The 72,089-nt window shown below is 34.1% G+C and overlaps 1 pseudogene; it reads right to left on the bottom strand.

Annotated features, from left to right (window-relative positions):
* Positions 1-193: 193 nt before the first annotated feature.
* On the bottom strand, positions 194-1,305 carry LOC149193602 (vacuolar protein sorting-associated protein 45 homolog pseudogene; annotated as a pseudogene).
* Positions 1,306-72,089: the final 70,784 nt, after the last annotated feature.

Below are 72,089 nucleotides of genomic sequence, written 5' to 3'. Positions count from 1 at the left end.
TTTTGTGTCTGATTTTTATGTGTGTTTTTCTGTAATCTATTTGAGTTAATTTCATTTTCAATATGTGGTATCAGAGCTTAGACGATTACTACCTGTGCGTGAGATTTGGTTTCAATTCACGGTGAGAATCATTGGTGTTATATGATCACTGAATAAGCCACAGATGTTGCTTCTGCGCGTCAAGAGAGAACGACTATAAAGGTGGGGTGTTCAAACGCTGAGAGCCTGTGTGTGAAGAGCAGGTCAATGCGCGTGAGAGCAGATCGAAGGCGTAAATTGAATGCATGTCCTCTAGTGTCTGGATATTCTGGTTTCTCTTTGCCTTCTGCTAGAATTCGTCCACCATACGTTTTATATTCATTCCAAGATCACCAAAATTCTCAAGCATGTTTGCTTTAAAGAACGTATCTTGTTCTGATGAAAGCACTACCTCCTGCTGATCTTTGGGAACTTTAATGAAAGTTCTTAAATCCACTTTATTATCTTTGATCTCCAAAAATTCATGCACCATTGCCTGATAAGTCCACTGATTCAGTAAGGGGGTAACTGGATCATCCCATCTATCAAGTATCAAAAGAAGTGGAGAAATTTCTGATCTTCGGAAGTCAAAAAGTGCACTCTCCTCTTCATACATGAGTTTAGCAGTTTCTTGTGCAATCCTTCTAGCAATATCTGAGCTCCACTGAAATCGAATGATGGGCCGACGTTTGAGTGCCAAGAACACTGCAGATATGCCATCACGCAGTCTATCACAAAAGAGCTGGGTGCTCTGGGGATCTGCAACTGGAGGAAGCATATAAATATAATTTGAGGGCATATTGAGCGTGAAATGATAAGGATCCATGGAAACAAAATCAGCGTAGAATTCCTGAACTTGCTGCACAACTTCATGTTCATCAGAATCTTCAAGAATCTGAAGGTAGTGAGTCTTCAAAATATTAGAAAAATACAGGTGATATTCACCAAACCGTGGGCTACTTAAGTGCCGTTTTAGATGTTGAATGTTCTCTGCTGTTGGGCGCAGAAAGCAAACCGCTTTTAGGTGTGTCATTACTTCTTTTGAAAGAGAATCCACTGTTTCTACAAGAAATACTTCCTTCTGAAGTAATTCTGACTGCGAGAAAGCCACACTTATAATGCTGACCGTATTTGCGTCCAGAACGAGGACTTTCATGCCTGAAATGTCGCGAAGCATTCTGTTGACATAGTCCCTCACCGCAGTGACGACCACCATCTTTTCTCCGCATCAGATGATGAAGAATCTGAAATTCTTTGAACTGTTTATCGATGGGATCCAATTCTACTTCCGATTCCCTCTGTGCTAAGACGACGAAGTTCTATTGACCATTGAAAATGAAATGCCTTGCTCAGGTAACCTCTTTCGTTCAAATGCTCTGCAATTTACCGATGGAGTTTTATCTTCAGAATGCGCAAGTGTTAGTGTTTCTGCCGAAAATGAAGGCCATAGAAACACTTTGTCAATGAATTCTGTGAAGATAAATAAGAAAGTTGGAGGACGTGTTTCAAGGAGTCAACACTATGGATTATGCGTAGAAGTCAACAACGTGTGAAGGACCTACATGAAGCAACCAACCAACAGAAGCGCAAATACTTGTGTGGTACATCCAAAAACCGACTGCAGAACTTCGTAAGTCTAAGCTTATTTTTCTACCGAAATTTCCTTTGCATTCATTTATGCCAAGTATTTGCCATATCCTTTTTTCCACTCATTTATTAAAGGGACTCACATAGATAAATTCAAGGGAGTGGGAAAGTAAAGTGAATAAAACACATTTAGAGAATTTTCTAATGTTAGATGAGTCAAAAACTTAAATTGAAGTTGAATTTCAAAAGTCAAAGTGAGGGTTGAGTGAAAGTTAAGTGGAGCCGAAATTGAAATTGAAAAGTGTATTTTTTAATTATAGTGTTTTTGGGGAGAGATAAGGGATGGATAAAATAATTTTTATTTGGGAGTCATAAGGGTGAATAAGGTTGATGATTTGTGGAATGGTAAGGTGAATTTCATTTAGTCATATTTGAAGTCATAAGAGGCACTTTTTGAAGACAAGTTGCTTCAATCATTTGTGAGCTTGACATTCTCATTGCTTGAGAAATTGAAGATTATGTAATCTAAAGTTTAATAAAAAAATCATTTTTTGTGTTGATTGTGTCCAAGATCTGCCCGAAATTGAATAAGGGGATCTTAGGTACACCATGTGTATTTGTGATGGCGGGTGTTTTTATGGCTTCATGTTGTTACTTATGATTTGTGTCTAGTTGTGACACATAAATGATCGCATTTACCACACACATAAAGTTCAATGCAAGCAAGCACAACACCTGTAATGAAATAGCTGCAAGGAAGGATAATTAAGCTCCACACATACAACAACTCATCAAAGTTTTCAACATCAGCATTTTACCTCAACAAACAAATTCACTCAATACAATCAAGTTCATGAATCTGCAGACTCCAGCATTTCAAAGCAAAGTCTAAATCACTACATTCAAGTTAATGAATTTGTAAACTTCAACGTTTCAGCGCATAGTCTAAATCAACATTGTTGAACTTGTAATCAAACTCAAATCACATTGAATTGTAAGGGTGCATTCTCGGTTGAAACCGACACCCAAGTCTTGAATTGAGTCAAATTGAATTCATTGTAGTGAATCATTGAAATCATTGTAAGCTTTTTTGGGTGCATTTCGACAGTGTTCGACACCCTTCCTTTTAAGCAAAATCAAGTGAATGCACGATTTTTAACTCTAAAGCAAACAAACAACAAGTTCACATCTCCTGCAAGCGAGTGTGAGTATTCATTCAAGCAATTTGTGTCAAAACTATACAAGGTTCAAACCTTCAAGTGAGCCAGAGTGAAGATCATTGAAACAACCATCAAAGTAACCAAGCAAGTTCAACTCTAACACCAATCAATCAAGTTGATATTAACATCAAGCGAGCGTAGCTATTCCTTCAAGTGAGCGTGAAGTCATCAAGTAAGGCAAGTGAGCATTCACACAAACACAATCATCATCAAGCGAGCGTGAATTCCAGAGTTTAAGCAAGAAAGTTCTACAACTCTAGCAAGTGTTCTCAGCAAGTACAATAAGCAACAAATCAAGTGAGCGTGCCATTCAAGTCCCATAGCAAGCAAGCCTGTCAAGTGAAACAGTTCAAAGCACGATAGCTACGACAAGAGAGCCTAATTTCAAGTGAGCAAGTTCAGATGGCACAACATATTCAGTGGTTACACATTCTTTACAGTTTGATCATCTCCAGTGATGAAGACATGGTGCACATCAGCAAAGAAACTCTTGCTAATCTTTCACGACATCTACAACAAACACATGAAACCATTGAGTTTCTTCAACTAGAGTCGCAACTACAAAGAGATGAGCTGCAACAAAAGAGTGCTTCTTCCAGGTCATTCAACCATACAGATGAAGATAAAGATGTTGATTCCAAATCACTTATCCAAACAACTTCAAGTGTCGAAGTTGTTCATGATCAAAATCAAATTTCTTCCAAAACCATCATCAAGCCCTGGGAAGAGATTCAAAATAACAAGAATCGACGAGGCTTAGGATATGTCACTGATGACACCAACTTACATATCCCAGATTATTCCAAGCCAATTAAGTTCGTGAGTGCAGGATTTCTTGAACAACACACCTCAGCAGGTTCTGAGAAAGTTGCAGTCAAACAGAATTGGACGCAACCTGAAGTTAATGTCCAACCGAAATGCTCTCATTGTCAAAGAGCCGGTCATATGGAAGATCAATGTTTTGATCTCCATCCTTGTCACCATTGTGGCAAGCCCAATCATTCCTCAGAAAAATGTCGTAACCAACAAAAATCAGCCAGATTGAAGATACATTATGAATGGATTGATCCTTGGGAATGGTCATCCACAGTCAAACGATTGTCTCAGTTCTACAACTGACTACAGTCACACATAGTGCAGCCAGCAGTGAACATATGATGGTACTCTCATGCAGTTGAATGAGAGAGTACAACAGTGAAACTCTCCTACACTTGAAGGGGGGGAGTTCAAATATATTTTGGAGAAGATTGTCTCTCCTTTCAGTTGACAAAGGGGGGAAAATGTCAATGAAATTGACAAGTGGTTGTCAGACTGAAAGTCTCGACAACATCAATGAAGCAGCCAGTGGGCATCTTCATCAGCCAGTGGGCATTTGTCATCAGCAGTGAGAATCAACAAATTCGCCAGTGGGCGATCGACAGCCAAAGCAGCAATGAGCAACTTTCATAATAGCAAAAACAACATTGAGTTGTTTTTCAACATCTTCAGCCAGTGGGCAATCATCATCAGCAAACACGCTAGTGGGCGTTCATCAAATTATGTCAGTGGACACCGGATGCTGTTTTCAAACAAAGGACAGTTGGATCCTCTTGCGGCTTGGCACGTGATGGAGTTATCAAGCAACATTCAGAGATGAATCAGGCATGCAGCGGATTCATGTTCTCTTCAGATTTGAGTTTTTTCCAGCATCCAGTTTTGGCAGCTTTTTCAGGCAATGTTTTTGAGGATCAACGTGAGAACTTGGAAGATGGTTCCTTGTTCTTATTTTGGATTTATCATTGAAGGGGGGAATGTTAGCTTCTCTCATAAAACAATAATAAATCCAAAATAAATAAATTAATTAAATATTCCAAGTTGGGAATTTGTGCCTAACTCTTGGGTTGTTCCTCTAAGATAGGAGTTAGTTTAGGTAACTCCTACATTGGTGTGTGTCTGGTGAGAAATTATCTCAACCAAAAGTGTCTAAGATAACACACACTATCTTGAGAACACTGTCTCTCATCTATTTATTTGTAACACTATATTCAATTTTTTTAATGAATGAGAGTGAGAGAGAAGCATGAGGCTTTAGCCTTTTTCCGCCCATATTTTGTGTCTGATTTTTATGTGTGTTTTTCTGTAATCTATTTGAGTTAATTTCATTTTCAATAGATTGTAATGTTTGTGTTTTTTAAAATATGTTTTTAAATTTAACATCTTAAAAAGTTCTTAAAATATTTACATTTTACAAATAAACCAAATTAAATTTAGAATTTCCAAAACTCTTAATTTTCTCATAAATTTCATCATTGTATATGCTCAATCAAAAGTTGACCACATCAAAGTAATTACAGATTATAGGAAAAAGAGAAGTGTTTATCAAAAGTTGAAGAATTCCATATAACTAGAACCTCAACAAAAATAGAAAAATACTCTAAATATACAATTCATATTCATGTTTTCCAAAGGCACTTCTCTAGCACGAGGTAGAATCCTTTATATTTTCTCCCTTCCGAATAATCGCTATCCCAAGCATCCATTCTTATTTGTGAATACTCGAGCGTTTTTTATTATTTATATTTTAAAAATATCAAACATTTATATAATTGTTTGAAAAATTTAGTCGGAATATATTATGGAAAGTGTCTCAAGTTTTCAAAAATAATAAAAATAAATTTTATTAATGTGTTATAAAACATTAGTTTGAATTTTAAATTCTATATAATTTGAATTTTTAGATTATATATCATTTTTTAATTTCATTAAGGGATTAAGATTAATTATTAAAATACAATTATGAATTATTATATATAATTTGAATGGATAGTAAATTATCTCATGCTTTCAATAGTTTTTTTTATCTTATACTTGAATTTAAATGCATAATAAATTTATTACCACATTAGAATTCCAAATTAGGTAAAATATTAATCATCTTTATAGATTTACTAAAGCCAATGCCGTCTCTTAAATCAAAAGAAAAAAGTTAGTTCAACACAAATAATTTGAATATTAAAGTCTTTAACGACATAAATATTTTCGCATCAAAGTTATAATATTTGAAAATATTAATTTGATGTAGCTTTATTATAAACTTTATTATCATGCAATAAACAACATTGTTAAATCTAATATTAAAATTATTAAATATAATAACTTTGTATTAATATAATATTAAATTTAATATGATATCAAATTTGTTATATTATATATATATATATATATATATATATATATATATATATATATATATGGAGGGAAGAACAAAGACATAATTTAGTGATAGAGGTCGAGAGATAGAGCGAGTGACAAGGGAGAGATGGAGAAAAAATGAAGGAGAGGGGAGAGGAGGAATAAAGAGAGAGAGAGTGAGAAAGAGAGGAGTGAGAGAGGGAGAGAAGGGTAGGAGAGAGAGAGGGAGACACAAAGATGGAGGGGGGAGAGAGGGGGAGAGAGGGACAAGGTTGGAGAGAAGAGAGAAATGGGGGAAGAGAGAAGGAGGTAAGAGAGAAAAGGAGAGAGGGGAAGGACTAAAGAGAGGAATTGAGAGAGGGGGGTTGAGTTAAGGATGGAGAGAGAGAAACATAGAGATGGATTTAGAGGGGAGAGAGGGAGTGAATAAGAAATACATAGAGATAGAAAAGTGGAGAGAGAGAGAGTGAAAAGGGAGAGATGGAGAGAGAGTGTGTATGTTTTGGGGTGAGATAGAGAGACAAAGGAGAGATGGAAGGAAGGGGGAAGAGAAGGAGAGAGGGAAGGAGATAATGATAGAGTTGGATGGCGGAGAGAGATAGAGGAAGGTGAGAGACAAAGGAAGAGAGAGGAAGGAAGAGATAGAAAACTTGATAGAGAGGAGAGAGGGAGGGAAGGAGAGATAGAGTTTGAGGGAATGAGAGAGGGAGGTAAGAAGAAATATATAGAGAAAAAAAGGTTTGCACCTTGATGGATTTGATCCCTCTCAGTGCATGACAGATTCAATGTTAAATGGATCTAATCTCATATATATATATACACACGACACAACACCAAACACATCAACTTTACTTTTAATAAATATACATATATATGTGAATATGGTTATACAATCTCAAAATCTTACAACAAAGAGAGAGAGAGAGAGATGCACAATGATGGAGGGGGAAGAGAGGGGAGGAGAGGGACAAGGTTGGAGAGAAGAGAGAGAGGTGGGGGGAGAGAGAAGGATGTAGGAGAGACGGGAAGGACTAGAGAGAGGACTTGAGAGAAAAGGGGAGTGAGGTAAGGATGGAGAGGGAGGGACAAAGAGATGGATTTGGAGGGGACAGAGGGAGTGAACAAGAAAAGTGGAGAGAGGGGGTGGGGCGCGGGGGAGGAGGAAGGGAGAAAGTGACAAGGGAGAAATAGAAAGAGAGTGTGTATGTTTTGGGGTGAGATAGAGAGATAAAGGAGAGATGGAAGGAAGGGGGAAGAGAAGGAGAGAGGCAAGGAGATAGTGACATAGTTGGAGGGTGGAGAGGGAGAGTGGGGGGAGTGATATAGGGAGGTGAGAGAGAAAGGGAGAGAGAGGAAGGAATAGATAGAAAAGTTGAGAGAGGGGAGAGAGGGAGGGAGGGAGAGATAGAGTTGGAGGGAATGAGATATGGAGGTAATAAGAAATACATAGAGAAAGAAAGGTTTGCACCTCTAGGGATTTGAGTTGGAGGGAATGAGAGAGGGAGGTAAGAGAAATGCATAGAGAAAGAAAGGTTTGCACCTCGAGGGATTTGATCCCTCTTAGCACATGATAGATCCATTGTTAGATGGATCTAAGCTGGTATATGTATACACACGACACAACACTGAACACATCCACTTTACTTTTAATACACACACACACACACACACATATATATATATATGAATATATATAGGTAAGTGTAGTTTAATTTATAACTTAAATATGATTATACAATCCCAAAAATGTGATTTTTTTAATTTAAATTATATTTTTGAATGTATAAATAAATTCAATTCTCTAGGAAAAAAAATTAAACACTCCAATTTTATAAATTAAAGAAGAAAAAACTATTTTATTTTACAAAGTATAAGTACTTTTGAATTTTGAATTTACCCATTAATTTCATCGTTGTAAAATTATATCTACATCCGTAATGACATGCTCCTTTAAAAATGTTTAGAAACGTGTAAATTGTTGTCAAATTTGGAAAGAGCTAACCAGCCACCCCCAGGGTATTTAATGCCCGGGGATATGCACGCAGCTTAGCTCGATAACACGCGAAAGCCAAAATATTAGTTAATGCCGAAACTTGGCTTTCGCGTGTTATCGCGTTAACCGGCGTGCATATCCTCGTGCATTAAATACCCTGGGGATGACTGATTAACTATTTCCGTCAAATTTAACCAGGGTACCACTATGTACGCCGTTATGACATCGAACTGTAATGCGTATAGTAAGGGAAATTGCAGATGGAATTGGTATTGGTGGGTAATAGTGTAGTCTAAATAGTTGAGAATTTTTTGTTAAATTTAGTTTGAAATTTTGAAAACCCAGGATATAGTAGTCAAATTGGGAGTTTAGAGTGTCCAGAGGATAGAAGTTGGGAATTTGCAGTATACAGAGGATTGTGTTAAAATAGTGATTGAAACATTAATTTTTTTTTAATGTATAATGATCATTTTTAATTTAATTATTTTTAAATGTGGTTTTGATGTTATTATTTTTATATTATAAAATGAAACGGTGCTTTTATCAACTACAACTCTTCTTTTTGGAGCAGCGACCTTTTTTTAGTGGTTATATAATTTTAACTTGATTATTTTTTTTTCGGCCCGTTATATATTTTTGGTTAAATTATAAATTCTAGTAAATGAATAATTTGCGTGAGCTTCAAATGTGATTTTGATTATTTTAATTGTTGTTTTTATATTGTCAAATGAAATGGTGCTTTTATTAAATGTTGGATTTTTTTGAAAAGGCAGGCACTACCATCACCTAAATTCGTTAAAAAAATAATATTTTATAAGAGACGAATTATATATTATTATATAATTAAAAAAAGAATTATTATAAGAGTAAAGTTGGAGGTTATGAGGGTTTAGGTATAGAACAGATGGTAACGTGGTGTCTCGTGAAGGTATTTTATGATGTAAATATTATCGGTCTTAAACTTTGTGGGTAAAAGTCTAACCTTACTAAAGGCTGGTTTAGTAAGGCTGCTATAAACCAAGTGAAATCCCAAATTGTTTCATTACCACTAAATCACGGTTATTCAAATTAAAAAAAATGATTTATCTCAAAATTCATATACCCTAACCAACAAAACAAAAATTAAAATATTAAAAAATCTCTAGCTTTCCCTGAAATAATGCAATATGATCGGTTGATCCTTCTCATAACCAATTAGATAGAACTAACCCTGAAAGACGGTGATTTACTCTGGCGGATGTCAGCGATTCAAGTGCAGGTGATCTTAAATGGTATGTGATACCATGATATTATTTAAACGCGTAATTTAAGGAGGTGGAGGAGTTGCTCAGAAAGTTATGGAAATTCTAATTATATTTAGAGAAAATTTGGCAAAGATTTTTGTAAATCCAAATTATAATTGTGAAACTTCAAAATTTTAGGTGTCCTAGACGTTTCTGATGGTGCTGAATCCATTTCCACTATCAAAAACACAATTCAAACAATGCCTCTACAAACTTTTTTAAATTTTTTTTACCCAAATTCCAGCCTCTTTTGACCATCCAAAAAATTCCTCTCCCTCTTTAAGCAACTCCTTATTCAAATCCACTTTTATTTAATTTGAACATCTTTTTTAACTTTTATTTAATTGAACATCTTTTTACTCCGATGAAAAGAAATACTACACATAATTTCATTACATCCTTTTACTCCAATAAAAAGGAATTTAGACACGTAATTTCATTTTCAAATGAACGAAATTATTATAAATGTTGTTGATACCCATCAAGGTTGTGACTTATATACACATATTTTTGAACGATGTCTTTGAAAAGGAAAAGCAGTTTGAACTTTAATTTAATATTAAGTAATGGTTAGTTTTATTTTACTTCAATTAAAATTTATAAAAAATAATATACCATTGAAATTAATTCGTTTATATATAAGTAAGTTTTAATATTAATTTATTTATTACAAATTTGATATTCATTAACTAAATTATTATTTTATTATATTATTATAATATATTAAATTTTATTATTTATAATTTAATATATTATTTAAATAATTTAAATTTAAATATTAAAATAGAAATTATAAAAAGTAATATTAAAGATAAAAGGAAAGTTTTCAAATTTGAAGTTACAAAATATAAATTTTCATTAAAAATTTAACAAAAGTCATAGATATCTAAAATTTATATATTTTTGTTACTTTGTTTAAAAATTTGTTAAAATCATATGTTATACTAATTTATATAATTTTTTTATTAAAAATGTATGGAAAGTTATAGATATCTAAAATTTATAGAGTGGTTAGTTTGTTTAAAAAATTGCGAAAATTATAGGTTACACCAATTTTTATCTATTGTTACATTTATTAAGTAACCTTTTCACAATGAAATATATTAACCAAAAAACATTTTATTAAGAATGTTGGATGAACCCTAAAATTATAGGTTTGAATAGATAAATATATAAAATTATATTAAAATTATTAAATTTAATTGAATTATAATTTGTATCTCTATTTTTATTTTGTTTTTGTGAATTGAAGTATGATTTTTTTACAGAAATGATAAGCACATCCATATGTGAAAATGCAGCTAGAAGACTATGATAAAATTTCACAGGAAGAGAATGAGGCAGTCATGGGAGCTTTGGCATAAACTTCAATATTTCCAGCGTCATCTTCGAGCTAGTGGTGATAGTCTACCACAGGCATATGCACATTCTCGACAAGTTGGAAGCTGGAGCAGTTGGAGGCTTGATTGACTCATCTGGACCAACATCTTAGATGCTTGCTTCATTCCTCCTCCACCTGGGACAGGTCTAGACAACCAAAATTCTATCAACTCTAATGATTGAGTATGTGTTTTGGTGTTGTGTTCATTTTTTCAGTGTTTTGACATAGCATGCCCTTAGTGTTATGGTAGGTTAGCTTATGTCATTTTGGGACTATTTATTTTTAGACAGAGAGTAATGGTAACAAACTTGGTAGGGGTAAGACAATCAAACCTTTTAACAATAACTTTGTAAATATTTTTTTTGCACTTTCCCCTTTACCAAAAAAACAAAAAAAACAATAACTTTATAAATTTTTCTTTCACAAATATTCATACTTATGAAAAAAAAATATATCTATTCAAATCTCTACAATTTTTAGCACGAAAAAATATCCTTAAGGCATTGCATAATACTCAGCGCAATGCATTGTATTACAGCTGGTTGTTGGATCATTCACACTCACTAATAAGAAAACCATCCTTCAGTCCAAAAAGATGAATTCAAAATGGAATAGTTATTTATAACAATTAGTTAAAGTATTGAGTATGAAGTCAGATAGAAAATACATTGATGAATGGAGAATGATGAATTTGAATTCAAAAGGAAACAGTTATTTGTGGGTATCAGTTTAAGTATATTTTATGATTTTTTAAGCTAAACTATGTTATGCCATAGTTTAAAAATATATTTCACGAACCACATCAAATAATTGACTTCATCATTTTCGGTCAGATCACAATAGGTTCAGAATTCAAAATTTATGATCAAATTAAATTCAGCTGTTAATACTATCCCTGTTAATTATATCCTTATTTATTTAACACGGTAAGCTCAACGAAGACAAAATAAATTTAATTTAATATTTCATATCGTTAAATATTTATGAAACTAAGATTGGGAAGGTTCAAAAAAATGAAAGGCATCAGGGAACTCATACTATTGTTTTTCTTAGATTTTTCCCATTTGTGGCCAACATTATAGAGTGTGGATTCAGTAGGTTGGTTTTCATTTTAGTTCCATTCAGGTGCTCTTAGCTCTCAACGTCTTGTTTATTGAACCCATAATTTTAACTATCTTTAAAATTTTTTATCTGGACATAATATATTTACTGATTTTTTAATGATTTTAAGAGAAAATAATAATATTAGATTTAAAATTTATATTATGATAAATGTCTTTTAAATTAATTACATTATTAAAATTTAGTCAAACATTAATAATATAATTAATCCCAAAAATATTTATTTAGAAAATAATAATATAAAAAAATCGTTATGCCTGCTATATCAATGCGTTAGTTTCAGATATATCAAAGATACCTGAGCGAACTGACCCTCAGCAAGTAGTAACTTTTTCCAGATATATCAAGCAAATTTTTTAGAGATATGTCACTTTCAGATATATCAATGCGTTAGTTTCAAATATATCAAAGATGCCTGAGCGAACCGACCCTCCAAGGTATACTGTCCCCACTGACGGAATCTTTTTCGCCTTAATTACGGAATCTTTTTCGCCTTAATTTTCTACCCCTTCTTTCCCACGCCAGCATTGTGGAACCCCCTCTTCCAAGCCCGTCAGGATCATAACGGCCATGGTTGTTATTTTTTTATATATATGCATTTTGTCTGTCATATAACAGATTTATTTTAAATATTGATTTAACATAAGTTTAAAGGAATTTAATTTCTCAACTTATTATTTTTTATATCGATATTTTTTATATCGATATTGCAAAATATATCTCTGGGCTTAATAAAACAAGCTATCAACATCTAAATTTACAAAACAAAAATGATTAAGGAATCACATGTGGTGTGTGCGAGGGTTCAACTTGTTCTTCTGTTTCTATTTCCTTTCTACGAAGAACAAAAGGGATAAGACGTGGAGAGAATGATGAAGAGAAGCACAAAATCATTTGTTTACTGCCTACCTAGCTATTGCAAGTTTAAATTAAATTATCATTATCTTTTATGAGCTATTGATATCTTATCCTTCCAAATCGGAACAAGTTGCACGCTCGACTTTTCTTGCAAAAGCAGTTTCAACAAAAATTGAAGTGACCACCTCATCATTATCTCGCAATTTGTTGTTTGATCGCTTTCTGGCGAGATGACACCACTCGAAATAATCATCTTGAAAAGTACACCTCGATTACTTCCAGAGCTGCAATGCCCAACTTGTCTAATGGGAGAGCTAATGGGAGAGCTAATTTCATGGAGCACCAATATTACGATGGTTTGTACAGGTGTAGTTTAATGAGGTGGAGGAGTTGTCTAGAAAGTTATGGCAATTCCTGTTATATTTAGAGAAAATTGTAAACTCAATTATAGTTGTTAAACTTTAAAATTTTAGGTGTTCTAGATTTTTTGATGGTGCTGAATCTATTACCACATTAAAAATACGAATAAAACACTGTCTTTACAAGATTTTTTGAAATTTTTTTATCCAAATTCCAACCACTTTTGGCCGTCCAGACAATTCCTCCGCCTCATTAGAGGACTCCATTCGTACACAGAACAAAGGTTGAAAACTAAATTGTTTGATTAAAGTTAAGGATCGCCATCAATTTTAATTGAGGGACAATAATAGTCAACATCGAGAATGAATTTAATGGGAAAACTGTTTATCGCGCAGTGATTTACAAATCAAATAGGAATAAAATATATAAAAGCTTATTAATATTCTTTATTGAAATTGTGAAAATGAATAAACGGATATTTTAAACAATTAGATTTCGTATACTATCTCACTTTGAAATTTCAACCTGGATATGTATCAACATCAAATCACCCAAGATTTGAAATAAAAAATTCCAATCGGGCTTTCTGCTATTGGCTGCTATGTTTTGTGCTATCCGTGTCACTACCAGCTTTGTTGTTTTTTATTACCAATGTGGGTTCCTCTTGTGATGTGACGACTCTATTGTGCAATATGGCCTTCGACTCAAAAGGGTTGACGCTTCGCCCACCACCCCTTGCTCTAGACATTCTAATGTGTAAAGTTATGTCACAAGAAATGAAACGAGAAACCACATTCAAGTGTTTTATGCGTTATGCTTTATAAATAAATAACGTCAAGCTTTGATCCTGGTTCATAAATTGGTGGTAATTTGACACGTTCATGTATGTTTTGGTTTCTATTCTCAGACATTGGAGTGAGAATTTCTGTGAACGTTTTATAAAGTTGAATGTAGATGTGAACTTTTGCGACTGATGAATGTAACTTCAATTTTCATAGTGTTCCTAATGTAATTGATATACACACATTTATCGAAAACGTTCTAAAATCTTTGAAATATTTGCGTTATTTATTTTCACAGTAACTAAAACTTCAAGAAAAACAGAGATATGATAATTATGAAAATGTTGATTCAAGTCTCTACAGCTTTTAGGATAACAAATGATCCTTCAAAACTTTGCATAATATTCAGCCCAATGCATTGCATTAAATGGGGCTGATGGGGCTGATGGATCATTCACAGTCATTAGTAAGAAATCCATCCTTCTGTTCAAAAAGATGAATTCAAATTCAAAATAGAACAGTTACTTGTACCAATTAGTAATCTATTAATAAATGGAAAATGGATCGTTTTTTTAATTCCTCCTCTAGTAGTTCCCCTCCCTCCTTACATGTGACTATTAATAAACGGGAGATTTAACCCTTGAATCTCTAAAATTTTTCAGATTTTACATTATTTCTATCACCTAGTGGAAAATAATGAATTTATATTCAAAATAATTGTTGATTTATAAGTACCAGTTTAAGTATTTTTATGATCCTTTTGTTAAATTCAGAGTATTTTGAAAATAATTTCGGCTGCTAATACTATCCTTATTTAACACTTTAAGCTAAACAAAGACAAAGTAAATTTTATTATACTATCCTTATTTAGCACTGTAATCTAAACAAAGACAAAGTAAATTATATTTTATATTCCGTACCGTTAAAGAGATGTCAATGTAAGATTGGGAAGGTTCTCAAAAATAATAGGCATGAGGGAACTCATACTAGAGTGTGGATTCAGTGTGTTGGTTTCCATTTTATTTCCATTCAGGTGCTCTTAGCTTTCAGAGTCGTGTTTATTGAACGCTAAACCTTAACTATTTCTACAATTTTCTATCAAGTACTCATGATGACATAATAAGGTTATTGATTCGCAATGATTTTAAAAGAAAATAATTATGTTGCATGAGTTTTTGGAACGTGGGAATATTGGAAACTTGGGTATGGGTGTCTGGTATGGTTAGAGGTTTCCCCAAAATTTACAGAAAATGGCTAATCGAGAATGATAATATTAAATAATAAAAAAATTAAAAATATATAATTATATAATAATCAAAATTAATATTAAATCTAATATTAAAATATTAAAATCAATTTAAATATATACTCTCTCTTATATATAAATATATTTTGTGGGTGTCTCTCTTCCTGAGTCTTCCCGGTCTCTACCTCTTATATATATAAAATATTAAAATGTCAAGTTCATTATCAGTTCTGTGACACGTGACTAGTATTTGAAACAATTCGCCTTAAAAATACAAAGGAACACTTTTACCTATGTTTCTCTAGTTATTCTTATGAGAAAAAGTAGAGCGACTCTAATGGTTAAGCATTGCCTACCACATAAAATATGCACAAAATCTTCTGGGATACATATACATAAACAAAAAAAATAAATACTAATCAACATGACATCCCAGATATTGCCCTTACATTGAGGTGTCACACGCATCCTTAACCCATCAAGATATTACTCCAGTTTCTTAATTAAGGATATGGATGTTAAGCATGTCTTTCAACAAAGCCTCATGTTTTGTGGGGAGTTCAACATATTTGTCTACATGCTTTGTATTCCCCAACCCATGTCTTTCAACAAAGCCTCATGTTTTGTGGGTAGAAAGCTCCCATCCCAGCTCCCACAGAAAAAGGAACTTTCTCATACAGTTCCAAAGCTTCCAAAAACCATTGGAACGGGTTTCCACGTCTAGGCAGCAGCACCAGTTTCATGTAAGAGAGGAAAATAATCATATGAAAAAATTACTCTAAATTGTTACTTTCATATACACATTGTTGCTCAATTTCAGATCTATTTTACATATATTATTATAGATCCATTTTAAATATGGATTTAAGATGGGTGGAGAGGGTCAAATTAACATATTATTATAGATTTATTTTAAGTATGATTTAACATGGGCGGAATCGATCAATTTTTTCCAAGTGCGAACTTTTTTCTAGTGCAAAATACAATATTTTATTTTCATTATTTAAATTGTAATTTTGAATGCTAAATAGAGTACATATAAGATCAAATAAAAATTTAACTATAATTTTTTTTTTTAAGATATATATGAAGTTGATGTTGACATTAGTTAACATAGATCCTCAAATAGTTTATTTAGATCTATTGTTGAAATATTTTCGAAAAGTATAAGATTTAAACATCTAGTTCATACTTATTTTTTACTTCTATTTACTTTACAACATATTTTTTTTAATTATAATTGACATTATTTTTCTTTTTAGAACATAATTTTTATTTTTTATTTTTATTTTAAACAGATACTAATAGACAAACTTACACATCGTTTTATACTGGACTGTAGAATAAACTTCTCTACTAACGAAAAATACCGTAATAATTTTTTTCCTCCAAAAATATAGTATTCCAACTGACAGTATTTTTCAGCTTAATTTTAAACCCCTTCTTTCCCACGCAAGCATTGTGGAAACCCCTCTTCTAAGCCCGTCGGGATCATAATGGTCATGATCGTAAGCCCGTGAGGATCATAATGGTCATGATCGTTATGCGTTTCTATATACATGCATGTCCGTTTGTTTGTTTGTAATAAAATAAAACAAGATACCCAAATTGCAAGACAAAGCTTATTAAGAAATCATATGTTGCGATTTTCTACCCCTTCTTTCCCACGCCAGCATTGTGGAAACCCCTCTTCTAAGCCCGTCAGGATCATAATGGTCACGCTCGTTATCCGTTTCTATATACATGCATGTGCGTTTGTTTCTTTGTAATAAAATAAAACAAGATACCCAAATTGCAATACAAAAATGATTAAGGAATCACATGTTACGATTGGTGTGGGCGAGGCTCAACTTCATCTATTTCCTTCAAATCCACTTTTATTTAATTTAACATCTTTTTAGTCCGATCCACTTTTATTTAATTGAACATCTTTTTAGTCCGATGAAAAAAAATAATACACATAATTTCATTACATCCTTTTACACAAATAAAAAAGAATTTAGACACATAATTTCATTTTCGAATGAACGAAATTATTATATTATAAATGTTGTTGATACCCATCAAGGTTGTGATTTATATACACATATTTTTGAACGATGTTTTTAAGAGGAAAAGCAGTTTGAACTTTAATTTAATATTAAGTAATTGTTAGTTTTATTTTACTTCAATTAAAATTTATCAAAAATAATATACCATTGTAATTAATTCGTTTATATATAAGTAAGTTATAATATTAATTTATTTATTACAAATTTGATATTTTTAAAATAAATTATTATTTTGTTATATTATTATAATATATTAAATTTCATTATTTATAATTTAATATATTATTTAAATAATTTAAATTTAAATATTAAAATAGAAATTATAAAAAATAATGTTAAAGATAAAGGGAAAGTTTTCAAATTTGAAGTTACAGAATATAAATTTTCATTAAAAATTTAACAAAAGTCATAGATATCTAAAATTTATATATTTTCGTTACTTTGTTTAAAAATTGGTTAAAATCATAGGTTATATTAATTCGTATAATTTTTCATTAAAAATGTATGAAAGGTCATAGATATCTAAAATTTATACAGTTTGGCTAGTTTGTTTAAAAATTTGCGAAAATTATAGGTTACACCAATTGTCATCTATGGTTACATTTATTAAGTAACCTTTTCACAATAAAATATATTAAAAAACACTTTATTAAGAATGTTGGATGAACTCTAAAATTATAGATTTGAATATATAAATATATAAAACTATATTAAAAATTATTAAATTTAATTGAATTATAATTTTGTATCTCTATTTTTATTTTGTTTTTGTGAATTGAAGTATCATTTTTTTATAGAAATGATAAGCACACTTGTACGTGAAAATGCAGCTAGAAGACTATGATAAAATTTGCTAAGAAGAGATTGAGCTAGTCATGGGAGCTTTGGCCTAAACTTCAATATTTCCAGTGTCATTTTCAAGCTAGTGGTGATGGTCTACCACATGCATATGCGCATTTTGGACAAGTTGGAAGCTGGAGCAGTTGGAGGCTTGACTGACTCATCTTGACCAACATCTTAGATGCTTGCTTCACCCCTCCTCCACCTGGGACAGGTCTAGACAACCGAACTTCTATCAACTCTGATAATTGAGTATGTGTTTTGGTGGTGTTCATTTTTTCAATATTTTGACATAGCATGCCCTTAGTGTTATGGTAGGTTAGCTTATGTATTTCTTGGACTATTTATTTTTAGACTAAGAGTAATGGTAACAAACTTGGTAGGTCTAAGACAATCAAATCTTTTAATAATAGCTTTGTAAATATAAAAATAAATAACTTTCACATTTATAAAAAAAATAAAAATAAATAACTTTATATATATTTTCTTTCACAAGTACTCATGCTTATGGGAAAAAATATATCTATTCAAATCTATACCATTTTTAGCACAATAAAATATCTTTCAGACATTACATAATACTCAGCCCAATGCATTGCATTACAACGGGTTGTGGGATCATTCACATTCACTAATAAGAAAACCATCCTTCAGTCCAAAAAATGAATTCAAAATGGAATAATTATTTGTAGCAATTAGTTAAAGTAGTGCATTACAAGGGTTGTGGGATCATTCACACTCACTAATACGAAAACCATCCTTCAGTCCAAAAAGATGAATTCAAAATGGAATAGTTATTTGTAGCAATTAGTTAAAGTATTGAGATCATTCACACTCACTAATACGAAAACCATCCTTCAGTCCAAAAAGATGAATTCAAAATGGAATAGTTATTTGTAGCCATTAGTTAAAGTATTGAGTATGAAATCAGATAGAAAATACATTGATGAATGGACAATGATGAATTTGAATTCCACATGAAACAGTTATTTGTAGGTATCAGTTTAAGTATATTTTATGATTTTTTAAGCTAAACTCTGTTATGCCATGTACTTTAAAAATATATTTCAGGAACCACATCAAATAATTGATAGATCACAATAGGTTCAGAATTCAAAATTTATGATCAAATTAAATTCAGCTGTTAATACTATCCCTGTTAATTATATCCTTATTTATTTATTTAACACGGTAAGCTCAACGAAGACAAAGTAAATTTTATTTTATATTCCATATCGTTAAATATTTATGAAACTAAGTTGGGAAGGTTCAAAAAAATTATAGGCATCAGGGAACTCATATTATTGTTTTTCTTACATTTTTCACATTTGTGGCCAACATTATAGAGTGTGGATTCAGCAGGTTGGTTTTCATTTTAGTTCCATTCAGGTGCTCTTAGCTCTCAACATCTTGCTTATTGAACCCATAATTTTAACTATCTTTTAAAAAAAAATATCTGGACATGATAGATTTATTGATTTTTTAATGATTTTAAGAGAAAATAATAATATTAGATTTAAAATTTATATTATAAATAAATGTTTTTTAAATTAATTACATTACTAAAATTTAGTGAAACATTAATAATATAATTAATGCCAAAAACATTTATTTACAAAATAATAATATAAAACAATCGTTATGCCTGATATATCAATGCGTTTGTTTCAGATATATCAAAGATACCTGAGCGAACTGACCCTCAGCAAGTAGTAACATTTTTCAGATATATCAAGCAATTTTTTTAGAAGTATGTCACTTTCAGATATATCAATGCGTTAGTTTCAAATACGTCAAAGATGCCTGAGCGAACTGACCCTCCAAGGTATACTGTTCCCACTAACGGAATATTTTTCGCCTTAATTTTCTACCCCTTCTTTCCCACGCCAGCATTGTGGAAACCCCTCTTCCAAGCCCGTCAGGATCATAACGGCCATGGTTGTTATTTGTTTTTTTTTTTTTTTAATGTATATGCATTTTGTTGGATTCTAAATATTGATTTAACATGAGTTTATAGGAATTTAATTTCTTAACCAACTATTTTTTTATAAATCGATATTATTTAAATATATAGTATAGTTAAATCGATATTATTTAAATATATGGTATAGTTATTTAATTTTAAAATTTTAAAATTAAAAAAAAAAATTAATCTATTTAAGCAAAATTTCAATTTTATGACTAATTACAATGTTACACATCATATTGTACTGTAAAATAAATCTTTAGACTTAATAAAACAAGCTATTAATATCTAAATGTACAAACAATAATGATTAGGGAATCACATGTGATGTGTGCGAGGCTCAACTTCTTCTTCTGTTTTTATTTCCTTTCTACGAAGAACAAAAGGGATAAGACGTGGAGAAAATGATGAAGAGAAGCACAAAATCATTTGTTTACTGCCTACCTACCTATTGCAACTTGAAATTAAATTATCATTATCTTTTGTGAGCTATTGCTATCTTATCCTTCCAAATCGGAACAAGTTGCACGCTCGACCTTTCTTGCAAAAGCAGTTTCAACAAAAATTGAAGTGACCACCTCATCATTATCTCGCAATTTGTTGTTTGATCGCTTTCTGGCGAGTTGACACCACTCGAAATAATCATCTTGAAAAGTACACCTCGATTACTTCCAGAGCTGGAATGCTCAACTTGTCTAATGGGAGAGCTAATTTCATGGAGCACCAATATTACGATGGTTTGTACACGCGTAGTTTAATGAGGCGAAGGAGTTGTTCAGAAAGTTATGGCAATTCCTGGTACATTTACAGAAAATCTGGCAAGGATTTTTGTAAACCTAATTTATAGTTGTTAAACTTTAAAATTTTAGGTGTTCTAGATTTTTTTGATGGTGCTGAATTCATTTCCACATCAAAAACACGATTAAGACTCTGCCTCTACAAGATTTTTTGAAAATTTTTTGCCCAAATTCCAGCCACTTTTGACCGTCCAGACAATTCCTTCTTTCATTAGACGACTCCATTTATACATACCCGAACAAAGGTTGAAAACTAAATTGTTTGATTAAAGTTAAGGATCGTCATCAATTTTAATTGAGGGACAATAATAGTCAACATCGAGAATTAATTTAATGGGAAAACTGTTTATCGCGCAGTGATTTACTAATCAAATAGGAATAAAATATATAAAAGCTTATTAATATTCTTTATTGAAATTGTGAAAATGAATAAAAGGATATTTTAAACAATTAGATTTCGTGTACTATCTCACTTTGAAATTTCAACCTGGATATGTATCAACATCAGATCACCCAAGATTTGAAATAAAAAATTTCAATTGGGGTTTCTGCTATTGGCTGCTATGTTTTGTGCTATCCGTGCCACTACCAGCTTTGTTGTTTTTTATTACCAATGTGGGTTCCTCTTGTGATGTGACGACTCTATTGTGCAATATGGCCTTCGACTCAAAAGGGTTGACGCTCCGCCCACCACCCCTTGCTCTAGACATTCTAATGTGTAAAGTTATGTCACGAGAAATGAAACAAGAAACCACATTCAAGTGTTTTATGCGTTATGCTTTATAAATAAATAACGTCAAGCTTTGATCCTGGTTCATAAATTGGTGGTAATTTTACACGTTCATGCATGTTTTGGTTTCTATTGTCAGACATTGGAGTGAGAATTTCTGTGAACGTTTTATAAAGTTGAATGTAGAATGTGAACTTTTGGGACTAATGAATGTAACTTCAATTTTCATAGCATTCCTAATGTAATTGATATACACACATTTATCGAAAACGTTCTAAAATCTTTGAAATATTTGCGTTATTTATTTTCACAATAACTAAAACTTCAAGAAAAACGGAGATATGATAATTATGAAAATGTTTATTCAAGTCTTTACAATAAGAAATGATCTTTTAAGACTTTGCATAATACTCAGCCCAATGCATTGCATTACACGGGGCTGATGGATCATTCACAGTCACTAATACGAAATCCATCCTTAAGTTCAAAAAGATGAATTCAAATTCAAAATAGAATAGTTATTTGTAGCCATTAGTAATCTATTAATAAATGAAAAATGGAAAATGAATCGTTTTTTTTATTCCTCCTCTGGCAGTTCTCCTCCTTACATGTGACTATTAATAAACTGGAGATTTAACCCTTAAATATCTATTTTTTTTATTTTTTTTTTCAGATTTTACATTGTTTCCATCCCCAGGTAGAAAATAATGAACTTAAATTCAAAATAAAACAATTATTTATAGGTACCAGTTTAATTATTTTTATAATCTTTTCGTTAAACTCTGTTATGCTGTCTACTTTACCAATATAATTTGCTAGCCACATCAAACAACTGACTTCACTATTTTCTATAAGATTTCAGAGTATTTTGAAATTAATTTCGGCTGCTAACACTATCCTTATTTAACACTGTAAACTAAACAAAGACAAAGTAAATTTTATTATACTATCCTTATTTAACACTGTAACATAGGAAAATAATAATATAAAAAAATTACTCTGAATTGTTACTTTCATATATACATTGTTGCTCAATTTCAGAGATATTTTACAGATATTATTATAGCTCCATTTTAAGTATGGATTTAACATGGGTGGAGAGGGTCAAATTAACATATTATTATAGATTTTTTTAAAGTGTGGATTTAATATCGGCGTAATTAATCAAATTTTTTCTAGTGTGAACTTTTTTCTAGTGCAAAATACAATATTTTATTTTCATTATTAAAATTGTAGTTTTGAATGCTAAATAGAGTATATATAAAACCAAATAAAAATTTAACTATATATATATGAAGTTGATATTGACATTAGTTAACATAGATTTTCAAATAGTTTATTTAGATTTACTGTTGAAATATTTTTGAAAATTATAAGATTTAAACATCTAGTTCATACTTATTTTTTACTTCTAATTACTTTACAACATATTTTTTTAAAATTATAGTTGACACTATTTTTCTATTTAGAACATAATTTTTATTTTAAACAGATAGTAATAGACAAACTTACACATAGTCTTATAATGGACTGTAAAATGAGCTTCTCTGCTAACCAAAAATACCTAAACCGATAATTATTTTTTTCCTTCCATATTCCAAGTGACCATATTTTTCACCTTAATTTTAAATCCCTGCTTTCCCACGCAAGCATAGTGGAAACCCCTCTTCTAAGCCCGTCGGGAACATAATGGTCATGATCGTAAGCCCGTGAGGATCATAATGGTCATGATCGTTATGCGTTTCTATATACATGCATGTCCGTTTGTTTGTTTGTAATAAAATAAAACAAGATACCCAAATTGCAAGACAAAGCTTATTAAGAAACCATATGTTGCGATTTTCTACCCCTTCTTTCCCGCGCCAGTGTTGTGGAAACCCCTCTTCTAAGCCCGTCAGGATCATAATGGTCACGCTCGTTATCCGTTTCTATATACATGCATGTGCGTTTGTTTGTTTGTTTGTAATAAAATAAAACGAGATACCCAAATTGCAATACAAAGATGATTAAGGAATCTGGTGTGGGCGAGGCTCAACTTGATCTATTTCCTTTCTACCAACACCAAAGCGAAAGAGTAGAAAAGTGGAGAAAATGATGAAGACAAGCACGAAATCGTTTGTTTACTTCCTACCTACCTATTGCAAGTTGAAATTATCATTATGTTTTATGAGCCATTGATCTCTTATCCTTCCAAGTCGGAACAAGTTGCACGCTCGACTTTTCTTGCAAAAGCAGTTTTAACAAAAATTGAAGTGGCCACCTTATCATTACCTCGCAATTTGTTGTTTGATCTCTTTCTTGCAAGTTGAGACCCTTTGAAATCATCATCTTGAAAAGTACACCTCAATTCCTTCCATAGCTGGAATGTTCAACTTGCCTATAGCGGGAATGTTCAACTTGCTTGATTTCGCAATTTGTTGTTTGATCTCTTTCTTGCAAGAGACCTTTCGAAAAAGTTGAGACCCTTTGAAATCATCATCTTGAAAAGGACACCTCGATTCTTTCCATAGCTGGAATGTTCAACTTGCCTGATCTCTTTCTTGCAAGTTGAAACCCTTGGAAATCATCAAGTTGAAAAATACCCCTCGATTCATTCCATAGTTGGAGTGTTCAATATGCCTAAGGGAGAGATAATTTCATTTCATAATGTACTTTACTATTTGTTTTATTTTTAATTAAAAATACCCCTCGATTCATTCCATAGTTGGAGTGTTCAATATGCCTAAGGGAGAGATAATTTCATTTCATAATGTACTTTACTATTTGTTTTATTTTTAATTAAAAAAATTGTGTTTAAAGCAGTTCACAAGCATATAGCCTTGGCACGAGCATATATATCTTTATTCTGGATTAGACCATAAAATTTGTGAGATTAATTTTTTTACCTAATCATTGGGACCACATCAACAAGGCTGAAAAAAATTATTTCATAAAACACTAATATTACAATGATTTATACACACTTAAAAAAGATTGAAAACTAAATTATTTGATTAAACTTAAGAATCATCGTCAATTTTAATTGAAGAACAATAATAGTCAACATCAAGAATGAATTTGATGGGAAAATTGTTTATCGGGGGATGATAAGAATAAAATATATAAAAGATCATTAATATTCTTTATTGAAATTGTGAAAATGGATAAAGGAATAGTTTAAAGAATTGGATTTCGTGTACTATGAAATTTCAACCTTGATAAGTTTCAACACCAAATCACGCGAGGTTTGAAATAAGAATTTTCAATCAGGGTTTCTGCTATTGGCTCCTACCTTTTGTGCTATCCATCCCACTACCATATTTGTTGCTTTTGATTACCATTGTGGGTTCTCCTTGTGTAAAAACTCCTTGCAATTCAAATGGAGTGTTTCCATAGCCAAAGTGGACTTCGATTTGAAGGATGGCTATTCCAGGTGCAGTCTTTCTTATCGATGATTTAGAATTACACATTGTTAGCATCTTGATGGAAACACAGTTAAACAAGTCAGAGGTGACACACTTAAGTACCTGGAAAAAGAAACTATCTAGCAATAGTAGCAGCATGAAAAACAAAACTCAGTTTTCAAATTAAAGTTAAATCTGATTGTTCTTTGAGTGATCCATGGATTTTGCAGTGTATTATTTGTCATGAAAATCAATAATGAAAAATACCTGTCAATTATATCAAAATACGTAACCATGCTTTAAAATGTTTGCCAAGGACAATCTGTTGTCATGGAGTTCTCGGATCACAAAATATTTGGAGGTGGTTATCATCAAAATAAAGTTATTTGCAAAACTAGTAATAAAATCTTCGACGATCCACATCCTCGCATGCCCAGATCAACAAATTGCGACGGGACAAAACAATCGAGGTTTAAGTGGCAGAGGCTGTCGCAAAATGGTTTCATCAAAACCACCCAATACCAAATAACAAGTGTGGTTGACTACGACACCCCCACTCAATTTTTCTAAAACCACGACAGGGGTTATCGCAAAGTGATTCTCTAGTTTTTTAAAACCATCCACATTTCGCTAACTGGCACGTAATAACAATCTGTGGCCCGCACCGCTTCCACGTTATCCTCAAACACTACTATTTTATATATATGCTGGTTGAAATATAAAAGACCTCTGGTTGACCGAACATTCCTTATAATGTCACGACATTTATAGTTATCAAAAGCATGAGGACTATATATTATGAACATTTGTAAAGCGACGAGACTTTAGTTTTATTTTAAAAAAAATATAGCATTTCTTATAATATTAAATTTAATAATTTTATAGTTTTCATTGTATATTCTCCCAAAAATAAAATAACTTTGTAACCAAGAAAAAATAATTAGTTTCATGACTGATTCATTATAGATAGTTTTAGGATTCAAGGTACATTCTTTTGGATTAGTTACGAGGCTTCAGGGTTAACTATTCCAATTTCCAACAATATTGCTCAGGACTTTGCACCCTACTTCATCTTTATGGAGCTGAGGTCATTTGCGAGTAAGAAAAACCTTCACAGATAGCTTAATGGTGTGTTAATCTGAGTAAATCAATGACCAATTGAATACAATGGATGACATTTCTAAATAACCAAAAATTCATACAATTCAGCTTCGAAAGTGATCTAACTAAAATTACACCCTAGTAAAAGTGGGTTGTAGGGTAGGAAAAAGTTGGTTGTTGATAACAAAATAATTAGTTTTTTTAACGGATTCTTGATAGTTAGTTCTAGGATTCAAGATACATTTTTCTTGGATTAGTTACCAGGATTAAGGGGTAAAAATTCAAATTTCCAACAAAATTTCCTGGGACTTTGCACCTACTCATCCTTATGGAGCTCATGTCATTTGCGAGTGAAAAAAAACTTAACGGGTTGCTTAATGGTCTATCAACCTGAGTAAATCAAAGACCAATTGATTACAATGGATGACATTGCTAAATAACTAAAAATTCATAAAATTTATCTTTGAAAGTGATCAGATCAAAATTAAACCCTTAGTCAAAGGTGGGTTGTAGGGTAAGAAAAATCCTGTTGATGATGTTTCACCCACCTGCATTCAAGTATCTCCAATTCTCGTGCTCATGCTCATGGATGTGCTGGTTCATGCAACAATAGTTTAGCAGTCGGAGCGAGATGGAAATCACATTAGGGGGATTTTAAGGTCTAAAATGTTCCTCGTAAGAAAAATGTACAACCAAAATAAACTTTATAAGAACCAATACGATTCAGGATGAAGATGTCAACCATGGGGGATGATTCACCATTTTTGTAGTAAAAAATTAAAAAGGTTAAAAAATAATAAAATAATAAAACTATTTTTTCAACTCCTATTTTCAAGTTATCTCCCTAAGGTTTCACTCAAATTTCGAGTGGGAGTACTCGTTGGATGAAAAATTCAATTCATCATCAAAGGAGTATGCATGTTGCATACTTCTGATGGACCCTCCTACATGAAAAATCAGAAATACATGAAAAAACGTAATTGCAATAATGTTTTTCATGTATTTCTCATTTTTCGTGTCGTATGGTCCATCGAAAGTATGCAACATAGGTACTCCTTGGATGAGGAATCAAATTTTTCATCCAACGATTGTTTACTCTCAAAATTTTAGTAAACCCATACAGAGATAAGTTGAAAAAATAGTTTTTTGTTTTTTCCCTCTAAAATTTGAGATGTAATCTAATCTTATTTATTATTTCCACTATTATTTTATAATTTCATCAAGAGGCCAATTTTAGAGGTCAAGATTCCCCTGGTGAGGAATTGGTTGAAGGAATACATAACCCACATGTGGCCTTTTAGCCAAAGAATTTAGAAATGATGATGTTTGTTGCATTTTCTCCTAGCTAGGGTAAGGTTTGTGTAATTTGGGCGTTGTGATATTAACCCCACCAACATTCAAGTGTCCCGCTCATGTATATGAATTATACATTTGAGAAGAGATTTTATCTTAAATAATAGTTGTCAAATTGGTCGAAGGGTACAGTGGTATGTCTAGATTTGGAGTAGGTAAAAACCTCTTTTATATGTTGTATTTAATCTTCATGCTAGTGAAAATCAATTTTTTATTACTTGATTTGGAACCCAAAATAGTAGTCAATTGATGTCTCAATTGTTTGAACCTATCTATTTTAATAGGAATCTTATCATCTCCAATATGATCCATCTCTTTAGACGTTGAGTCCGGGATATATTGAACAAATTTGCAGTACTCAGGTAGAATCTGGAGAAAATTCTGCAAGATTTGTTGTTATAATTCATGAAGCTTTGATTAGATGTATCACTTCCAACTCTTTCTATGACGATGTTGGATAGAATTCTCCATGTCTTTATAACTCTTGAACTCTAGCAATGAAGAATGCTTTAAAAGAGAAGTGAATTCTTCATTGTTGATATGAGTGAAAATCAAGATCATAATCTTTGGACATCTACTCCAACACAGAACGAAGGGAAATGACACTAACCTTTTTGAAATAAGGACAAAAATACTTTCATGACCATTTATAATTAGATATGAGAAAATCACATCTGTGATATCCTTCAACCAAGAACAATGTATGTTTTTGTATTGTGAGACCTTAAGGAAGCGTCATACTGATATACATTCCTATGTTTAGGTTGAACTTGGGAGAAACCTTGACATCATTTTTATAAATTTGGACATGATTTATCTCGAGCCTCTAAGTTCTTTCCAATCTACAAGAAGTGGTGGTGATAGTAGCAGACAAACCTTCTATAATTTTATTTTCTTTAGCACACAAAAAAACATCATCATGGTGAAAAGATCCACTACATACCATATGAAATTGCAAGAAACTTGTTTCCTTGATACATCATTGAGATGGGTACCCTGACGCGAATAGAAAAAAAATACGAAATGATTCAAAAGACAAATGTTCAAATCCAGTTCAAATTTGTCTTCATGTATTTACACATTAATAGAATGATCTATAACACCCATCTCCTTCAATATTTTACCCATGATTGGCTTGTCCCTATAGAAGCCAATTGTCGGCAAGGATTGTTGATTTTAGGAGTTAAATATGATTTTGATATCAAGGCATTGGTTTTATGTAGAATTAGGTACAGTTTGATTACAAAGACAAAGAATATTCTCTTCTAGAAGAAAAACCTTCTCTATAAAACTCAAATCTTGCTTGTCATGTACGATTTTAATAACTTGAAAGAGAGAGACCTTTGAATCCTTTCTTGAGGCTTGATCAATAACACTTTGGTTTAGTAACTCAGGTTGAAGGCCTTTAGAACTCATAAATGCACTTGGGATTGGTTACTAGTGGTAATTGTTTGTGCTAGTCAACCCAGTATCTCATCTGGAATCAATTTTGCAGGGCTTTCAAATACCGAATTCATCAATGTGCTTGGGTTTTGGTTATTGATGATAACTATATGAAGATGGTATGTTCATAAAGAGACACATAGGTGGTTAGTCCAAAATTATTGTGGTAGGTTAAACACAACATTCACCACTGCCTATGATGATCCAACCATGGGAAATATTCTAATCGTCTAACACACAAGATTGATGACGCACAATAGGTGGGGATTTTCTATCAAAGGGAATGCCTTACTGAGTAATTATTATAATTATAATTATAATAATGATAGTAGGTAATTATATTATATTTCGGTTTATTAATCGTGGAAAAGAATGTTCTAGAAGTATTTACTTCACTTGTTCCATGTTAATATGTAATGAAATATTTTGAGCATGTTTCCATGCTTTTCCAAAGTCATTTAGTTTAGAAAGAGTTGCATTATTTTAAAATTATTTTATATAAAAATAATGTGGTTTTTACAATATTAGGGTTTATATTAGGATTTAATATACATCTTGAACCATAATCAACCTTGCTCAAGCATCAATATGCTTCTCAACCAAGAAAAACCTTTGCTTTCCCATTCCTAATCATCGGCTACAGTCAACCAAGGTTAGATTGGTTAGCACTACCAAACAAGGTCTCTCTGATTGAACGTGATCAACCATTGTCAAAAATGACATTTATCCAATGTTTTATTTTCACATTACAAAATTAGCTTTTAATATTAGGGTTTATAATATCTGGTTTATATATAGATTTTAATATTGAGTTTATAATATTGGGTTTATGTTGAGGACTATAATATTTGGTTTATAAAATTAGGGTTGGTAACAGTTGGTTAGTGTTTGTTTTATAACATTGGAGTTTATATTATTTTCTCTATAATTTAATGGTTTATAAAATTTGGCTAACAGTGGGGTTTATAATATTTGTTTTATAACATTGGATTATAACATTTGAGTTTATGAATCAACATTTATCCAAGGTTTCATTTTGACATTACAAAATTGGGGTTTATTATTGGGCTTTATAGTATTTGGTTTAATATTAAGTTTATAATATTGGGTTTATAATATATTATTTATGTTGGGGGTTATAATATTTGGTTTGTAACATTGAGGTTTATAACATTTGATTATAACATTTTGTTTATAACATTGGGGTCAATGTTTAAATAGTTGACTATAATCTTCAATTTCAGTCCAACATAATCTCCTTTTAATATTATCAATTAATATTCATAATCAAATATGTTGTGACATTCAAATGGTATAGAATAAAGTCCAATGTTCCATTATGACAAGCATTGTCACAATATGACAATCATTGTCACAATCCTACATTACATTGGAATTTATCCAAGGTCACATTGCAACATTACAAAATTATTTAACCACATTTACCAATGTGGTTAACTATGTTCAACTATGCTTGTTGACTATGTTTGACAATCAACACTTTTCAACTTCAGTCAAGCATAATTTCTTCTTATTATTATTCATTAATATCAATATTGAAACATTGTCAACTACATTAGTCAACAATGTCAAACAAAGTCAAAATTTATAATCACTATTAAATTTTTGACCATGACCAAACTCTGTTGCCATGTGACAATAATTGTTGCGATGTTACATTACATTGCAATTTATGTAATGTCACATTTCGACATTACAGTATTAGGGTTTAATATTGTGTTTATATTATTTGGTTTATAACATTATGATTTGTAACAACTTTTTTATAACACAATCAGCCACATCAGTCAAACACAATCAAAGAAAGTCAACATTTATGGTCAATGTTGAAATAGTTAATGATAATCTTCAACTTGATTCAAACATACTCTCTCATCAATATTATGAATTAATATTCATAATCAAACATGTTGTGACATTTGAATGGTACATAAATTTATCCAACCTCGCATTGTAACAAATATTGTCACAATGTGACAATCCTTGTCATAAACTTACATTAGATTCCAATTTATCCAACGTTGGATTGTGACATTAGAAAATTAGCCAACCACATTTAGTAATGTGGTTGATTATGTTCGACTATGTTTGATAGTCAACACTCTTCAACTTTAGTCAAACATAAATGGCTATTATGTTATTGATTAATATTAATAGTTAACCACATTAGTCAAACAAATAAAAATAAAGTCAACCTTTATAGTCATTGTTTAAATTTTTCACCATGATCAAACTTTGTTGCAATGTAACAATCATTGTCGTAATATTACATTACATTGCAATTTATCTAATGTCACATTTGAACATTGCAAAATTAGGGTTTAATATTTAGGGTTTATATTATTTAGTTTTATATTAATTTTATAATATTGAGTTTATATTGGAGTTTACAGTATTTGGTTTATGGCATTGAGATTTATAAGATATGGTTTATCACATTGGTTTATAATATTGTGGTTTATAACAGTCGTGTTTATAGTATTTTCTTTATAGCATTGGTTTATAATATTCGGATTATAACATTAGGGTGTACAAAGCTTCTTATATAATATTTAGTTTATAACATATTGGTTTATAATATTTGGTTTACAACATTAGGATTTATAGCATTTGGTTTATAATATAGGTAAGAAATTATCTAATGTCACATTGTGAAAAACATTGCTTCAATGTGGCAATCATTGTCACAATCTTACATTACATTGCAACTTATCCAATGTCACGTTAGGGAATTACAAAATTAACCAACCACATTTACTAATGTGGTTGACTTTGTTCAACTATGTTTGACAATGAACACTCTTTAACTTCACTAAAAAAATAAATTATTATTATTATTATTATAGTGAAATATAGTCAACCACATTAGTCATCAAAGTCAAACAAGGTCCACCATTATAGTCATTACTTAAATTGTTCATCATGATCAAACTTTATCACAATGTGACAATCATTGCTGAAATGTTACATCACATTGCAAAATTAGGGTTTAATATTAGGGTTTATAATATTTAATTTCATATTGGATTTAAAATATTGGGTTTATCATATTTGGTTTATATTATTCAGTTTATAGGATTGGTTTATAGTATTTGATTTATAACAATGGTTTTATAATATTTAGTTTATAACATTGGGGTTTATAATATATTGGTACAAAAATCTATCCAACATAGCATTGTGACAAACATTGTCGCAATGTGATAATCATTGTCGTAATCTTACATTACATTGCAACTTATCCAATGTTGCATTGCGACATTACAAAATTAACCAACCACATTTACTAGTGTGGTTGACTACTTCGAGTATGTTAGTTGAGTATGCTTGACAATGAACACTCTTCAACTTTAGTTAAACATAAATTCTTATTCTTATTCTTATTCTTATTATTATTGATTAATATTAACAGTGAAACATAGTCAACCACATTAGTCAACAAAGTCAAACAAAGTCAACCTTTATAGTCATTACTAAATTGTTCACCATGATCAAACTTTGTCATAATGTGACAATAATTGATGCAATGTTACATTACATTGCAATTTATCCAATGCCACATTTTGACATTACAAAATTATGGTTTAATATTAGGTCTTATAATATATGGTTCATCCCAAAGGTTTATAAAAATTAGTTTATAAGATTGAGGCCTATAATGCTTGGATTTATAACATTGGCTTATAATATTACAAACCCGAAATATAATATTATAACATTTGACTTATAAAATTTTGGTTTCTAATATATATATATATATATATATATATATATATATATATATATATATATCAAAATTAATTACTCATTGATATAAATATATATTTTATTTGATAATTATTATAATTATAATCCTAATATATATATAGATATATATATAGATATATAGTATAATATAAATATTTTTATATAGCGTTAATTATAATATTATTATGGCCATGCAAATAATTATAGATGGAATATTTTGGATGTGGTTTCATAACTTTAGATCAATGAGACATGAATTCTCTTTTCTGTGGAGCACAATAGTTTCAATAAATTGTGTTCAAACTAGAAAAGGAAGGTAATTATCAAGCAGCATCTCATCCTTTATGACATGCATGCAACTTCATTTTAAAAAATTCATTATTGAAATTATGTTTTCTCAATGTGTTGGAAAAGATTCCCATATCTTAGTGCAAACTATAAAAATATTTGACATAGATTCATAAAGAAATTCAGGAGGTAGAAATCTTAGATCTTACTAACACAACTAAATTTACTAATGGAGGTTATATACGCTCAACCATATTATTATATATTTATATGGTTATTATATTAGTATTATATTATATATTAATATACTATTATGTTATTATATTAATATATTAATAACTATATCTCAAACTATAACATAATTAAGATTGCAATGTGGTTTACTAATCCCTTAATTGTAAAATATTTGAATTTACAAAATATTTGAGTTTATAGAAAAATTTACTATATTGAAAGTTTATATTTTACTAGCACAACCATATTTACTAATGTGGTTGATATACTCTCAACCATATATATATATATATATATATATATATATATATATATATATATAGTTATTATATTAATATTCTATTATATTTTAACACCCTCCTTCCACAATTACCCAAGCTAACCAGTCCACTGCAGTAAAGATGTGATGAGAGGCTACTATGATGTCATTCAAATCCCTATGTATAGTTAAGTAAGTGGAACCGACAAAACAAAACCAATATCACCTTACTCGGGAACTATAGACCCTTTAAGAGACAATCAACCCTTCCAAATGAATAACCTCTGAGACAACTTATCTTTTTGTTGATCTAGACCCCCATCCGCTCCCATGACAAGCCATGCATGTGACTGAGGCTCTCCAATCAATCCCAAAACAAGACATGCCTATGACAATGGCCTTTTCAAGCAGTTTTGTGCCAACCACCCAAGATTTTATGCCACATTTTTAGGGACAAGACTGAGGCAACTGCACAGAATTTCATGAAACTTCCAAAAGTGTTAAATAACCATGAATTAAAGCTACTAATGCAAACATTTGTAGAAGTACTTGATTGGACCCCTACTAGCCATGACAAGCATTTCGTCAAACATATCACAAATATGAAATCTACAGGTCATAACAACATATCTGAGCATAGGGGTCTCATACTTATTTGAGATTCATAAAGAAGGATTGATGCCTTATCACAATAGATACATTATCATCTATTAGGTCATATATTCATTCACATCTCATGTACTAATCAAATCATGATGAGATCCATAATCAAAGTCTATCATAAACCATACTTATAACCAACATATAACCAACATAAATAACAAGGATATAACAACCATAAGACCACATATGAACAATTACATTTACACATGAAATAACAAAGAATAATGAGCTCTTATGAATGAATGCATAAGCCAACAATGTGATGGACTTCCATGAACCACCCAACTATAGATTGGGTTGAACCAAATATTTCTTTCAGCCAATCACCTCCATGCAATATTCCAAACATGAATGTGGGACTCACAACAAAACTAAGCAAGGCTTCCTCAAGCTTTACTATATATCCCACCAAGGTATTTGTAGGCTTCTAACCCTCATCAATACAACCAAGCTTTACCGTAATCCCACCTGATCACTAGGCCTATACAAGCATGGACGCCTCCAAATCTCTTCACCTAAACCGTGAGGAATTTATCTGTCTTAACATCTAGGATTTACCATGTATCCCAACGTTACTAGTGAAGGGATTCCTAGGAAAACAAGGTCACCACCCTCTCGGATTTACCATGTATCTTGCCATTACTGGTAAAGGGATTCCTAGACGTATGATCTCACCACCATCTCAGATTTATTGTGTATCCTTCCATTACCGTTCAAGGGATTCCTAAGAAAAATTGAGGGTATTCACAATCAAGATTTACTATATATCCCACCCCGAGATTCCTATTCCTTGTGACCAATCATAATAGCTCCCCACTTAGCTTCGAATCCATCTAGCAATCCAACTCAACCAAAATAAGAGAACCCCATCACACCATGGCTATCAAAAAATGTCAAGGAAAGGTTGAAGACCATTATCACACCTGGAAAAACCCATTCCGATGACATCAAGAGAACCAAAAACATACAAGCATGTACCATGCATGCCAAAACTAGAAAGGAAATCATATATGCAACTTGATACATGCAAGTAATCCTGCAGTCGCCGCTTAATCCTGCGATTCTTTCTTGATCTTTTTATTCCGCTTGGTTTCTTGTCCTTCCTTTGCATTTTTTCCTCCAATTCTAGAGTGCTCCAAGAATGCTCTAACTACCCGAGATTAAGAGAGAGAGGGTAGAGAGAGAGAGATCCGAAAATGAATTGAAAAAAGTGTCTCACACTGACAAAAGGTTGTGCACTAATTCTCATAATCCTTTTTATTATTGAGGCCACTATTTTCTTCATTATTTTCTTTCATTTTCCTCCTCATATGCAACCTGTCACCTTTGACATACATTTTCTCCTAATTTCCATTATTTTCATAATTAAAATGTCAATTAATGTCTCTTTCCTTTTCCAAATCTTTTTCCATTACCTTTTCTAATTTACTTAGCCATAATAAACCAAATTAAAAACCACACTAGGATGTTTTTCCTAACATTTAACTTGGAATAAGAGTCCCATGTGTTGGAAAATCAAAGAAGTTATATTAGGTTTTGATTCTCCTTTCTTGATAATTACTTGTGAGTGTTTTGGCTTCTTTTACTTCTTTATTATCTTATCTTTCATAAAGAAATTACCATATTATTTGTGTATGAATATCCCAAAACAGGAGACACAAGGTGCAGGCACTATGCCCAGGAAAAAACCCCCTTGAGGGGAAAAGCCAATCAAGAAAATTATTCATTTCAATATTATTTTTTGATACGCTTCACCCTAGACAAATACCAAACCTTCCATCCATACCAATTCATTCTCCCAGATCTATGACCTCCTTTCCAACAACTTTGAATAGGTAGCAGCTTCTCAAATCAAGCATCTCTTGGCATCAGTGAAACTTGGAAAACTTCTTTATCCCAAACTAGGGCACAAAACAAAGAGACAGAGAGAGAGGCACCAAAAATTCTATTTTATTCTTATCCTTAGACTTCCCCAAAATCAAACTTCATTCAGCTTCTTTAGAACCACTTCGTCCTACATCGCACTTCTCCATCTACTCTTGATATATCAAACTAGGTTGAGATAAGATGCTCCAAATGACTTCAACTTGCTTCTATTTATAAACCCCATGTGAGGGTTAATAAGTGTCCTTAGGCCAACTTGATCTATGATGCAGGGTTACCCCCGCTTACACCCACAGTATGCATATACAATGCATAAACACATCAATCCAAGGAAATTAACTCTCTAAGGAGTCAAAATCTTCAGCCATCAATGGTTAAGGCCCCTTTATTAACTCAACGGAACCATTCATTACAATAGCCCAGTCTTTCATTTCCTTCTATCGGGATCTATCCACTCCCATAAACCTTAGTTTAAGCTTTTGCTAACCCTTTTAACCACATATATATAACCTTCCCTCTTTAAACATTGATTACATAGCATTTATCACATAAACTTACCTTTAACCGCGAAACTTCAATTATATCAAAATACAAAGGAATAACTCGATCGAAACACATAGGCTAAACTTCAAACATTATAAGTTCACGTTCATAATTGTCATCGGGTCTAAACTCATCCATTGCCTTCCCATTGTGCTCTCCATTCAAACTCCAATCAGCGATCAAATTATGACCATCGATCTAGACTCAATCCGACAGTAAGAATTGCACCCGATCAATAGAATAGAACGACAACCCTCTGCCGTCAATCTTCCTTCTTCATATCTGACGGTTGATGTTGGTCTCAGATAGACGATGAACACAGGGATTAACCACTTGATAAAGAGGTTTCCCTTCACCACCTTTGTGCTACATGTCGAATGGTGAGTGGAATCGGGTGCTCACCCTTCCATACCACTTACCATTTAAACCTCGCCTGAAATACCACTTCTGCTTATAAACCCACCTTTTCGTCAGTTATCTCCTGTGCTCTTCTCTCATGCGATGACCGTTGATCTATGAGATCTAATGGTTCTTATGCATCACCTCTTCACTTCTCTGCTCGTTCCTTTCCTTTGACTTTACTTCGTCCTTCAGTGTTTTTCCTTGTGGTTTTGGGTTTTTCTTCAGGGTTTCGGTTTTCTGCTCTTCCGCTTCCTCTGAGCTTAACTCCATGAATTCTCCCTTCGCTACCTCTCCAGAGCTTACTCTGATCCTTCAACTGGATTCAAAGATCCCTTATGATTCCTCTAAATCATTCTCTCCTCTGCGTATCTACAGAACTCTGCCTGCAACCTTCTGTTACAGAACCTACGAATTCATAACTTACATGTAATTCATTCATTAAATACTCGTTTCACACACTTACATAGTTAGGAATTAAACCTCTGTATATATAAGTATAAACAAATGATTACATATCGAGACTTTCTGTCTCTCACAGGCCTGATCTTCAATATCAGTGGCCCTCCCTTACTCTGCCTGTAGGCTTACATTTATACCAGAAAGGTTCTGTTGAACTAATTCTGGTTCAAATCCTAGATCTACTGAACTGACTCCTAAATGTCCTCTATGTCCACTTCTAACTTCAATTAATTCCTAATAACTCTCTCTAGTTCCTCGAATCATGAAACTACCTTTAGAGTTATAATTGACTTCTAACTCTCTTTTCATTATTAACCACTCATGTTCTCCTTTATTCGAGAGCATTTACAAACATCCTCACAAATATAATTAATTCCTATTCTAATCACTTAAAATCCTAAATATTACATTAATTTGAAACTTAGGAAACCAAATTCCCTAAAACACATGACCCCCCTATGTCTACTAAAATATAATGATTTTCCTTGGGTTGAATGCTCCTGCATCAGACTCCCAAAGTAGAAAATATTCGTGATCTTCTGATCATGTGTCTTCATGTATTGATAGAAAACCTCCAGGGTTCAAAACTTTAGTTTGTAACTGTCTGAAAGCTCTACACCTTTGTTGTTGTTGTATGTCTGCTATTTTCTATTTCATCTTCCTCTCCTTGTCAATCAAGTTCAAATTCTGATTGATCATGTTTCTTGCTCCTATCATTTTCCTCCCTATGGCCCATTTCATCACTCGCTGCAATAATTCTTCAATCTGTTGTTCTTCTTCTTGGAGTTGTCGAATGCTATCACTTACTCTTACTCTTCCTCTCATTCTTACTTGTTCTGTTATTCTTGTTGCCTCCCTTTCATCCTTACCCTCTTTCATGATTATTTATGTCTGCACTAAATCATGACTTTCTAGCATTCTCTCTAGCAATTGAGCATCTTTGTTCCATGGATTGAATTCTTCCATAGAATCTTCTTATTTCATCTTTATTTGGTTGCTCATTGGTGCCAAATTTCCTTCAGCATCTGCAACAAAACCTACACTCACAAAACACTTGTTACAATAAAAAACATAAGGCTTTTGTGCCTTATCTTCCTTTGCAACAATTCAATTTGCTGCTCTGTTTCTTTCTCCTATGTTAGCACATCAGTATGCTGTTTTGAATTCTCAAAAGAATTCAAGAGTCTGTCAACTAGTCTCTCCCCTACATCATCTTCTCTAATGATGTCTTCCTTCTCTTGTCCACTATAGTGAACTCCTTCTTTTGTGATCACACTATCATACTCTGAATTTTTGAGAAAATATTCCAGCAATGCAATTTCTCTGTGACACTTCATAAGCACTTCATCATCACTTATAATTCTTGCATTTATAAACAACTTATCAATTTGAAAATCGAAAGGTTCAACAGTCTCAATTGTTGCTTCACATATTGGCTCTTCAGACTTAATTTCATCTCTTTCTTTCACAAGAAATTCTTCCTGTGTTGTCATAATTTCAAATATCATTGCATTATTAAGTTCTTTCTGCTGCAATAAATCATTGCTTCTCTCATTTAATAGACATTCTCCATCCTCCTTTACATCAAATTTTTTATCTTCTCAGAGATACTCTTCTATACTTCTAACAGCTCCAAAAGATTGCTCATCCTCTGCAAAACACTCCTCTGTTAGTGTTCCTTCTCCCAAGGTTAAAACATTTGCATAGGCTTCTTCCTTCTTAACATCTTTCAATAGATGTCCTTATTTCTTACTGACTGTCTCAACAGTTTCCATGGCTATTTCCACTGTGCCTATCATCATAGTGAACTGATGATCCTTTACTTTGTTTCCAGCTAACATAGTCTATTCTTCAAGTTTGCCTTTAATCTCTTGTTGTTTACCTTTTGCAAGAGCTATCCTTGTCTCACCATCTGCATTAATATTCTCCTTCATTTGATCTGCATCCACAGACAAACTATCAGTCTTAAGAACATAAGACCATATTGTCCCACTTGATGTTTCAGCCATCATATCTCCTTGCTGCTCTATATCCTTCATATGATTCAAAAATTCTTCGATGGTCTCCTCTTCAATCTCCTCAAGACCTTCACTTGGTTGCTTGATATCTTTCCCCAACTGTATATGAGACCTATCTATCTCATCTTCTTCCAGAACAAAATTTAGATTATGCTTGTCTTCTTCCTCCTTTATGACAATATCAGTAAATTGTCCTTCTTTACATGTTTCACCCGCAAACATACACAAATTGTCAGATTTAAAACCATGTGACCCTCTGACCTCACTTGAAGTTTCAATACTTACATCTTCATCTTCTCTCAGAACTTCACCCTGTTCTGCTTCACAAATGGACACTTCCATTTTCATTTCCAACTCAGCTTCTTTGAGTTTTTCCATCAGCCATCTTAACTTCCTCTGTTGTAGCCTTCTCTGCAACTTATGCCACTTCACTAGCTTCTTCCTCAAGACCCAACCTAGTCTCTAGCTTTCCTCAAGTATTCTCCTTAATGCATTGAGTTGTTCTTTTAACTCTGCAATCTCTTTGTCAATTTCCTATTGACTCATCCTCTTTCCATTTGCCTTGGCATCCTATTTCTTCATCTTTCTTCTGCTATGGTCTTCCTCAAAACCTCTACTATGACTATCAGTAGCCATCTTCTTCTTCTATATCTTCATGAGCTCCTCACTCACTCACTATGAGTTGCATTAAAGCCTTTGCAACAACAAGTCATCCTTGTTGCAACTTACCTCACTAAGATTTCCTCTGTACTTGGTCTTTTGGCAAGCCCTTGGTTCTCTATCTCTAGAACCTCCTTTGAGCACTTCTCTCTACTCCTTCTAGGCTTCGACTCATCTACACTTATCAAGAACACAATTGTCCTCTTGTATTTCAATCACAATGAAATACTTGGTTCTGAACACCTCTTCTTTCACTTAGAAAGTCTTACCAACTTCCTTCATTACTTAGCAATTCTACCCACATCCTCTGTGGAATTTCCCTTGTGATCTGCAACAATACCTTTGCAGTAACAAGTCTCCTCCTTGTTACATATGCCTCACTAAGATTCTATCCTTTGAGCTCAGTCTTTTACAATCTCTTTGGTTCTTTCCTTTGGAACCAATTGAGCATTCCTTGCTCTAGATTGCTACAGCCTTCACACCTTCTTATGCTGTCACCTGCATATCAATGTATAAACACACATTCTCAAATCAAAATAGAACACATCACCTCATCTTTCACATCTCAGCATGATCTTGTTTCACCATTCTACCTGTACCTTGAATGGATTGTCCTCTATTTCTTGCATCTGCAAGTTCTGCTACATATCACCTCTATGTGTCTACTTTCTGTCGGATTAGAATCTAATCCTTCCTTGCCTGCATAAACATCTTTGACACATAACTTTCTTCTCAATTCTTTCACATAGAATTTCTTTGTTATGTTTTAACACCAATTGTTTCAATTACAAACCTTCTCTGATACCAAATGATGTAGGGTTACCCCTGTTTACACCCAAAATATGCATATAAAATGCATAAACACATCAATCCCAGGAAATTAACTCTATAAGGAGTCAAAATCTACAACCATCAATGGTTAAGGCCCCCTTATTAACTCAACACAACCATTCATTACAATAGCCCAGTCTTTCATTTCCTTCTATCAGGGTTTATCCACTCCCATAAACCTTAGTTTAAGCTTTCGCTAACCATTTTAACCACATATATAACATTCCCTCTCTAAACATTGGTTACATAGAATTTATCGCATAAACTTACCTTTAACCACGAAACTTCAATTATATCGGAATAGAAAGGAATAACCCGACCGAAACACATAGGCTAGACTTCAAACATTATAAACTCACGTTCATAATTATCGTCGGGTCCACACTCATCCATCACCTTTCCATTGCACTCTCCATTCAAATTCTGATTAGTGATCAAATTATGACCGTCGATCTAGACTCAATCCGAAGGTAGGACTTCCACCTGATCAACAGAACAGAACGATGACCCTCCGTCGTCAATCTTCCTTCTTCATATCTGACGATTGATGTTGGTTTTGGATAGACAACGAACACGGGGATTAACCGCCTGATAAAGCGGTTTCCCTTCACCACTTTTTTTCTACATGTCGAATGGTGAGTGGAATCGAACACTCACCCTTCCATACTACTTACCATTTAAACATCACCCAAAATAAAACTTCCACTTGTAAACCTGCCCTTTTGTCAGTTATCTCCCGCGCTCTTCTCTCATGCGATGACCGTTGAGCTATGAGATCCAACGATTCTTATGCATCACCTCTTCACTTCTCGACTTGTTTCTTTCCTTTGACTTTACTTTGTCCTTCAATGTTTTTCCTTTTGGTTTTTGGTTTTTCATTAGGGTTTCGGTTTTCCGCTCTTCTGCTTCCTTTGAGCTTAACTCCATGAATTCTCCCTTCGCTACCTCTCCAGAGCTTACTCTGATCCTTCAGTTGGATTCAAAGATCCCTTATGATTCCTCTAAATCATTCTCTCCTCTACGTATGTACAGAACTCTGCCTACAACCTTCTGTTATAGAACCTACGAATTCATAACTTACATGTAATTCATTCATTAAATACTTGTTTCACACACTTACATAGTTAGGAATTAAACCTCTGTATATATATGTATAAACAAATGATTACATATCAAGACTTTCTGTCTCTCATAAGCCTGATATTGAATATCGGTGGCCCCCCCTTACTCTGCCCGTAGGCTTACATTAATCCCAGAAAGGTTCTGTTGAACTAATTCTGGTTCAAATCCTAGATCTACTGAACTAACTCCTAAATGTCCTCTATGTCCAATTCTAACTTCAATTAATTCCTAAGAACTCTCTCTAGTTCCTCGAATCATGACACTACGTTTAGAGTTATAATTGACTTCTAAGTCTCTTGTCATTATTAACCACTCATGTTCTCCTTTATTCGAGAGCATTTACAAACATCCTCACAAATCTAATTAATTCCTATTCTAATCACTTAAAAGACTAAATATTACATTAATTTGAGATTTAGGAAACCCACTTCCCTAAAACACATGACCCCCCTATGTCTACTAAAATACAATGATTTTCCTTGGGTTGAATGCTCCTGCATCAATCTCTTATAGGCTGATTTGGTGCGAAGGATACATAAATTATATTTGACTCAATAATAAATCTTTTTACATGATTCAAAATCCCAAGAAGGGTCTCTTTGAATATATAATTACTCTATAAACTCAATATTAATTCTAGGAGTCCACAATGGGGACTTTAACTAATATAATGATGACCCGAGCATGAAACCCATGCTTTAATAAGTCATTGTTACAATAATAAAAAATATTTTCTTTATTCTTTTGACAAGTACATTTCATGATGACTCAAATACATTAAACGACTGGTGAGGTATTCATCATATACAAATAGAATAAAATATCTCAAACTATATGAACAATGAATAACTTTAGGCACCACAATTCTATGGACTAGATTCCTCACCAGGGAGATCTATCCATTGATCTCTCAATTGTTTAGGCACCACAATGCCATAGACTAGATTCCTGACTAGGGAAATCTATCCAAGTGGGAATAATGTGGACTCAAGCTTTCATCCCCTCTAGGTACCATCAAGATTACTTGCTAACCACCAACCCAGGGACCTAGGTGCATATCCATGGTCAGAGCTCTATGACCCATGCCACCCTCCCTACTTTGGGACCTAACATCAACTCAAAGTGCTAGTGGGATGTCTTCCCAAACAATGCTTCACTCACAAAGCCTAAGCAAATCTCTTCCATTTCCTTATCCTCAATACAATCAACAATGTGTACCAAACTGAGAAGTTTTCTCAGATACTCAAACATCTTATTTGGAAAAGCCTTTATTAGTATGTCTGCTACCTGTTCACTTGTCGAGACATACTCCAACCTCATGATCCCATCCTGTACTAGGTTCCTAATAAAGTGGAACTTATTTTTAATATGATTTGTTCTATAACGAAACACGTGATCTACAGAAATCTTGATACAACTTTTATTGTCGCAATTAATAATAGTAGGACCCGGAGACTTATCAAACAAATATGTCATAATCTTCCTTAACCAAAAAACCTCCTTTCCTACTTCACATGCAACCACATATTCTGCCTCTGCACTACTTAACGCAACGGGATCTTGCTTTCTACTCATCCATGAGATCATAGTGGCTCCCAGACTAAAACATCCTCTCATAGTGCTCCTTCCATCAGTCTCATTGCCACCCCAATAAGCTTCTATGAAGCCAATTATCTTTATTTCCTTACAATCATACTTTAGGCAGTGATATATAGTGCCACAAAGATACATCAATATATGTTTAGCAGTTATCGAGTGATGATGACGAGGCTCCAACTGTAACTCACTATGAATGTTTACTGAAAAGGATATATCTCATCTAGTATTTACCAGATACATTATGGAAACCACCAACTATCAATAGGAGGTAGGATCAACGAGGCTATAGTAAGGGTCCCTTAACTTCTTGAGATTAGTGATTATAGGAGTAGTCATCGTCTTGGAATCCATCATCGCAAATTTTTGCAACAACTTGATGATGTACTTTCCTTGCCCCAAATATATCTCCCTAGGTCTACACCACACTTCTAGACCTAGGTAATAGTGCATTAGTATTAGATCCTTCATTACAAATTTAGTTGCCAACATCTTCTTGCATTTTTTTATTCTTTACTCCACACCTTTGATGAGTAGATCACCCACATAAAGTAAAATAATTACAGGCTCATCATTCACAACCTTGATGTAGAGATTCAGATTAGCATAACTCTTCACAAACCCAATTCTATGTAGATATGCATCCATCCTTGCATACCATGCCATAGGTGCTTGCTTCAAACCATATAGGGCCTTCTCAATTCTACAAATAAGAGAGTCCATGCTATTAACTTCAAAACCTTCTGATTATTCTATGTATACTTCCTCATCAATGGTCCCATTAAAAAATGTGGTCCTCAGATCCATTTAATGGATATTCCATACCATTGTAGTAGCAAATGAAACCAATGATCTAATGGTAGTGTACCTTGTTGTGGGTGCACAATTTTTTTCATAATCACTGCCTTCCTTTTCATAGAAACCCCTTGCAACGATTCTTGCTTTGTACTTATGTATATTCCATCAAAAACATGTTTTATCTTATAGATCAAATTGAATGTGAAAACGGAATTTTCACTACGTCTAGGAACAGTTTCCCAAACCCAATTATTCATCATGGATTGATAGTCTTCTTGCATTTCTTTCTTCCAAACCTCTTGATGCACAACTTCCTTGAATGTATATGGTTCGAATTCAATCAATTTCATCATATATGCAACATAACCAGAATATCTCTTCAGTCTCTTTCTTTCCTTGAACGTTCATTTTGCAACTTCACATCCTTCAACATCTTCTAATGTAGCTTTCAACCAATTTCGAATTTTCCTTGTGGTTGGGATGGCAACTCATTTAATAGGCTCACTTGGTCCTTCTTCTTCGAGATTTGTAGTAGAGTTTTCATGATGAACTTATTCATCTTCAAATATGGAAACTTCTTCGTCATCAAAAGTAATAGGAATATATTTTGATTTTCATCACATATGACATCCCTTCTTACTTCAATATATCTTCCTTCCTTGATGTAGATTCTATATGCTTTTGAGGAGAGACTATATCCAATGAATATTCACCTGATACTTGTAGAATCCAACTTATTTCGCTTATCTTTTGGAACATGGATGTTTGTTGGACTTCCAAAGATTCAAAGATGTCCACACTCGGCTTCTTTCTTGTGAATACTTCTTTGGGTGTTGTATTATCAATACTCTTATGAGGACTTCTATTTTGAATGTATACGACTTTCATTTCTGGTTCTCCCCATAATAATTTTTGGTAGGTCATGATCAAGGATCATAGTTTGAATTCCATCTTCAATTGATCTATTCTTCCTTTCGGCCAATCCATTTTGTTCAAGATAATAGGTAACAATGAACTCCCTCTTAATACCTGCATCCTTACAATATTCAACCAATTCCTTAGAAGTGTATTCCCCGCTAGTGTCAAACCTCAGAGTTTTTGTCTTTCTTTCAGTTAGGGTTTTCACTTCACCCTTAAACTCCTTGAACTTACCAAATACTGCAGTTTTCGTTTTGAACAGGTAGATCCATGTATGTCTAGAATGGTCATCAATGAATGTCACATAGTAGATATGACCTCCAAGTGATTTGTCATACATAGGCCCACACACATCAGAATGGATGAGGTCTAATATCTCTTTAGACCTAGTTGCACCATTATGAAATGGTTTTCTTATATGTTTTCATAAAGAGCATCCCTTGCACACACCTTCATGATCTAAGTTCATATTAGGAATACCATGAACCAACTAACTAAGAGTAGGGATGACATTATAATGTAGATGACCATACCTCCTATGCCACAACTCAATGGGACTTATTTCCATATGAACCAAAGCTTGAGTAGGCGGTTTAATGACTTTATAAAGACTTCCTTCACGAACCCCAATAACCCAAGATTTATCAATTCTAGAGTATTTTACCCAAACCAATACTTTTCCATCAACAAAAGAAACTCTTTCCCATATATCTTCTAAACAAGAAATAGAAAGAAAATTATTTTTCAAACCTAGAACATATAGGATGTTGTGAGGTGTAGATTCGATCCATTATCTAGCTTCAACGATATTCATCTGAGGCCTCTAACCGCATAGATTTTGTTTTCACCCAATTCCACTGCATCATAAGATGGCTCCTTTCATAGTGTATGAAGTTATTTACTTTCTCGTATCATGTGTCTCGATTATCCACTATCAATGATCCATGAATTTTCATCATTAAGACAACCTGTAAGAACAACTAGGTATCCTTGACTTTTTACCTTTTTAAATAAGTAGTAGATGACCTTCTTGATCCTGCTTCTAATGCTGATACCCCTTCTTATGTAGTTCATCAATGAGGCAGAATCCATGCCAACAAAGTGATCCTCGACTCTTCCTGACCTTAACTTTAATACCATGTTTGAAAAGCAAAGTAGTTATATTAGGGTTTGATTCTCCTTTCTTGATATTACTTGTGAGTGTGTTGGCTTATTTTAATTCTTTATTATCTTATATTTCATCAAGAAAGCACCATATTATGTGTGTATGAAGATCACAAAACAAGAGACACAAGATGTAGGCGCTATGCAAGGGAAAAAACCCCCTCGAGGGGAAACTCAAGTTCAGAAATTTCTTCCTTTCAATAGTATTCTTTGAGACTCTTCACCCCAAAAAAATACCAAACCTTCCCTCGATACCAGGTTATCCTCCTAGATCTTTGACCTCCTTTCCAACAACTTTGACTAGGCAACAACTTTCAGCATCAGGAATCTTTCGACATCAGTGAAACTTGGAAGACTTCGATCTCCCAAACTAGGGCATGAAACAAAGAGAGAGGGGAGCCAAATGTTTGATTTTATTCTTCTCCTTAGATTTCCCCAAAATCGCACTTCCTTCAGCTTCCTTACACCCACTTCGTCCTACCTTTCCCTTCTCCAGCTACTATTGTGATATCGAGCTAGCTTTAGATGATATGCTCCAAATGACTTCAAATTTATTCTATTTATAGGCTCCATGTGAGGTTGAATTAGTTTCCTTAGTCCAGCTTGATCTCTTATATATCAACTTGGTGTGGAGGATACATAAATTATATTTGACTCAATAGTAAACCTTTTTACGTGATTCAAAAGCCTTAGAAGGGTCTCTTTGAATATACAATGACTCTATAAGCTCAATATTAATCATAGGAGTCCAAAATGGGGACTTTAACTAATATAATGATGACCCAAGCATCACTAGGCCTATACAACCATGGGTGCCTCCAAATCTCTCCACCTAAACCATAAGGATTTTGTTTGTCTCAACCTCTCAACTTTACCGTGTATCCCACCATTATTGGTCAAGGGATTCCTAGGTAAACACGGTCACCACCCTCTAGGATTTACCATGTATCCCACCATTACCGATCAAGGGATTCCTAGGCATATGAGGTCACCACCCTCTGGTCTTTATCGTGTATCTTGTTGTTATCATTCAAGGGATTCCTATGAGAAATCAAGGGTATTCACAATCAAGATTTACCATATATCCCACCCCAAGATTCCTAGGCCTTTTGATCAATCCCAAGACCACCCCACTTAGCTTCGAATGCATCTAGCAATCCATTTCAACCAAAACAAGGGAACCCCATCACACCATGACTATCCGAAAATGGTAGGGAAAGGTTGAAGAACATTGTTACACCTAGCAAAACCCATGCTAATGATAGCAAGAGAATCAAAAAAACATAATCATGTACCATGCATGACAAAACTAGCAAGGAAATCATACATGCAACTTGATAACTACAAGTAATCTTGTGGTAGCTACTTGATCTTTCTCTTTACTGCATGATATTTTTCTTCCTATTGCTTTCTTTTCCTTCCTTTGCCTTCTTTCCTCCAATGCCATAGTGCTTGTAAGAGAGAGAGAGTAGAGAGAGAGCTCCAAAATTGATTTGGTAAAATGTTCTCGCACTAATGAAAGGTTTTGCACTAATCCTCACAAGCCTTTTTATTAATGATGCCTTTGTTTTCTTCGTTTTCCTCCTCACATGCAACCTATGACCTTTCACCTTCCTTTTCTCGTAATTTCCATTATTTCCATCAATAAAATGTCAATTAATGTCTCTTTTCCTTTCCAAATCCTTTTTCATTTCCTTTTCTAATTAATTTAGCCATAATAAACCAAATGAAAACCCACATTATGATGTTTTGTCTAACATTCAGCTTGGAATAAGTGCCCCATGTGTTGGAAAATCAAAGTAGTTATATTAGGGTTTGATTATCCTTTCTTCATAATTACTTGTGAGTATGTTGGCTTCTTTTACTTCTTTATTATATTATCTTTCATCAAGAAATTACAAATTTATGTGTGTATGAATATCACAAAACAAGAGACTCAAGATGTAGGCAATATGCTAGGGAAAATTGCCCCTCAAGGGGAATCCAGTTAAGAAAATTGTTCATTTCAATAGAATTCTTTGAGACTGTTCACCCTAGACAAATACCAAACCCTCCCTCCATACCAAGTCAGCCTCCTATATCTTCGACCTCCTTTCCAACAACTACAACTAGGCAGCAACTTCCGACATCATGCATCTTCTAACATCAGTGAAACTTGGAAGACTTCAATATACCAAAATAGGCCATGAAACAAAGAGAGAGAGGCACCAAAAATTTTATTTTCTTCTTCTCCTTAGACTTCCCCAAACTCGCACTTCCTTCGGCTTTCTTAAACCTACTTCATCCTACTTCGCACTTCTCGATCTACTATTGAGATATCAAACTAGTTTGAGATGAGATGCTCTAAATGACCTTGAATTTCTTCTATTTATGTGCTCCATGTGAGGTCTAATTAGTGTCCTTAGGACGAATTAATCTCTTCAAGGAAGACTTGGTGTAGAGGATACATAAATTATCTTTTACTCAATAGTAAACATTTTTACATGATTCAAAAGCCCAAGAAGGGTCTCTTTGAATATACAATTACTCTATAAACTCAATATTAATCCTAGGAGTCCATAATAGGGACTTTGACTAATATAATGATGACCCAAGCATGAAACCCATGCTTTAATAAGTCATTGTTACAATAATAAAAATTATTTTATTTATTCTTTTGACAAGTACATTTCATGACGTCTCAAATACATTAAAGAAGACCTAACCTAGTTACAATTTCGAACACTCCCTCTTAGCTAGGGAGGCATTCATCATATACAAATACAATAAAATATCTCAAACTATATGAATAATGTAGAACCTTAGGCACCACGATGCTATGGACTCGATTCCTTCACCAGGGAAAGTCATCCATTGGTTTCTAAACAATTTAGGCACCGCAATGCCATAGACTAGATTCCTGGATAGGGAAATCTATCCAAGTGGAAATAAGGTGGACTCAAGCTTTCAGCCCCTGTGGGTACCATCAAGATTACCCGCTAACCACCAACCCAGGAACCTAGGTTCATGTCCATGGTCCAAGCTCTACGACCCATGCCACCGTCCTTACTTTGCGACCTAGATATCAACACAAAGTGCGAACCAAATGTCTTTCTAGGAAATGCTTCACTCGCAAATCCTCAACAAATCTCTTGCATTTCATTATCATAAAAACAATTGACAATGTCTACCAAACCAAACAGGTTTCTTAGATACTCAAACTTATTATTTGGAAGAGCGTTTGTTAGAATGTTTTCTACATCTTCATCTGTCGAGATATACTCCAACTTCACCATCCCATCCTGCACATGTTTCCTAATAAAGTGGAACTTATTTTTAATATGCTCCGTTCTAGAATGAAACACGGGATATCCAGACATCCTGATACAACTTCTATTGTAACAATTAATCACATTTGGACCGAGAGACTTCTCAAATAAATCTGTTAGAATATTCCTTAACCAAACAACCTCCTTTCCTCATTCACATGCAACCACATATTCTACCTCGGAACTACCTAATGCAACGAGATCTTGCTTCATACTCATCCATGAGATCATAATGGCTCCAAGACTAAAACATCCGTCAATAGTGCTCCTTCCATTGGTCTCACTGGCACTTGAATTAGGGTTTGTGAATCCAATTAGCTTTATTTCCTTACTATCATACTTTAGGTGGTGACATATAGTGCCACGAAGAAACCTTAGTATATGTTTAGCAGTTATCTAGTGATCATGATGAGGCTCCAACTGAAACTGACTAAGAATGTTTACTGCAAAACATATATCTGGACTAGTATTTACCAGATACATTAGGGAAACCACCAACTATCAATAGGAGGTACGATCAATGAGACTAGAGTTAGAGTCCCTTATCTGATTCAGCGTGGTGATCATTGGAGTAGTCATTGGCTTGGAATCCATCATCCCAAATTTCTGCAACAACTTGATGATGTACTTTCCTTGCCCCAAATATATCTCCCCATGTCTCTTCCATACTTCTAGACCTAGGTAATAATGCATGAGTCCTAGATCCTTCATTACAAATTCAGTTACCAACATCTTCTTTCATTCTTGAATTCTTCGCTCCACACTTGTGATGAATAGATCACCCACATAAAGTAGAATAATCACGGGATCACCATTCACGATATTGATGTAGAGATTCAGATTAGCAGAACTCTTTATGAACCCAATTCTAAGTAGATATGCATCCACCCTTGCATACCATGCCATAGTTTCTTGCTTCAAACCGTATAGGGCCTTCTTAAGTCTTGAAACATGAGATTCCCTACTATTAACTTCAAAGTCTTTAGATTGTTTGATATACACTTCCTCATCAATGGTCCCATTCAGAAATGTGGCCTTCAGACCAATTTGATGGATATTCCACCACATTGTAGCAGCTAATGAAACCAACGATCCAATGGTAATGTACCTTTTTGTGGGTGCAAAATTTTCTTCATAATCGATGGCTTCCTTTTGAGAAAAACCCATTGCAATGAATATTTCTTTGTGGTTGTCTATACTTCCATAACAACATGTTTGATCTTATAGATCCATTTAGATGTGACAACCAATCTATCACTACGTCCTGGAATGATTTCTAAAATCCCATTCTTCATGATGGATTGATATTATTCCTGCATTTCTTTCTTCCAAGTGTCTTCATGCGCATATTCCTTGAATGTACAAGGTTCGGATTCAATTAGTTTCATCATATATGTAGCATAGCCAAAATATATATTCCATCTCTTTCTTTCCCTAAAGGTTTAGTTCGCATCTCCATGTCCTTTAGCATCCTCTAATGTAGCTTTCAACCAAGTTGGCCTTTCCCTTGTGGTTGGGATGACCACCGATTGAATAAGCTCACTTTGTCCTTCTTATTCGAGATTTTTAGTAGAGTTTTCATGATGAGCTTCTTCTTCTTCAAATATGGGAACTTCTTCATCATCAAAATCAATAGGAATATCTTTTTATTTCTTGTATGCTTCACTTTTATCAAATATTAAATTTGTTCTTACTTCAATATATCTTCCTTCCTTGATGTAGATTCTATATGCTTTGGAAGAGAGACTATATCCAATGAAGATTCCCTTGATACTTGTAGAATCCAACATCTTTCACTTGTCTTTCTGAACAAGTACTTCAAAATATTTGGATATCTAAAAACTCGGGTTCTTTCCTATGAATACTTCTTCGAGTGTTGTATTATCAAGACTCTTATGAGGACTTCTATTTTGAATGTATATGACTATCATTTCTACTTCTCCCCACAAGAATTTTTGGTAGCTCCTGATCAAAGAACCTAGTTCGAATGCCTTCTTTAATTGACATATTCTTCCTTTCGGCCAATCCATTTTGTTTTAGATAATAGGGAACAATGATCTCCCTCTTAATACTTGTTTCCTTACAATACACAATGAATTCCTTAGATGTGTATTCCCTACCATTGTCATACCTCAGAGTTTTTATCTTTCTTTCGGTTAGGGTTTCCACTTTAGCCCTAAACTCCTTGAACTTATAAAATACTTCATATTTATTTTGAGGAGGTAGAGTCATGTATTTCTAGAATGGTCATCAATGAATGTCACATAGTAGAGATGATGTCCAAGTGATTTTTCAGACATTGGCCCACACACATTAGAATAAATGAGGTCTAATATCTCTTTATACCTAGTTTCATTATTATGAAATGAATTTCTTATATGTTTTCCAAAAGAGAATCCCTTGCACACACCTTCATGATCTAACTTCATATTAGGAATACCATGAACCAATTGACTAAGGGTAGGGATATCCTTATAATGTAGGTTTCCATACCTCCTATACAATAACTCCATGGGAATTATTTGCATATGAACCAAATCTTGAGGAGGTGATGTAATGACTCTCTAAAGACTTCCTTCAGGAACTCCAATAGCCCTAGCTTTATCAATGCTAGGGTGTTTTCCCCAAACCGATAATTTTCCATCAACAAAAGCAACTCTTTCCCCTTTATCTTCCAAACAAAAAATAGAAAGAAAAATTTGTTTCCAACATGGAACATATAGAATGTTGTTGAGGTGCAGATTCAATCCATTATCTAGCTTTAATGATGTTGATCCCAGGCCTCTAATTGCTTAGATTTTGTTGTCACCCAATTTCACTACATGAGAGGATGTCTCCTTTGATAGTGTATGAAGTTGTTTACTTTCTCCTATCATGTGTATCGATGCTCCATTATCAATGATCCATGCATTGTCATCATTAAGAGAACTTGTAAGAATAATCGGGAATTCTTGACTTTTGACCTTGTTGAATAAGTAGTAGATGACCTTCTTGATCCAAATTCTATTAGTGTTGATAACCATTCTTATTTAGTTAATAAAAAATGGAGAATTCATGCCAACAAAGTGATTTTTGACTCTTCCTGACCTTAGCTCTGATACCATGTTGAAAAATCAAAGAAGTTATATTAGGGATTGATTCTCCTTTCTTGATAATTACTTGTGAGTGTGTTGGATTCTTATACTTATTTATTATATTATCTTTCATCAAGAAATTACCATACTATGTGTGTATGAGGATCACAAAACAAGAGGCACAAGATGTAGGCACTATGCCAGGGAGAAACCGCCCTCGAGGGGAAAACTTAGTCAAGAAAATTCATCCTTTCAATAGTATTCTTAAAGACTCTTCACCCTAGAAAAATCTCAAACCTTCCCTCCATACCAAGTTAGCCAACCATATCTTCGACCTCCTTTCCAACATCTTCGACTAGGCATCATCTTTTGACATCAGGTAGATTTCGGCATCAGTGAAACTTGGAAGACTTTGATCTCCCAAACTAGGGTAGGAAATAGAGAGGGAGAGAGGCACGAAAATTTTAATTTTATTCTTTTGCTTAGATTTCCCCAAAATCTCACTTCGTTCGACTTCCTGAGACCCACTTCATCCTACATCACACTTCTCCATCTACTCTTGATATATCAAAATAGGTTGAGATGAGATGATCCAAATGACTTCAACTTGCTTCTATTTATAAGCTCCATGTGAGGGTTAATTAGTGTCCTTATGCCGACTTGATCTATTATAGGCTGATTTGGTGTGAAGGATACATAAATTATATTTGACTCAATAATAAACCTTTTTACATGATTCAAAATCCCAAGGGTCTTTTTGAATATACAATTACTCTATAAACTCAATATTAATCCTAGGAGTCCACAATTGGGACTTTGACTAATATAATGGTGACCCGAGCATGAAACCCTTGCTTTAATAAGTCATTGTTACAATAATAAAATTTCTTGGCATTGAGACTAAGGAGTCACATCCAACAACCAAAGAAAGAACCTATTTTTGAGGATTCACAACATAAATTCTAAATAAATGCGTATATATCAAACACATTGTTTTACTACCGAATTAAGTACAACGAGTCACATAATCGACAACAGCAAGAAGAGGAAAGTTATATGATAACCCAAATGCCTTAATACTCAAATCTCGAAAAAATGTATAGATATTAAATAAACCTTCAGGGAAAATTACAAACATAAGTTTCTTGTTCCAACAAATATAGTTACTTCAGAGTAGGCAGAGAAATTTTGTAATTGTTCTGGTCAAACCAAGTTAGGCTAAACCCTAAAACATCAAACAAAATATTTACAGAACCAAGTGCCAGCAAAGTCCCACCCATAAAATAAACATAAGTAAGAATTCTTAACCATTTACATGTGGAACCGAATTCCTCTAAACAAACGTAGTGAAACCATGGTAGTAAGGACCAACCTGTAATATGAAGGAAAAAAATAGTAAGCAGATGCCAGCGCAAAAGCCCGAGATTATCCAAGAGAGAGAGAGGGGTTTGGATTAAATATTAACCTTCCAGTAGAGGCAAGAAGAGAGTTAGAAGAATTCCAGTAAGGTAAAATACAAACTTCAGCTAATGGTGAGAGATAAATTTACCTGAGGAATGACATCCTGGGTCACATTGAACAATAGCATCTGTCAAAATATTTCCCTCTGGATTAAGTCTAGGATTAACCTCGGAACCAACCAAATATCACTGTGAAAAAAGGAATTTTATTCTGAGGTTTACCTATGGCGCGACATGGGACATTGACCTTCCACTACCGATGAACGAGAAACCAAGCTCTGGAGGGTTTACTTGCACGGACAGAGCAGTAATTTAGAACTCAAGAAGGAATCAAAATCTCTAGTTACTGGAACTTATTTTAAAAAAATAATACTGGCGATAACCGAGAGTATTATACCTTGATATGGTTTAGTTCTTCGTGGTCGTGAGACTCTGAAACCATAGAAAACTTGCAGAGTTGTAGAACTCGAAAACCCTAAATCGAAAACAACAAATTGAGCATGGACCTGGGAGCTGGGTGAAGGGTTAGTTACCTCAACCACTCAGCTTAATTCCTGATCATAGGATAGGTCCCAATCGATCTCACCGTGTGAAGAAGTCCTGGTGTTGAGGGTGGGAGGAATCTTCCAGATAGGGGTACAGAAAGGGATAAGCATCATTAAAGTCCGAGAGGACACCTCGAGCAGAGAGATTACAATAGTTATACCTTAACTCATATTGATCCATATAAACCACAGTGTTGTGAAATAATATGGGTCATATGGTATTAGAAGCATAATCTACACACGTATTACAACGATAATGTATGCGACATAATTATAAAATAATGCAAAGTATCACCTTAAGCAAAATCACTTGCGCGCATAGGATAAAATCAAGCATGATAGTAAGTCCTAGACATTGGTGCATAGGATAAAATCAAGCATCGTAGTAAATCCTAGAATTTGGTGTTGGTACATAAAATAAAAAATTAGTTAGAGGTATTATGTCTATTACAATTGCTCTTTATTTAATTGAAATTAATTTCAATATGTGAAATTTTGAAATTGTAGGAATTTACACGGTAAGTTACTTAGGTAGAACACCAAAGGACATTGTTCATTAATAGATCACATATCAGTACACCAATATTCTTCACATGGTTAAAGCCCTTGAAGAGGGAAACAATCCAGGACCTGAGACAACGTGACCACTTCAGGCAGTTTATTAATGCAAAAGAAAGAAAAGTTACATAAGCTTCTCTCATGAACGGTCACTTAACAAATGACCTTCCATTCTCTTTAAATAGAGATCATGGAACAATCAAGTGTTAAGCCATGAATCAAGTTTCGGTAATACCAAGGAGAGAATGAACCGTCAGATCACTTCATGTCTAGAACATATCATGACCTTCAGACTATAAGTTACAAAAAGTACATACTAAAGAAACACACTTTACCTAACTATACATTAGACCAAGTTGTACTTAATTATTTCCTCTGTGTCAGAATAACCTAACACCCCCCCTTAAGAACAACTTGGGATAGGATTGAAGGATGTAAAAAGATGACGTAATAGGATAAGGAAGGAGGCATTAGGGACTATCCCCCCTTAGTGACAACTTCCTGAACTCCAACCATAAATCGAAGTTTTGTAAACTTCGTCTCTGTGAGAGCCTTTGTAAAGATGTTTGCAACTTGATCATTGGTTGAACAATATTTCACTTCAAGAACATGGCCATGAATGAGATTTTTGATGAAGGGAATGTGTAGTTCAATGCGTTTGTTGCGCTGATGTTGGGCTAGATGTTTGCATAGTTGAATGGAACTTTGATTGTCACACCAAAGTGTAGTCGAATGTTATTGCTGAAAACCAAACTCTAACAGGATCTGACAAAGCCATAGGGATTACTTACTAGCTTCAATGACACCACGATATTCTCCTTCTTCTAAAGAAAGAGAAATGGCACTTTGTTTCTTGCAAGCCCATGTAATAAGTCCAAAACCAAGACTGAAGACATAAACTGCAGTAGACTTCCAATCATCAAGGTCAACACCCCAACCATAATCAGTGAAGCCAACAAATAGAGGAGATGATTCTGCACTGTAATGAATCCCAAACTGAATTATACCTCGAACATAACGAAGTATTATTTTAGCTTCTTTCCAATGAGTTTCATAAGGGTTTTGCATAAACCGAGCAACAAGGCCAAAACCAAAGGAAAGATCAAGATTGCTATGGGTTAGATATAAAAGTTTTCCAACAAGTTGGCGGTATAAGGTAACATAAACATTAGGGGAAGTACAAGTGACTAAAAGTTTTACTCCAGACTGAAAGGGAGAAGGGGTTGGCTTACAGTCTTCCATGTGAAAATGGCATAGAAGATCACATACATACTTGGACTGGGAAAGGGAAATACCTTCTTTGGATTGCAAGAGTTGAAGACTAAGAAAATAATGCAAGTGTCCTAAGTCTTTCATTCCAAACTGCTTTTCCAGGTTGTACTTCACATGGTTTATAAGGTTTGGATCACTACCAGTAAGGATAAGATCATAAACATAAACAACAAGAATGATAAGAGACTTACCCACTTTCTTGGTTTAGACGGTATTGTTAGAATGATACCTAGAAAAGGTAGTATCTAAAAGAAAGCTATCCATTTTAGCATACCCAACCTGAGGGGCTTTCTTGAGACCATAAAGAGATTTCTTAAGGCAACATACAAGGTTGGAGTCTGTTTGTATGAAGACAGGAGGTTGTTCCATATAGATTTCTTCATACAAGTCCCCATGCAAGAAGATAGATTTAACATCCATATGACAGACTTCCTATTTGAAAGTGGTAGCAATGGAAAGAATAAGGCGAATAGAGTTCATTTTGGAAACAGGGGAGAAGCTTTCAATATATTCAATTCCTTCCACTTGTGAAAAACCCTTAGCAACTATACGAGATTTATGTTTATCAACTTTTCCATCTGATCCAAACTGGGTTCTGTAAACCCATTTGCATTTAACAAGTTTTCATCCCTTTGGAAGAGGAACAAGGTCCCATGTATCATTGGCCAATAATGAATGATATTATTCATTCATAGTTGTGTCCCAATCTGGATGGCCTGAACCTTCTGCGAAGGTGTCAGGATCATAATTCGTTGAAGCTTGAACCAATAAAGAAGAGGACCTATCAAATGAAGAATGTGTATGACACAAATTTGTAGGATCACCTGCAAGACCACCTGTTTCATCCCAAGTAGTGCGGACCCATTTTGGATGACGAGGATCTGAATGAGGATCCCTAGAAGGTGGGGGAGGATTTTCATCCTCGTTGTCATCATCTAAAGAAGAAATATTTTCAGAATAAGAAGGGATAAAGAGAGGTGGCACATCTGCCGAACTAGGCTCGTAGGCCTATATATTTTCAGCAAACTTTACATCTCTTCTAATGATAACATTTTTGGATTTAGGTTGAAGAAGTCTATATCCTTTTACATCTTTAGAATATCAAAAAAAAAATACATTTTTCACTCTTAGGTTCTAAGGCTTTATGTTTCTCATCTGGAATATGGGCCCATGCTTCACTTCCAAAAACATGAAAGTGACATCCATCTGGTTTAATTGAACTCCATGCTTCTTTTGGAGTGATATTCCTTAAAAGCTTAGTAGGAGTGTGATTTACTATGTAATTTGCACAGTTAATTGCTTCTGCCCAAAAATTAAGACTAAGTCCTTTAGATTGAAGCATACAATTAGCCATTTCCTTTAAGGTGTGATTCTTCCTTCCAGCTACACTATTTTTTTGTGGATTATATGGAACAATATGTCGCAATTGAATTCCATGCTCAGTGCAAAAGTTGATGAATTTGTCGTCAACATATTCTCTGCCATTATCAGATCTAAGCTTAAGAGTTTGATGTCCAGATTGTTTCTCAACAAAGGCCTTAAAGGCCAAGAACATGTTAAAGACTTCACTCTTGAGTTTTGAGAAGTATACCCAAGTACGTTTGGAGAAATCATCAATGAGAGTTAAGAAATACTTGCAGCCAAAGAATGAAATAACTGGAAGTGGACCACATAAACACTATGCACAAACTGTAAAGGGCCTCAAGCATGCCAAGAGGCACATTTTTCAAAACTATCTTGATGATTTTTTCCGAGTACACATCCAGAACAAACACCATCTCTACAAGATACCATAGGAAGACCTGTCACAATATTTTCTTTACATAGATTTTGAAGGGAGCAATAGTTTAAGTGACCAAATCACGCATGCCAAAGTTTTCTCACTTCATCATTATGAGCAACAAATATCGAGGTAAGATTTGATGACCCAAATTTGTTAAACTTATACAACCTTGTATAATCATCAGCAATGACAGTAGCTAAAATATGTCTAGGATCTCTTAGGTCCTTAATTACAACATCATGAGGTGAAAATTCAATGGTTTTACCTTCACTTCACCTGAATGAGTTATCTGATATAAAGATAGAAGGTTGCATGATAAAGTAGGAACACATAATACATCATTAAATTGAGCATTGTCTAGATTAATAGTTCTACTTCCTACAACACTAAGAGATCTATCATCACCAACATAAATATTTTTGGTTTTACAATCATTTAAAGAAGAAAACATGGCTTCTGTTTTTGTCCATGTGATAAGAAGCTCTGAAATCAATGAGCCACTCATGGGAATGAGAAGAAGAAGATACATTTAGTGCATAACTAGGACGAGATGCTTGAGAACCACATATAGAAAGTGTCATTCCTAAAGATGAAGTTGAAGTTGAAGAGTGCTCCAAATGGATGTTATGCTTCTTCATTGTTACTTCCAAGGCTTTAATCCTCTTAAAGAATTTGGATTCTAAGTGGCCATCACGATTACAAAGGTTGCAATGTTTATCAGTCTTCTTCCCTTTGGTTTTAGTTGCCTTATCATTTGTTGAGTTGATTTTTCGTTGTGAGACTGAAATTGCTTAGGACCATTCTTTTTAGGATGCTTCTTCTTAGGAATCTTTGAACTTGGTTGCTGATAGGCTACTAAGGATTTCTTAGAAGAGTTTCTAGTATTAAGAAGACCAAGATATAAGAGTTTTTTTTTTATCTCTTATTAAAGAATCACAAAAGGCATCAAAAGAGGGAGACTTGTAGTCTTGTCCTTGAGAAATAAAGGCTTCTCTAGTAGAATGGAAGTTGGAAAAAAACACATAGCAGGCTGGTCCTAACTTAGTAAGAATGGAATATATAAGGCCACCATCTTCTTTCTTAACCTTAACACCTTCCAAGAGAAGTCTAAGGGTTCTAAACTTGGAAAAAAAATCTTCAATGGAAGAAAAATTATTGGGGTCCAACGTAAGAAACTCATTTGCGAGTTGATGGGCTCTAGTTTCATTTTTAATTCCAAAAAATTTATTGAGTTGTTTCATTGCTTAATCAGTGGTATCAATTTCTGTGATATGGAGTCTAAGGTCTGGAGAAATAGACATCCCTATCAACTCACTTTCTTGATCTTGTTTATTTTTCCATATGGCTTGCTTATCTTCATCTTTAGGTTTAGACTCTTGGCCTGAGGCTATTCTATAAAGACCTTTATTTCTAAGTAAATCCAAAATGTAGGATAGTCATTGGAAGTAGTTGGTGTTGTCAAGAATAACTAGGTATGGACATTCCATTTTAAAATAAAATGAAGTTGTAGATGTTGAAACTAAGTGTTCCAATGGAAATATCTTGAAAAATTAGGTTGATTAAAAAAATGACTCTGAAAACAACTTCTAGATGAAGAAGTTATGGCTTTTTTAAGAAACCTTGTTGAAGATGCTGACAAACTCTGTGAATCTTGGGAAGTGAATGATAATGTTATATAACAAAAATCCCCTACCCCCCATTCTAAATTAATCTAATTATCTCACTTTTAAAAAAAACTTTATGTGACCCATTTTTAAAAATAAGTGAAATTTATTTTTACAATGGTACTTTATGAACTATCCACTAAGTTGTAACTTAAATAAAGGATAAAGTGACTTTATAATTATAAGTGACTCACTTTTTATAATGGGTGAGAACACGTTTACATAAAGTAACTTCAAAATATAAGTTACATGTTCTTTTTGAAAAAGTAACTCAAGAAAGGAAAGAGTTGAACCTAAGACCTCTATTCTCATAAAGTAACTTTGGACCAAGTGAGCTGGTTTAAAAGGTTAGTAATTTTTGGAAAAGAATAAGTGTTTTTTTTTTGGCTCGTTGAAGCTTTGGAGTACATGCTTACTTGAAAAACCCTTTTTTTCCTCCCTACCAAAAAAACCATACAAACGAAAACAAACACGCAAAAATAATCCAAGCCTTACGGCTTAAGGTTAGATTTGGCCAGAAACTATATATTTTCCTCATTGTTTATGGTTTCTTGAGATTGCACTAAGGCACAATGAAAAAGAGCATACGCATGAGAAAAATCATTTCTTTATGTTTCTGGTTCGCCCAGATCGCACAAAGTCATGGGGAAAAGAGCATATGCAGAAATGAAAGTTATAGATCCGGTAATAAAAAAAAGTTGTAGAGAACTACAAACTGAAATAAACAGAGAGATAAATAACTATAGCTGCAAATAAATATTGTATACCTCCATATCTCAAAAATGACGTAGCTAGGGCTATCAAAATCCTTTTCACATGAAATGAAAGGGCTTCCTCACCAGAATAGATGCTTCTAACACAATAGAGTAGTCATCTCAGTACGAAAGTGGTCAGAAACAATAGATATAGGAAACGATAGTCAGATGCAGTTGTACCGGATTCATATTTGGATCACCAACGGATGCGACCCTCGAATAACTCTTATACCATGTAGGAATTTACATGGTAAGTTCCTTAGATATAACAAAAAAGGGCATTGCTCACAAACAGATCATAGATCAGTACACCAATATTCTTGACGTGGTTAAAAACCTCAAAGAGGGAAACAGTCTATGGCCTGAGCCAACGCGGCCACTTGAGACAAGTTTTTAATGGAAAAGAAAGAAAATTGACATAATCTTCTCTCATGAATAGTGACATAACAAATGACCCTTCATGCACTTTAAATAGAGATCATGGACCAATCTGGTGTTAAGCCACGGATCAGGTGTCGGTAATACCAAGGAGAGAATGATCTGTCGAATCACTTCATGTCTAGAACATATCGTGACCATCAGATTGTAAGTTACAAAATGTACATACTAAAGAAAGACACTTTACCTAACTATATACTAGACCAAGTTGTACTTAATTATTTCATATGTGTCGGAATATCCTAACAGAAATAGAATGTTGATGGATTGTTTTTTATATAATAAGAAGGAGAAATTATGATAATTATGAAAAAATGAACTTCACATGTATATTTTTGTCAATTTTATCTTAAGTTTAAATTTATGTAAATTTGTTAAAATGATAATTTAGATTTACGTAAGATATATAATCCAAGTAAATTAAAAATTATTAATAAGACTGAATTCATTTATATATTAAAAAAATATTTTAAACAAACCAAAAGAAAAAGAAGCCCCTGTATAAAAAAATAAAAAAATAAAATAAAATCTTCATTACTAAATTAATGGATTGTTGAGATACAACAATAGATTCTACAATACTCGGTTTATTTTGATAAATTTTTTCGAATTAATCACATCATGAGTTGTTGGTTGATGTTTGGAACCATCTAATGTGGTTCATCCTCAGGACAAAGGTGAAGAAATCATTGAGTTAGAATGTTTAAATAGCAATGATAGCCGTTAAAAATTAGTTGAATAAATTTATTATTATTTTGCTATGTTTTATTTTATTTTATTAATATTTTTAATTAAAATAATATTAACTTAAATTAGTTACGTTAATTTAGTACTAATATAATAAGAATTGAATATTTGTATAGAGTGTGAATGAGGGCTCTGCTGAAAATGGCGGCATCGTTTGTTAATGGTCAGGACTGCAAGGGAACCAAGGTCTGTGTGACGGGTGCGTCTGGTTTCGAGGCCTCCTGGCTCGGAAGGCTGTATGACGACAAGGGCAAAACTGTACACGCTTCTGAGCGCGATCCATGGGGGTTTCAACTTGCTTCCTCCCAGCCCGCCGATACTTTTGACTTGCAGGCACACGCCGGTTCGAAGGGACTTCAGGAGAAAGCCATTGCGGATCATTGCGGAAACCATGTGAGAGACTATGCCTCGAAGGGTTTGAAGGAAAAAGCGGCAGGCGACTCCATGGGAAGAGCCATCCAGGGCATAAGGGCAGAGTTTTTCTTTCGATTCTGTCCAGAATCGATGATTGCAGTCCCTGTTGTTATTGTTATTGTGACTATCAGGGTCCATAGAGAAAGGAGATGGAGAGCGGGTGTGCTTAGGAGCTTGGATTTCCATTACCAGCTTCGAATACCACTTCTGTCAGGAACCTCTAAGGTTACGGGGCAAGTGTTTGACAAAATGCCCAACCCAGATTTTTCTATTAACAGAGGCCTTTTCTTCAGTAAAAATGGAGCTTTCAGGCTGGAAAAACGCAGCTTATATTTAAGGTATGATGGAAAAACCCTTTTTATAGAATATCAGAATGTTGTTCTATCAATATATGAAGTAGATCTGAGCACCTACTTACCATGGGGCTCTGCCTGGGAACCATTACCAAGGGACAGCCAGATCTGGAAACCCCATGGGATGGAAAAAATTAAAAAAACAGGGGAATGCCAGGGTAAAGATTGGATCCAGATCTTCATCAAACAAACAGGAGGCAGCCACTGCTGCATGCGACTCAGCAAAAATTCAAACATACAAGAGCTAAAAAACAAAATACAAATCCAACTGGGAATTCCCATAAGACTCCAGAACCTGATATGTGCAGGGCGTAGCTTACAGGACCATCTTACTCTACAGGAATATGGGATCTGTCAGGATACAACCATATACCTTAATCTAAGACTGCGTGGAGGCTGCAATGGTTCTGGCTCAAAAACCTCAGGCTCCTTTCGTGATGCAGTAAAGGGGAAGGGAAAGATGCAGGACAAACCAATGTTACCACCAGAACAACCTGGGCCACATATAGTAGAACAAAAACTGGAACATGCAATGCTCCAAGTTACTATACCGGAGGTAACTGAAATACACTCTGATTTCACAAAACATGCTGTAATATGTAGATTCAATGGTTTCTGGCCAAAATCAGACGCTTTACATCAATGGATACATTCCCGCTGGACTCCAGAATGTAATATATACCTATGTTCAAAAGGTTTTTTTATTGTTCAATTCCACACAGAGGAAGAAAGGGATAGCATCATCAATGAGGGGCCTTGGTTTTGGGGTAGTGCAGGTCTCTTTATTACCCCATGGTTTGCTGATTTTGATCCAAATACTATGAAAATCACAACAACACCTGTTTGGGTGAGGCTTCACAACCTCCCATTACATCTCTGGCACCCCACAGTATTATATGCTATTGGGAATTCCTTGGGGAAACTCCTAAAAGTTGATGAAGACAGAAATAGCAGAGGGATATACACTTTTGCCAGAATTTGCGTTGAAGTGGACTTGAGTCAGGGGCTGCCTGATAAAATATCATTAATCTATAATAACACTGAGAGGATACAGCCCCTAGACTATGAAAACACAGCATTCAGATGCCGTAGCTGCCGGCAAACAGGGCACCTTCAAAATTCTTGCCCACTGACCAGAAAGAATACAAAAGGAAACAAAAAACAGCAAAGAAAACCAAATGGGTGGCAGAACACAGAACCGCTGGAAGAAGAGGACAATCAGCCAGAGCATAATGTGAATCAAGAGGAACCGGATATAAATATGGAACAGAATGGTACACATGAAGAAAAAGCACCAGACCCGCAAATGGAGGACCATGTTCGGCAGCAGGAAACGCCACGGCCGGATGCTTGTGGCAACAAAAGAACCCATGGATCAGAAGGATCAGAATCCGACAAAGAACCACCAGCGAACACGCAGGAATACTCACAGGCCATCATTGTTCCCCCTTCGGACTCACAGGGTTGGCGTAGGGTGGAGAAGAAGAAAGGCAGAAAAGTATAGGCTTTGATGATAACTGTAATTTTTTATTCTTTTTTCATGTATACTTGTCCAATTCATGGACAGCTATCTGCATATGCTCTAAGCATCTACAAAATGTAATTTATTTCAATATGAATATAAATTACGACTTTTTTCCATGTGAAAAAAAAAAAGAATTGAATATTTGTAAATATATAATTTAAAATAATAAGTTTAATATATTTATCAAACGATTATTATTAAAAAATAGATAATATTCAACAATTAGATTTAAATATTAGTATATTAAAATATTGGATAATACTTTAATAGGGAGGTCAAAGAGGATATATATTAAGAATAATATATATATATATATATATATATATAACAATTTGCGAAGAGAGGGCGTGGATCCATCTTACTGTGCTTTTCAATTTCAATGGCTTCTCGAAGCTTCCTATGATGGAAGTGATCATGTTAATTGCATGGATAAGAGGAAGTAGGCGCAGGGTCAATTTGACCTAGGACAATCAGACATGAATCTTTTACTTGCAAATCGATTCCAAACACCAAAAGACAAGTCAAATTCCATACATTACATAAACCCCTGATATGAGGTGCCAAGCCTTTCCTTTATTTCCGTGGACCCTCATCGTCAATTGTCTTTTTCTTCTTTATGCACATCATTTTCTAGTTGGGATGCTAAAAAACTTCCCATATTCCTGCTCAACTAATAATCTTATCAATTGTTATTATCAACAATTAACATTGGTCAGCCCACCATTGTATTATTTTAATTATTCACATTATTATTGCGGGTATGGCCATGCATTTGGATTATGTCTTGTCATGGAGAAAGAACAAATTTACTCATAATCGACAACGAGTGGGAAATTTAAGATTATTCCAATTACTTATTCGGGTGAGATTTGATTGTTGGAACAACTTGACAAATCCGAGGTTTTATTGCTTTTATTTTTCTACCAATGAGAGAGTGCAACAATAAACAAGGTGGAGTAAATTATGAAGAACACAGATTCTAGCACTGAATTCCAATGATTTTCAGGTTGGGTTTGAAAATGTGTGCATTGCATTCACAAATTATGATCCATGCCTATCTAATTATCTATCTCTCATCGGCATTAAGTGATCTCTTATTCGATACATAATGTTTGGCTGGAATCACCTGTTTTCTCTTGATTGAAACAAGTATGAATGAAATTAAATCACATCTTCTTCATATTCCAAGTTATTGTTTGATATCTTTCTTTCACAATGTGAGATAAAAATTTGATACTACAAACTATCTTCATTGATCAATTATGATGTTACATATATACAAGAAGTGTTGTCTCAAGATAAGGAAACTATCTTGGACACACAATCAATTGATTGAGAGAATATCTCAACCACACATCAAACTAGGGACATATTGATATAACCACTCCTATAGAATAGGAACATACTCCATTACATAGAAAGTCACAACCGAGACCAGTAGAAATTACATTTTCCAACACTCCCCCTTAATGACTACTTGTCTCGATATCAATATGCAAGATCTACATTTGGTCCAGTCTGGTAATTACACCTTGTACCTTGTTCATGCAATTGTCAATGAACATATAAACAAATAGTCGTGTACCATAATGCATGTGTTCCCAAATGCTACAACCGTCAGTCTACTAAGAAGTCCTTCACATAGATGGTTCATCCAACCTCTCGATGAACTCCCCCTAAATATAAAATTTCACCTCATGGAGTCTAGAACCAATACGGCCCACCCAAGTGTTTCCATCCCACATGACACACTCTTCCAGGGTATTAAAACTCTCTAACAAAGGGAACACATAACAAAGGGACATGCATGCCTCTCTAGGTCTTACAACAAGTACATAAAACATTTCACGACCACAACTAACGATTACAAAAGAGTATATGAAATGTAGATTTGTTGTAATTACAATATGTGACTCATACTTTATCATGGTCATGAGTCTATTCCAGAAACTCACACAAACTTTAGCTTTCTTGTCCATCATCCTTTAGTATCTGATGCAGCTCCTCTAATGCCATCTTCATTGTCATGTCTTCATTATATCTCGTAGTGAACAATTCCTACAAATAAATTTGTCTATTGTTGGAATGGCCAATTCCAACATAGATTCAAACTCGTGACAATAGTTGGCCAGACTAATTGTCACAAAACATCCAATTTTTAACCAGATTTACAATATTTATGCATTTACATCATCCACACCCAACATACACAAGAGATTAATGTAAATCAAAACAATTTCACAGATCCAATAACAATTATGTTCCTCCAAAGCTAAGATGTACAAACTTCCATAACACAGCTCAAAAATGCGTAGATTGTTCTTTTCCTTGATGCTGAGATCCACCATTGCTGTCGGCCATCACAATCGATCACCAAACCCCGCTACCTCGCAAAACCACTTGGTCACACTCAACAAATCCTTTCTTCTTTTTGCGGTCGACAACTTCATGAGAAGAATTCATAAACACATGACCATTTCGAGAGTGAATCAGATCTCGGCCTCCCAAAAGAGTGCAGAGGGCATAACAACTAATCACAAGATTCGAACTAGAAACAATCAAACTCAAATGTTGACTGCAAACAACGAGCTTCGATGACATTCAACTCGATTGACGTTCACTACTCTGTAGTTGAACATGCGTCACCAAATCGATTTTTTAGCTAGGCCACCGCACCATGCTTCCCTTGACATCAAACTATGTGACCTTTCAAAAAAAAATGGAATGGATCTGTTGCTCTCTGATTTCAACTAGCATAAAATCTCCCATACGACTCTCCCACGGGGCTGGAGTCGAACCCTTGGCCAGCAAAATCCGAGGATGCTGACCGGGCAAAAAATTGGAGAATGCAGGATTTTCTGAAAGCCATTCACTGAGCTCGTCATCCCAGTGAAAGATCTCAACCACACACCAAACTAGGGACATATAGATGTAACCACTCCTGTAGAATAGCAACAGACTCCTCTACATAAAAAGTCACAACTAAGACAAATAAGAATTACATTTTTCAACACAGTACATCATTCATTTATAATTTTTTCATCCTATTTATTATAGGAATATGAAAAAATATGAAAAAATAAAAACAATAAACTAATCAATAACTAAACCAATTATTAACTTAGTACATCACACCTAATATTTACCAACTTACAAACTACACCATCACACCAAACAAGTTTGAACTCTCTATAGAAAACTCACTACGTTATCCTAGAAAATGTACAATGTCAAACTCATAAAAACACGAAGTCGGTGACCGTTGCACTCTTCACTATGACAAGGCACTAATCATTATAATGAACTTTAAAGTTCCACAAATTCACCAAAATATATTGGAACATAATTTCATCCTTCAAATGAACATTCCCTTAAGCATATCATCCAAAATTAACGATCGCTTCAATATATTATCCAAATATCTGCTTGCGCATATACAACATATGTTGCGTTCGATTTGGCCGGCCATGGTATCGCTCACAACATGTCTCCCACCATGCTGCGCTTTTTAAATACTTTGGGGATATCATTTTAAAAGAGATTGTAATGTTTGTGTTTTCGAAAATATGTTTTTAAATTTAATATCTTAAAAAATTCTTAAAATATTTAAATTTTACAAATAAACAAAATTAAATTTAGAATTTCTAAAACTCTTAATTTTCTCATAAATTTCATGATTGTATATGCTCAATCAAAAGTTGAAGAAGTCAATATAACTAGAACCTCAAGAAAAAAGAAAAATACTCTAAATATACAATTCATATTCTTGTTTTCCCAAAGGCACTTCTCAAGCACGACGTAGAATCCTTTATATTTTCTCCCTTCCGAATAATCGCTATCCCAAGTATCCATTCTTATTTGTGAATACTCGGACATTTTTTATTATCTATATTTTAAAAATATCAAACATTTATATAATTGTTTGAAAAATTTAGTCGGAATATATTATGGAAAGTATCTCAAGTTTTCAAACATAATAAAAATAAATTTTATTAATATGGTGTAAAACATTAGTTTGAATTTTAAATTCTATATAGTTTGAATTTTTGGATTATATATAATTTTTTAATTATATATAATTTGGAACTTTTTCTACATATGGACCTTTCCTTTTTTGGTTGACTGTTATAGCTTTCATGTGATACTGTTTTGCACATTTGGAATGTATCGCGTCTGATCTTTTCAGCATTAGTCCTATATCTATTTGGCCATGTATCTGCCGGTCGGAAGGATATGGCTTTATATCTATCTCCCTATTATATTCCCTTAATATAATATCATGATGTTTTCCTCTCTGAAAAAAATATAATTTTTTAATTTTATTAAAGGATTAAGATTAATTATTAAAATACAATTTTGAATTATTATATATAATTTGAATGGATAGTAAATTATTTCATGCTTTTAATAGTTTCTTTTATCCTATACTTGAATTTGAATGCATAATAAATTTATTACCACATTAAAATTCCAAATTAGGTAGAATATTAATCATCTTTATAGATTTACTAAAGCCAATACCGTCTCTTAAATCAAAAGAAAAAGGTTAGTTCAACACAAATAATCTGAATATTAAAGTCTTTAACGACATAAATATTTTTGCATCAAAGTTATAATATTTGAAAATATTAATTTGATGTAGCTTTATTATAAACTTTGTTAAATCTAATATTAAAATTATTAAATTTAATAACTTTGTATTAATATGATATCAAATTTGTTATATTATAATATATATTAATATATATATATATATATATATATATATATATATATATATATATATATATATATATATCTGGAGGGAAGAACAAAGACATAATTTAGTGATAGAGGTGGAGAGATAGAGTGAGTGACAAGGGAGAGATGGAGATAAAATGAAGGAGAGGGGTAAGGAGGAATAAAGAGAGAGAGAGTAGTAAAGAGAGGAGTGAGAGACGGAGAGAAGAGTAGGAGAGAGAGAGGGAGACACAAAGATGGAGGGGGGACAGAGGGGGAGAGAGGGACAAGGTTGGAGAGAAGAGAGAGAAATGGGAGAAGAGAGAAGGATATAAGAGAGGAAAGGAGAGAGGGGAAGGACTAGAGAGAGGAATTGAGAGAGGGGGCTTGAGTTAAGGATGGAGAGAGAGGGACATAGAGATGGATTTAGAGGGGAGAGAGTGAGTGAATAAGAAAGACATAGAGATAGAAAAGTGGAGAGAGAGAGAGAGAGAGAGAGAGAGAGAGAGAGAGAGAGAAGGGAGGGATGGAGAGATGGTGTCTATGTTTTGGGGTGAGATAGAGAGGCAAAGGAGAGACGGAAGGAAGGGGGAAGAGAAGGAGAGAGGGAAGGAGATAATGTTAGAGTTGGATGGTGGAGAGAGACAGAGGGAGGTAAGAGAGAAAGGGAGAGAGAGGAAGGAAGAGATAGAAAACTTGACAGAGAGGAGAGAGGGAGGGAAGGAGAGATAGAGTTTGAGAGAATGAGAGAGGGAGGTAAGAAGAAATACATACAGAAAAAAAGGTTTGCACTTCGATGGATTTGATCCCTCTCAATGCATGATAGATTCGGTGTTAGATGGATCTAAGCTCATATATATATACACAAGACACGACACCGAACACATCCACTTTACTTTTAATAAATATACATATATATGTGTATATGGTTATACAATCTCAAAATCTTATAATAGAGAGAGAGAGAGAGAGAGAGAGAGAGAGAGAGAGAGAGAGAGAGAGATGCACAATGATGGAGGGGGAAGAGAGGGGAGGAGAGGGACAAGGTTGGAGAGAAGAGAGAGAGAGATGGGGGGAGAGAGAAGGAGGTAGGAGAGAAAAGGAGAGAGGGGAAGGACTAGAGAAAGGACTTGAGAGAAAGGGGAGTGAGGTAAGGATGGAGAGAGAGGGATAAAGAGATGTATTTGGAGGGGACAGAGTGAGTGAACAAGAAAAGTGGAGAGAGAGAGGGAGAGAGGGAGAAAGTGACAAGGGAGAGATGGAGAGAGAGAGGGAGAGAGGGAGAAAGTGACAAGGGAGAGATGGAGAGAGAGTGTGTATGTTTTGGGGTGAGATAGAGAGACAAAGGAGAGATGGAAGGAAGGGGGAAGAAAAGGAGAGAGGGAAGGAGATAGTGACATAGTTGGAGGGTGGAGAGGGATAGCGGGGGTAGTGATAGAGGGAGGTGAGAGAGAAAGGGAGAGAGAGGAAGGAAGAGATAGAAAAGTTGAAAGAGGGGAGAGAGGGAGGGAGAGAGAGATACAGTTGGAGGGAATGAGAGATGGAGGTAACAAGAAATACATAGAGAAAGAAATGTTTGCACCTCTAGGGATTTGGGTTGGAGGGAATGAGAGGGGAAGGTAAGAAGAAATTCATAGAGAAAGAAAGGTTTTCACTTCGAGGGATTTGATCCCTCTTAGCGCATGATAGATCTGTTGTTAGATGGATCTAAGCTGGTATATGTATACACACGACATAAAACCGAACACATCCACTTTACTTTTAATACATATACATATATATACTTATAAATGAATTTATATAGGTAGGTGTAGTTTACTTTATAAATGAAATTGTTTTTTCACTTAAATATGATTATACAATTCCAAAAATGTGATTTTTTTTGTTATTTGAATTATATTATTGAATGTATAAATAGATTCAATTCTCTCGAAAAAAATTAAACACTCCAATTCTATAAATTAAAGAAGGAAAAACTATTTTATTTTGCAAAGTATAAGTACTTTTGAATTTTCAATTTACCCATTAATTTCATCGTTGTAAAATTATATCCACATCCATAATGACATGCTCCTTTAAAAATGTTTGGAAAATGCCATAAAAAAAGGGGAGGTGTAACGTCCTACGGTTCTGCCCGAAGTGCGACCGCGTTTGGCGACGGGCGATCGTGGGCGTGCGCGCGGTTGGAGGGCAAGTTGCGATGTGCGACAGTCATGCGACGGTTGTGCGACAGACTTGTGACGAAATATGCGATGTTCTCTTGGATCATATGCGCACATATGAGGAGAGATTTGGCGTTTATATACACCTTGGAGCGTGAACGATATGTTTGGAGGGCCGACACATGGTTGGGCGTTTTAAGGGGTGTGCACAAGGCGTTGGGCAAGTCGGCTGGGTGCCAGACTTAGCCCCTACACTTGGTATATATTGTGATGGCGTTGAGCGTTTTATCATCATCGAACAATCACTTGACATCTTTGCACAAGGAGAAGGGAGTGCGCAGTTCTAAGTGCGCAATACAAGAAGGTGAAGGCGCAGATCTCAAGCGCCCATTCTTGGGCTAGTCGCATGGTGGAAGGTTGAACTTGGTGTTGGGCGAAGGTGCGCCCAGTGGTTGGGTGAGGCGTGCACAGTGAACGTGTGGCGCCCAATTTGTGCGAAGGCTTGGCGTGGGTGTCTTGGGGACTCGGGTGAGCGTCCGCCCATCGTGCAAGTGTGCACGAAGACTTGTTGGTGTGTTGGGTTGTGAACAAAAGTGTGTCTCGGGTAGAGGCGCCCGTGTGTGGCGACTTGGAGGCGCGCCCAAGTTGGGCAAACAACACGATCGTACGACGAGGTGAACAAAGGGTTTGTGAGTCATGCGGAGACCGTGCAGAGGTGCCGACGACCTAGGCAACCGAGTTTCTCGAAGTTGTGAAAATTGACTAAGTATAAATTTGGGGTTTCCCAAGATTTAACTTGTGCATTGTAAAAGTGAAGATTGTATAATATATTGATTCGGGCAGACTCATATTGCAGGGAGTTTCCCCTCCCTTTACACTGTTGTGAATTTCTCTTGTATAATGTTGTTGATAATGAATTTGTGTGGGTATTCATTGGTATAAAGGAACACACATTAATAATACTTGGTTGCGAAACACAAACTAAGTAGTATAAGTGGAATGTTAGGCGTAGTCCACGAA

Source organism: Pinus tabuliformis, chromosome 2_2, assembly GCF_031772625.1.
Source record: "Pinus tabuliformis cultivar Carrire ecotype Pingquan chromosome 2_2, CPIR1, whole genome shotgun sequence".
Classification (NCBI taxonomy): Eukaryota; Viridiplantae; Streptophyta; class Pinopsida; order Pinales; family Pinaceae; genus Pinus; species Pinus tabuliformis.
The sequence above is the reverse complement of the archived record's forward strand: the minus strand, read 5'-3'. Positions and strand labels throughout refer to the sequence as shown.